Genomic DNA, 72,089 nt, shown 5'->3' on the forward strand with positions numbered 1-72,089 from the left:
GGGAGAAATTGTGGGGGGAGGACAGACAACTAACTGGACCTAGTACATTTAGGTCATGTATGTGTACAGACAGAGATGCAGAGACAATGGGGCATGGTGGGGGGGACAAAGAGTTCGGTCCAGCACGGCCCTGGGTTAAGTGCAGAGAGGTTGCCCTGCTCAAGGAACGTAAGCTTAAAGTGCAGTAATGTTGAACAAAGTGCAGCAGCCCGGAGGCAAGTGCAAAAGACTGGCGGGGGAGCCTATGACCTCTAGGCTCTGGAGGTGCCCAGGCAACCAGTCAGCAAAAACTGAACAGAGTTAGGGAGGAGAAGGAAGCCGGAGAGAAAAGAAAGGAGGTTAGCAGGGGAGAGGGAGAAGGAAGGAGGAAGAGAAAAGGAAGATCTTGAGGAGTTTCCGGAACATAGGGTGCTCTGGCTCAAGACGGAGAGAGGCAGGGAGGCTGTTCCAGAGGGAAGCACCTGCAGAAGATAAAGAACTACCCCCAAATCTCTGTTTGTTAAAGCGGCTCACCCGCAGAGAGTTGGAGAAGGACGAGCGGAGGACTCTAGAGGGAGAGTATTTAGGAAGATAGCACTGTAGATAGTTCGGGCCCTGGCTCCAGAAAGCCTTGTGGAATATGCAGAGGGTCCTGAACTTTATCCTTTCAGCCACGGTGAGCCAGTGGAGGGATTTCAGTGCTGGAGAGATACGTTCACAGGGCTTGAGGCCAAGGATAAGTCTTGCAGTTCTATTCTGGATTAGTTGTAGAGGAAGTAGGAAGATTGAGAAAGAGGCTGTTGCAATAGTCTAGCCTAGAGAGAACCAGGGCTCTCAAGGGGATGATCCTCTGGAGGAAAGTGAGAAAAAGTACAATACCTCTGAGGAGGTGCAGCTGGTAGTTGGACTTTTTGGAGATGTCTGAGATGTGAGAAGAGAAGGAGAGAGTGGAGTCAGAGATGCCCCCAAGATCTTTTGCCTCATTGATAGAGAGGGCACAGGGCCAAGGGAGGCAGGCCAGTGAGAAAGTGGGAAAACGGGAGCAGGGAACTCAGTGAGGATGATCTCTCTCTTACTAGCATTCAGGCATAGATCGTTAGCAGTGTACCAAGCCTGAATTGCGGATAGACAGTCAGGAATGAGCAAGGAGGAGGAGGCCAAGGATAGAATGAAATGGGGCTGTGTGTCTTCTGAAGAAGACTGAAAGTTAGAGGTAAAGGTAGAGATCCCGTGGGCCAGGGGGGCCATGAAGGTATTGAAGAACCAGGTGAAAGATTAGATCCCTGGGGAACACCACAAGTAGAACGAGTGGTAGAGGAGAGAAAGGGCCAGAGTTCTACCTGGCAGGGCCAGTCAGAGAGAAAGGAGGCAAGCCACACCAGGGCCTGATCTGTGATATCCAGGGTATCATGGAGAAAGGTGATCAGGATGTTGTGGTCTACCGTATCAAAAGCAGAAGAGAGGTTGAGAAGAATGAAGACAGAGGGAGAGTTGGAGTCAAGATTTGAGAGCATGTCTTCATGGGTGTTCAGAAGAGCAGTTTCTGTGCCTCTGGATGCTCTAAAGCCAGGCTGATGGTCATGGAGACAACCAGCAGATTCAGTATAGAGGGTAAGTTGAGTGATAGCCAGCTTCTCCAGGAGTTTTTCCAGGAAAGGGGTCATGGATATTGGGTGATAGTTTTCCTGAATGGAAGGATCGGCAGAGATGTGTTTGAGCAGGGGATGCACAAGCGAGTGCTTGAGAGGAGAGGGGAAAACTCCAGTGGCAAAAGAAGGGTTGCAGAGTTGGCCAAGGCTGGAGAAAGATTATCAATATTGTCCTTGATGGTTTTCGAGGGGCAGAGGTCCATCTGTTTGGAGGAGGCTTTCATGGACCGGACTTGTCTAGATACCTCATCAGGTGTGACAGTGACAAGGGAACAGAGAAGTGGAGGAGTGGTGAGGGTGCCCAGGGGGCCCCACGTGATGGTGGTGCATAGGGTGGAGTAGAAGAGAGAGAGTACAGGATGTACTGTGTTTTGGTGGTGAAGTGTGTGGCCAGGGCCGAGCAAAGGGCCTGGGTAGCTAGAGTTGAGGAAGAGGCTGCAGTAGGGTTGGCCAGTTCTTTGCAGACTTTGAAGAGTTTGGCTGCGTTGCTAGATGCCACAGAGATTCAGGCTTGAATGTAGACTCTTTTCTTGGAGCGGATGCACAGTCTATATAGCTTTTGAAGAAGGCGGCAGGCCAGTTTATCAGAGGGTACGAAAATCCCCATTTCCTTTCCGCTGCTCTGCATTTGTGTTTAAGGGTAGCCAGATCAAAGTTGTACCAAGAGTTGCACTTTTTGAAAGGCTTCAGTGAGACCCTCATGACAGGGGCAAGAATGTCAAGACTGTTGGATATGTAACGATGAAAGTTGGGGAGGGCTGCATCAGGATGGGAGTCAGCCGCAGGAGTAGAAGGAGGAGAGTAGGTGGAGGCAAAGGCAGCCGCTGACAATCTTTTCATGGGTCGATGACCTTGAAGGAAGGCGGCAGTGTACGATGTGCTATTGCCAAAGGAGAAGAGAGCTTCCAGTGAGAAGAGAGAAGAGAATGATCAGTCCATGAGAGTGAAGTAGTGAGAGGAATATACTTTTTTATTATTTTTTTATTTGTATTTGGTTAAATTAACCTTTTACAAAAATTTCCAACAACAAAAAATCAAAATCAAAAGACAAGAAGCAAGAAAAAAAAGACAAAGAAAAGAAAAACCAAACATAATGCAACCCTAAAGCAAGCAAGAGGCAAACAAGTAACAAACCACTAAATGAATATGACCTACTAACCATAACTTAATTCATTTGCTCAGTACTTGTATCACAATGAAATATAATAAAATTTAAAATAGTGAAACAGATCACAACAACATCTTCTGAATATTAAAAAAAAACACTATGAAGGGATTTTGATGCAGTACACACAGCGACTACTTCAACTTTTCCAACCCAAATTAAACCCATTTTTTGTCTGGAAAATTACAAGGCTATCTCGCAACTTTCTAGCATCTGAATTACTGCTATTGTTTTCTGATGTGAGAAGCCTTCAATCAGACTTTCCCAAAAGATTCCTGCAGATTTTGTATAGGTTCAGGGATGATTCTGCTGAAGAAAAGCAATCTAGTCTTCCTTGTGCCTTCACAGGATGTCAAAAGATGTTTAGTGGTTTGGGCTTCAGGAATAATGCAGATTTGACATAATTTTCTGGCCAATGCCCCTTGACCCCTTTTTGCAAGCACTTTGCTTGTATGGATGACATTTAATCTTAATCTTAGGAATTTATTTCTGATTTTCCAATCCGGGAATTTTATCAGATATTTGCTCAGAAAGCCCAATTTCCTTTCAGCTAATTGGAGTTGATTCGGATGGGCCCCCAAGCGAACATCCGTAATTGTCTGAATCCAGTCCCATTCCTCCGATTTCTTTTTCACTTTGACAGGATTTTCTGCTTACAGTTTTTTTCCAATGTCTGCATCAGAAAGTAATTTTTCCACTTGGACTTTAAGGTTAGAAAGCATTTTCAATTTTAGTGTCTCCAGGTGAGCTTTATGTCAGAATAGAGGGAGCCATCTTGCAAGCTACATATCCGCTGACACAATAGTATCAGTTTCCAACCTACCTGGGAACCCAAAGATCTTAGACCCAGTTTGTATCTGAAATTGGCCATAGAGAGACACATTGGCAAGCCCATAGCATTTTTCCACAGAAGGCACTCCCACGTTTGCCATGAGATGCTCCAAAGTTGGGGTTTGGCTTCCAGGCCATACAGTAACATTGGGATCACCTTAGCCTGGTAAAACTTCAGGACAGGAATTAACAAGAATCTACCATATTTTATCAAGATTTTCTTCATTTGGGCCAATAAGGAGTTAACTTTCAGAACCATGCCTTTTTCGGCTTTGCATAGTGCTGGAGGGCATAGATTTTATAACATAGGTAGACAAGCTCTTCTACCTTTGGTATAACACCTCCCATTTCCCATTGACGAAAAACTGCTTTTTTGTTTTTCTGCCTAAAGACAAGGATTTTAGATTTAGATGGATTTATGGCGAGACCATTTTCAGTCACATAACTGTGAAGAGCATTCAATAGACATTGAAGTCCGATAGCTGTTTTATCCAAGACTACAACGTCATCTGCGTACGCAAGCCAATGGAGTTTTTCTCCATTCAATTCAGCGCTCGCCATTGCAAATGGGGCTAGATATTCCTCCATATCTGCTATGAAAAGATTGAAAAACAGGGGTGCCCCTAAACACCCCTGTCACACACCCCAATTCACATTCACTGCCTCGGACAGATGGCCTTCCTCGTCTTATCTCACTCTGATATAGTTATCTTTGTGAAATTCAACGAGCATCCCCAATAAACCCTCTGGAATTCCGTTTGCCCTCAGTTTCTGCCAGAACCTTTCCCTGTCCACCATGTCGAAGGCCTTTGAGATGCCCACACAGGCTCCAAACAGCTGCTGGCCCCCACTTTTACTTGTGTTCTCGCTTAGTAAATTTAATACTTTGCCATTTACGGCTGTGCACAGACCCCTCCTAAAGCCAGTCTGACACTTGACAGGAAGTTCACTTTTCTGACCTAGTTTTCCACTTCCCCCAGCAGTATCTTCATGAATATCTTGCTATCTACATCCAGGAGGGCGATAGGGGGGGTAGTTTGCTGCCACCGCCCTATCGCTCCCCTTAAAGATGGGGATAATAGTGGCAGAGGTCCATGAGGGGGGTAGTGCTCTTTTCCTCAAGATCTCTTTAATTAGCCAGTTTAACAGTTTAGCCCATAGGGCTGGACTGCTCTTCAATACTTGATAAGTTAGCCCATTAGGGCCTGCCGCTTTTGAGTCCAAGCTCTCCATGATTAAATCTTCAATATAGGTCTCATCAAATTCTAGATTCCAGTTGACATGATTATTTTTGTGAAAGGATGTTTTCTGTGGTTTCCCAAAAATCGATTGGAAATGGGAGATCCAATCTTTTTTAGACAATAAATTACAGAGATGGTTACTTGATCTCCCTTCTAATTGATGGAGCACATTCCAAAACTCTTTTGAGTCCCTTTTCTCAATTAACTCCAACATATATTCCCCACCCGTTTGCAGTCTTTCTGTTTTTCTAGAGACCAACAAGGTTTTGTATGCACTATTCAGTAACTTTTCCTCCTTCTTCCTTGTCTCTCTGTTAGAATAGATTTTTCCAATAGATCTTAGATTCTTATTAAGCTCTCTTTTCCTAAGCCGAGTTGCTTCATCAAAAACATGCCAATGTGTTTGCCTGGCTCCCACTCCAAGCCGAGTTTCTTCATCGAAAACATGCCTATGTGTTTGCCTGGCTCCCACTGCACTCCCACTCAGAGAGTGGGTGGACCAAGCAAACTTTGTGAACCCTCCTGGAATTCAATGTGTGTGTTGTGTGTGTTTTCAGACAGAGCTGCTAATTTCTCATTCAGTTTTTTCCCTTCAAATTTATATTTTAATAACCAAACTCTCCCTTTTCTGCAGCCAATCACTTGGCTATCCTTGTCCTGTTGGTCCAATAGTATATCGGGAAAACAAAGTTCCAACCTCAGGTGGTCACTCCCCCCTCCCTCACAGATATTTAACAACGCTTTTTGTTCAAATAGAGCATTAGAGAGGAATAAATAGTCCAGACTTGAGACTGAGTTCCCTTGGATTCTGGTGGGTCTTGATGGAATATCCCCTGAGAGTGTTCCATTTGCCATTCTTAGACCCAATTCATTTAGAAGATCTACCCAGGATCTTCCATTGTCCGTTATTCTCCTCCCAGTTTTATTGGTCTGCTCTTTTGTCAACTGTATACATTGCTAATTTAAGTCCCCTCCTAGTGTGATTACTGCTCCAGTATACATAGATCTCATTTTTCCCAAGAAGAGAGCCAAAGACTTCAAAAAGGTCCCAAGATCAGAACACGCGGGGTTCCAGTAGATGTTAAACAAAATCATGTCCAAGACCCCTGTTTTTTGTTTCAAGGAGGCTTTACAGATTTACAATCCCTTAATATTAATAGGGATTTGTGTAATGTCGTCAAATTTTTGGTCTGCCCTTAGCTTTTTGAATGGCCAATTGCTACATTATTTGAAACCCCTCTACTGAGGATTGGTTCGTCATCCATGTTTCTTGAAGCATGATGACATCACCCTCCATGAAGAGATAGTTTTCCAGGGTCTTGGATGTAAAGTTGTTGGGCCCCTGCGTGTTCCAGCAAAAGATATTCAACCCCCTGCTATTAAAGAGGATTTTGTGAATGGAATAGAGAGTGGGATGTCTGTGGTGATGGGAGCATCCAAGGTGTGGCCAGCAGTGTGTGTTGGACCATAGGGTAGAATGGAAAGAGAAAGGGAGTTACATAGGTTTCAGAAAGGCCCTGAAGAGTCAGGAGAGTCAAGATGTATGTTAAGATCCGCCAGAGGGAGGAAATGGGAAGAGGAGGAGAGGAGGGAAGAGGCCAGGTCAGCCCATTCCGAGAGGAAGAGGGTGGACTGGCCTGTTGGAAGATAGAAGGTGGCCAGAGTAATAGAGGCGACAGGTGAAAGTGAGAGCCTGCAAACCAGGCATTCAAAGGAGGATTAGACCTGAATGGGAATAATGCAAACAGGGATCCACTCAGGAAAGATCAGCGCTACTCCACCTCCTGGCCTATTGGGCCTGGGCACGCAGACGATCTTGTAACCTTCAGGGAGGAGTATGTCAAAACTCGTGACAGAGCTGTCCTTAATCCATGTCTCAGTAAGAGCAAGAACATCAAGGTCCAGGAGTTCCAGGAGGTGGCAGATGTCAGATGAGTGCTTGAGAGCAGAGTGAGAGTTTTAGTGTGGCGACATGGAGCAGGTTGCCACTTTTGAAGGACTTACGTGGGGGGATTCAATGGACAGAGGTCTCCCTGCAAGCGACAAGAGTGCCTGAGAGATAGAGACAGGAGAAGAAAGAGGAGGCAAGGGATCACCAGATGCAGTGGCAGTGAGTGGCCAGGTCAGCATGGTGGAAGGGGCTGATGAGGTTGTCAGTGTAGTGTGAGTAAGCAAGGGCACCTGTACAGTTGAGAGCAACAATGGGGGAGTTGTGAGGTTGGTTGGAGGCGAGGTAGCCAGGGTGGGCATAGGTGGCAAGGAAGCCTAGGCAGCTGTAGAGGCAGGTGACAAGGGAGCCTGTGCAGAGGAAAGAGGAAAGTTGATAAGGCGAGGAAGAGGTTGGGTTGAGGCCCTTGTACTGGGATGGTACCATTTCGATAGACATTTATGATGGCCCTGTAGGTGGGAGAAGAGGCAAGAAGGGTCTCCCAGTGGGTGCCACCATTTATGTGTGAGGAAGAGTAAGGAGAGAGCAAAGCGGCCATATGGGAAGTCCATAGGTCGGGAGAAAGAACGACAAATAGAATGTCGGTGAGAGTCTCTGTGGCAGAAGCACTGACGTAGGTGTCAGTGACGGGAAGGCCTCGGTTGGAGGAAAGTATATCCTTCTTGAGTTTCTTTCTACCAGACTTAGTGAGAGTTGAAGGATAGGAGATGGAGAGTAGATGGGGAGATAGAAGTGCCATGGTGAGGGGCATAGGGTGTGGTACACTTAACCAGGCAGAGCAATTGAGGTACGTGAGAGGAGGTAGGCAAGAAGGGATTAAGCACACAGGGGGACACAGACAGGCTGGGAAGAGACAATGGGAGATGACGAGGGTAAGGGAAAAGATAGACTGACACACAGAGAGGTAGGGGGAACAGGGTATTTATACTGCTCCACCAAACTTGCCCCTTAACTTAGGAAAAACCTATAAATACTATACCAAGGGCTTGGTGGACAGTGAAGTTTCACAAGTGGGACATCCACCTCTCGCTAGATCGATAGTTCAAACCAAGGGGTTATAAGGACCCTGAGGTAAAGAACCGACCAGCCATGTCATCTCTGCACAATACAGAGTTAAGCAAAAAGTTCAAAAAATATCTTTTATTAAATTTGTTTAGCAATGAAAAACACATTCAAAAAGTTGTTAATGTTCAACAACACAATACAATACAAAATGTGAAAAGTAAACAAGGAAAACTCAAGAACCAAAATACAAAAATACACAGGGACAGTGAAAATAAGGGAACCACTTTAATTTAGGTTCCACATTCAAGATAAGTGGAAAATCACTATAAAAAAAATCACACCAAAAAATTTAATGAACCTAAATCATATTCTACTATACTTAGTTCCACATTAAAACTCACACTGCACCATACCCAATCAGCCCAACATGTTTCATTCCTCATACAGTCACACTACACACAGTAAAGGGAAATTCATCAGGGGTGTGTATTTAAGATAAAAACAGCAATTCAAATTACAACATTGTTTGTGTAATTATGAATGTTATAAGAAAGCGGCAAAAACCATTTTCTAAGTTTAGGGTTTCCCGGTCAATACCGGATCCAACCAAACCACACACTATTAATGTGCTGTGGAGGTTAGACACTGAAAGTAATTAATAACTACAGCTAGATTGATGTTTTAGCCGTCAACTCGGCCTCTGATCCAGCGGGAAGTAGGTGCACCACACCTGTGGACAACAAGAAAAGGGGATAATGAACAGAAGGCTAATCAATAATCCTTCCACAATCACAGAATGTTTTAATTACAATTCTGAGGAGTACCAAAGCATTTTTTTGGAGTCTCTCCAAATCCCTGTAGCACATTGGTTATCTATTCTTGTGACATGTGTTGAATCATGAAGAGAAAACAGATTACACTTATTAGCATATGTGGTTGAAGTCACAATCAACCACCTCTGCCAGGGATTCTACCCATCAGGAAGACTCAAGAAACTACGATAGCCTGTCCATCACTAACAAAAGTGGTCCAAAGTGAACATTAAGCTGCCCTATATTTACGCTCATTCAACAATGCATATCAGGCATTATGAGTAATTAACTCACAAATTGTAAAAACAAACGCCCTCAAAATATATAGGTGTATTTCCCGCCCTGTGGGCTAATGGAGTCCCTTCTACAAATAATGTGAACTGATCACCACTACCCCGGAAACGGCCTGAGTCGTAATTTAACCATGGTCTTACGCTTCATCACAAACTACTCTCAGTTAATACCTTACTTGTGGCTGTCAGGCCCGGGCTGGAGAAGGTACTTCACAAAGAGACACCTTCGGTCTTTAATCTGGAAAGTGACGTCAATAAGGCTCGGAGTAATGCTTGGGGAGTAGTGTCAGATGTAATTAATACAAAATAAAGGAAGACTATAAGCCACGCATAATTTCAAATGAGATGTACAGTCAGCCTAATTAAGCCTGCAGCCAGTTACACCGAAAGGTTCACAGTGTGCACACCCAGAGCCACGTCATAATCAGTTGTTAATCCCGAAAAGCGGCCGGTCTGAGCATCATTATATCGATGATTCTATTGAAAAAATGAAGAGATAAGGGTACTAAAGACAAATATGGATAACGAGGCAAAGTCCCAACGGACATCGTAAAATGATTATGGCTTAATGCCATAGTGCCCTCTAGTAACAGTATCAACAGTGTACCGTGGTCGTTATCGTTTTCTACAACCAGCGGCTCATGTAAACAAAACTGTTGTTTGTTACAACTAAGAAAAGTGAGCACCGGCAATCAGTCTATTGGCAGACTAGAAAAATGTGAAGCTTACCTACACTTCAGCCAATGTAGATGTAGAGCGGGGGTTCATAATCCCTCATTTCAGCAATTGAACTCTACAGGCACCCACGGTGTGTTCCCAGAGTCAAGCAAGGAAACCTGAGCCTCGCTCGCTGATACTGAGATAATATAGGCTGCAAAGCTCTATGGCACAGCTGCACGGGATGCCGCCCATCATTAAGGAGCTGAAACTAGCTTCATGTGTGTACACACACGCTAGTGGTTCTGGTATATCAAGTCTACACGTGTTGACTTTCACCACAGACTCGAGGGGGCTGTACTCGCAATATATTGTGTTGTAAATAAACCAAGTTCTCATCCGGTATGTCTACTACCAATAATGCTGGGAAAACCACCAGAGATAAAAATAAGCGTTTAAATGACAACAATTCTTCAAAACAGTCAAACAAGAACCTGGCGATGTAATGCCGTAAAATGCAGTACACAGCAACAGAAGGCTGTCGTCTAATGTAAACATCCATATAGAATCTCGTGTTCAACAAAGTGTACCGAAGGTATGTCTGTACCCACGCTTCAGATTGTCAGGCAATGGCATTATGCCCAGTCAATTACACTGGGCAATGTGGTAGAGGTCTTCATAAATTCCGAAGACACCACAGAACTAGCAACATTGGCACTCTTTTTGGCAAGTTAGTAATGCAATGAAGACAATTCCACTAACCCCTCATATAGTGATGATCTACAGGGATAAAATGACTCAAAAAATCCAGGTGGACATGAAGGGGATACGGTGAAAACTCCCAGGTAGAATGTACAAAAAATTTAGATTCAGGAGTGAAAACAACCATGGGTAGTATACTACTTGGACAGCACAACTCAGCACGCTCAAAAAGAGCAACAGGACATATCTGTCTAATGCCAAGTTTACGCCCCCACTCGATTTTATCATTCAGTCCTATCTCAGCACTACGGGTTAGGAATATTATGCGTTCTTCCTTTCGGAGTAGCGTAGTCTTATTTCGATTACTATCCCTGTGGGGTTAATTTTCAAGATGACGATCTAACACAAATCTTCCACTTTGTGGACGAATTCCACCCAATACTCAACCAATGGGGCATTCAATGCCCTATTCCGGATGCAACTCTTGTGTTCGCCAGTCCTTATTTTAATCAAACGTTCCGTTTTACCGACATTGTGTCGATCACAAGGACACCAAATTCCATAAATCACCATCTTGAAATTACAATTGCTGTATTGGTGTTGATGCCACAATGTCTTTAAACCCAAATTAAGTTGTGTGCTTCTAGAGGTAGAATTACAGTACGAACAAGAAAGACCAGACCGAGAACAGAGGGGATTAACCTGTTAACACATTCTCATGAAAAGCAGGATGTTAGCACTGCTAAAAATGATTTTGAACAGTAGCAAGACAATCAGGATGTGCACATGGCTAAATTCGATTTTAAACAGCAGTAAGACAATCAGGATCTGCACACAGCTAAATTCAATTTTAAACAGCAGCAAGACAATCAGGATGTACACACTGCTAAATTTGATCTTAAACAGCAGCAAGACAATCAGGATGTACACACAGCTAAATTTGATTTTAAACAGCAGCAAGACAATCAGGATGTTCATACAGCAAAAAACGATTTTAAAGATCAGCAAGACAATCGGGATGTGCACACAGCTAAATTCGATTTTAAACAGCATTAAGACAATCAGGATGTGCACACAGCAAAAAATGATTATAAACAGCAGCAAGACACTCAGGATGTGCACACAGCAAAAAAGGATTTTTAAACACAGTAGCAAGACAATCAGGTTGTGCACACAGCTAGATTCAATCTTAAACAGCAGCAAGACAATCAGGATGTGCACACAGCAAAAAAGGATTTTTAAACACAGTAGCAAGACAATCAGGTTGTGCACACAGCTAGATTCAATCTTAAACAGCAGCAAGACAATCAGGATCTGCACACAGCTAAATTCAATTTTAAACAGCAGCAAGACAATCAGGATGTACACACAGCTAAATTTGATCTTAAACAGCAGCAAGTCAATCAGGATGTACACAAAGCTAAATTCGATTTTAAACAGCAGCAAGACAATCAGGATGTTCATACAGCAAAAAACGATTTTAAAGATCAGCAAGACAATCGGGATGTGCACACAGCTAAATTCGATTTTAAACAGCATTAAGACAATCAGGATGTGCACACAGCAAAAAATGATTTTAAATCATCAGAAAGACACTCAGGATGTGCACACAGCAAAAAAAGATTTTTAAACACAGCAGCAAGACTATCAGGATGTGCACACAGCTAAATTCGATCTTGAACATCAGAAAGACACTCAGGATGTGCACACAGCTAAATTCAATTTTAAACAGCAGCAAGGCACTCAGGATGTGCACACAGCAAAAAATGATTTTAAACAGCAGCAAGACACTGAGGATGTTCACACAGAAAAAAGGATTTTAAAACACAGCAGCAAAACAATCAGGATGTGCACACAGCTAGATTCGATCTTAAAAAAGCAGCAAGACAATCAGGATGTGCACATAGCTAAATTCTATCTTAAACAGCAGTAAGACAATCAGGATGTGCACACAGCAAAAAATGATTTTAAACAGCAGCAAGACACTGAGGATGTTCACACAGAAAAAAGGATTTTTAAACACAGCAGCAAAACAATCAGGATGTGCACACAGCTAGATTCAATTTTAAACAGCAGCAAGACAATCAGGATGTTCTCACAGCTAAATTCGATTTTAAACAGCAGCAAGACAATCAGGATGTTCATACAGCAAAAAACGATTTTAAACAGCAGCAAGACAATCAGGATGTGCACACAGCTAAATTCCATTTTAAACAGCAGCAAGACAATCAGGATGTGCTCACAGCTAAATTCGATTTTAAACAGCAGCAAGACAATCAGGATGTTCATACAGCAAAAAACGATTTTAAACAGCTGTAAGACAATCAGGATGTGCACATAGCAAAAAATGATTTTAAACAGCAGGAAGACACTCAAGATGGTCACACAAAATGATTTTAAACAGCAGCAAGACACTCAGGATGTGCACACAGCTAGATTCGATCTTAAACAGCAGCAAGACAATGAGGATCTGCACACAGCTAAATTCAATTTTAAACAGCAGCAAGACAATCAGAATGTGCACACAGCTGAATTCGATCTTAAACAGCAGCAAGACAATCAGGATGTGCACAGAGCAAAATTCAATTTTAAACAGCAGCAAGACAATCAGGATGTGCACACAGCAAAAAAACAATTTTAAACAGCAGCAAGACAATCAGGATGTGCACACAGCTAAATTCAATTTTAAACAGCTGCAAGCCAATCAGGATGTGCACACAGCAAAAAAATGATTTTAAACAGCAGCAAGAAAATCGGGATGTGCACACAGCAATAAAATGATTTTAAACAGCAGCAAGACAATTAGTATGTGCAACACAGCTGGATTCGATCTTAAACAGCAGCAAGACTATCAGGATGTGCACACAGCAAAATTCAATTTTAAACAGCAGCAAGACAATCAGGATGTGCACACAGCAAAAAAACAATTTTAAACATCAGCAAAACAATCAGGATGTGCACACTGCAAAAACGATTTTCTTTTTTTTAGGTCAAATAGGTATTGCAGCACAACAGTACAGGGGTGTAATCAGTGGAGGTGAAAGTCCAGGAAGGAAGTGAGTATTAAGGTTTGGTGCTTTGAAACAAAAAGAGAAAGGAAAGTGTGTTCTGAAGATAATTTATAGAGTTTGTTAGGAGAGGCACTAAGTCCAGAGGATGATGCAGGGAGCATAAAAACAGTCCACACCTATGTGATAGCTGAGGGGGCGATCACATAGCCTAAGAGCGCCTGGATAAGGTCCCCAGCGAGCAAGTGCATATTGAAGGGTTGGCAAAAAGTATAGGAGCCCACAACGCCCAGCCAGGCCCAGACAGGAAGTCTTAGTTTAAGGCCTTGGTTTTAGGGGCCGGCTTCCCCTGCCGGCAAACCGAATTGTCTCTTAGAAGGAAGGGAAGCCAATCAGAGAGGTGCAGCTTGGAGGTGGTGTGTTGATCCTCGGGATGAGGAAAGCGTCAGCCATCTTAGAAAATGCTTTTTTAAAAATGATTTCACAATGGCCACGTTGCTTCTGGGGATTCTACAACTCCAGGAATAACAGTACCCACATGTGTGCAGCACAGAAATTAAAGGGAATTGCACCAAGGTAAAACAGTGCGTGCTAGCACTCCGCTCGATTTTTAAAAATAATTTCGAAATTCAGCACCTAAAAAAGCCCTAAGGGCTTTCCTTTGCAAAAGATGTGATGTTGGCTCTGTCATGTCGGACAGTTGGCTTAATATTTCCAAACTGCATAGCTGGGATGTGCAGTGGGCACCAGGCGTCCATTCATATATCAGGGCAATAGCATAACCATGCTTTGACTAATTCTATCTAATTGATAGACTGCAAAAATGCAGATATGGTAGAAAATAACTGCAGAAGGCTGCCAAAAGGGCATGGAATAGCAACAGAGATGCCCTTTTGGAATCAAATCAAAATGAACAACATCCCAAAGAGCAGAGAATTTTGTGGTGAGTACTTTCACCAATCTATCTTACAAAATCAAAAACGGTATAAAAAGAAATTGGAATATTCTAAATAGTGGCAACTCCAACTTTCAAGAACCCATTTTTGCTTTTAAGAAAAGCATGGGCATAAGGGACCGTGTGATAAAGAATGATGTGAAATCACATCCTGTACGGATCCGATTTTGAATCAAATTTGGGTCCTTGAAGATGTGATTCGTCACTAGCCATGTCGTGGTTGTGTGATGTGTGCTCAGACCATTTCTACAAAGGAAGTAGATGTTGGCTTAACGGACCCCTGGAAGCTTCAGAAGTTTTGTAATTGCAATACGAAGAAGGTCATTTACATGGTTACCTGCCCTTGAGGGCTTTGTCATATTGGCAACAGAGAGGGCAGTTAAAGTAAGGAAGATTGAACATAAAAGCTGTTGTTATGGGGCGGCCTGCCACAAAGAACCAAATTGACTCGTAAAGTCAATTTCACGGGTGTTTATTAAACTTAATTATCTGAATGGCTGGTTTCTTTTCCTCTTTGGGTTACTCAGGGCATAATGTTCTGGGAACTTTGGCGTTAGGGTTGGCCCTTTCCTCTGTCATCTTCCCATGTCTGGGTCCCACCTCCCAGCCCCAGACGTCCCTATTCGGCTGTTAGTCACTACCGATCGGCAACACCTGTCTTTTCTTCTAACTATGACTATAGGTGTTATCCCTAAAACGCTGGCTATATGTCTCCCTAGGGAACTTCTGATTTTCCCCCTTAGATCATTGGTTAGTCTCTCCGGAAATAGGGAATGGGGCCTTCTTTAACCCAGCATCATGCTCACACCTTTCTCAGCCTCTCACTCCTGACCCTTTACCCTACTGAACCTAACTGTTCTCCCACCACGTCACTGTCCCTCCAATATCACACTCTGCTTTTCCACCTCCACCCTTCGATCTTACTTAATTTTCCCACTCCGGTTCTTGCAACTACTTATCTCCAACTGCTCCTCTACCTATGTTCCTTCTTCTCCCTCCTTCATCCCACTCTACTTCTACACCTCTCACTGTTCCTCTAATAATAACTCCTATTTTCCGACTCACTGTGTTTCCTCCTGATACAAACACAACTGCTGTTCCCACTCTGCTACTACCACTACCTCTCTCTACTACCTTCCCAGTTTCTCAAAGATAAGGTGCTATGCAGTCCTCTCTCACTATTATAGAAACCCAGGGATATGGTCAAGTTCCCTGAAGATTAAGAAGACTCGACTACTGTTCAGCTCGCCAACATTACTGATTTGTTGAAACAGCCTGTGAAAACCCCACAATTACACAGAGGATCAGAAGCCTGAAAAAATGGACTCAATGACAGAAATAGACAAAGTGAAAAGCAAAACCCAGCTTTATTAACATCCAAGCAAAGCAGAGACAGCATACAAGCATAAAAGTTGTTGCTCTCAATTAATTTGATGCAAACAATGGATTAAATACTTAGAATGCTTCACTACTGACATCACAATATAATCTCTTAACAGAAAACCTACAGGGACTCTGCATTGGTTAAGGGGATTGAATACCTATACATCCTGTAGGGGTTAAAATTTTGGTTGGGTAACAACAATCCGATGGCTCCTCCTGAGACCACCTCTAAATTAATAACAGAAAAAAGACATCATCTCTGCAATAAGCTATTGGTTGGCCTGATATGTACTGGGTGGCCTAAAATGGAGGGTTTTGATTGGTTGGCTTTTTGCCAACCAATCTTGGACATCTGATAGGTCGTCAAGATATGAGTCAGACAGGAGTAGGGGGGAGTCCATTGACCGCTTTCTTTTCAATTAAAAAAGATACCATCCCTTTTTCTAGGCCATGAGCCAGGGAGATCTCTTTGTAGTTGGCCTTGTACTGCGTCTGGTATCTGGAAATGTGTGTAAGGAGTGAGGCAGGTGTCCTATCGGTATCCATTGCTAATGTAAGTGATTTCAATCCAGCACACACCTAAGTCAATGCCTAGCATGTAATGCACAGCTAAAATCCTTATTTATTTGTGTCTAAAAGTTCTTTTATTATGAATGATGTACCGCTCATATCACGCCCCCCACCTGGAACCCCCACCGGTCACACTGAACCAGGAATCAGGCTGGTTTGCAAAGTTAAAATATTTATTTATGTAGTTACAATTTAATCACACCATGTTTAATGGGTATACAATAATCACCAATGGGTGATGTAACACTAAACAAACTCTTTAATCACAAGGAGTAATAGTGAGCAAAACAATTCAGCACAGAAATAATACTTTTGTGTGTGTTCAAATCAAACAGCAGTGTGGTTACTATTTCCCCCTGCACACCCCTCAACCCCCCAATAGGCAATGTAAAGAGATAGGAGGAGAGAGAGCAGGTATTCAGGAATGGCAGAATTCAAACAAAATATAAATCCCAATTTCCCCCCAGCAACACAAGAGAAAAACAGAATTCATTGGCAAGCTGTCAAAATGGTTGAAATAGTTTAAATTCTTATGGGAGCCGCTTTGGAGAGTTCCACACAAACACTAGCAATGATTTGATGCTAAGGAACAATGTGAAATCTTAAAATTAAGGTCGGAAGCAATCAAAAGCCGTTTTACACGTGTGAGAAATTCCATAAACAAAGATTCGCAGAAAACATTTCCGTGTGCGGTAATCGCAATTACGGGAAAAGCGTATGGATTTGGGATGCAGGTTCCATGGAAAGCTGAGGATGTTAGCTACAAGCAGAAGTTAACAATTTGTTTCTAGCACAAAAATCTAAGACGTTATGGACGTTTTAGTGGAGGTCGTTTTTCTGAGATAGGCGCAAGAATGGGAAGCAGGAATGCACTTTAAAAGGATTTCTTATACTAGATTATGACTATAGAAAAAGAGAATGCCACACATGAATCTCCACAGTCCTGGCCAGGGACCCTTCATGTGGTGGATACTCACTTTCTTTCTGGGATTCAATTTATTTATTCACAACACTAATGATTTATGATTTTAGAAAACAGATGAGAGAAACTTAGCGCAAGAAAAGATCTGACAATTCAAAAATACTCCTAATACTACCGGTTATGAATACTACAAGAGAGGATTGGTTTAAGACAGGGATTACTATGGACAGTACATATGCTAGTGACACATTCCTATCTATAGATACTCACTAGATATGTTTTTACATGGAACCGTCAGGATTCTGGTCCGTCAAGATTTCTGGTCAGGGAAGGGAATCTGGTTCCGGGATAGACAGCTGGGCACACTGGACTGGGCTGGGTCTGTTCACAGCACCGCACAGGACTGGATCGGGTCTGCAATGGCTCTGGTCACAGCACAGCACAGGACTGGATCGGGTCTGCAATGGCTCTGGTCACAGCAGGGCACAGCTGGATTGGATCTTTTGGTTCAGATGATAATTCTTTTAGCAGGCAGCAGTAGAGCACAGCCCAGCTGTTTGTTTAATGTTCCCCTTTGGTGGTGGGATTCAAGTTCTGGAATTTAAGGCCTAGCTGAAAATGGTTCAGCTAATGGAATGGGCCTTTCTGCTTTCCAAGTTTCTGGAGTCTGGAGCAAGGAAGATGGATGGTTCTCTAGCACGGTGCTCTGCCAGCAATCGGTTAGTGGGTGAATCTGGGTGTTCCTTTCCAGTCCTCAGCTGTCTCTCTTTATGCTTATCATAAAGGGGGGTGTGTGTTGGCTTATCCTAAGCGCGCCCCCTTTCCAGGGATTGTTCAGGGTCTCCTCTCTTCCTTGATAGGAGGAGAACAGGGTGTCATCATGATGATGTGGGTTTACGAGGCCTAGAGTCCCCCCGTAGCCTCTTGAACACAAAATCTACTTTTGACACAATACATATTTACACATATGCAAACTCTATTACAACCACCTATATACATCACATATTTTGAGTAGCAGGTACTCCACAAAACCCCGTCGCTGTAGGATCTTGTGTCTGCTTTCCACCGAATTTCGCCCTTTTTTATCAGGAACACAATGTCCAGTTTATCAGAAAATGTGTACAAATGTGCGCATTGAACATGGGGATAGATGTATGAAGTTTCATGCTTCTATCAAAAATACATTTTGTGTAATATCACTTTTTCCGCAGTTTCTTCCTAGAACATGTCACAGAGTTCTGGCGCCAGAATTTAGATTCACAAATATGTTATTTTGGTATTTTTAATAATTTTTAGTGGTAAGTTATATGTATTTAAACAAAATGTTCTTTGTGAATGTCCAGCCAAAAATGGTTGTTTGTCTTCACCTTCTTCTGCCTCTCTGCAGTTCAGAAGCAGTCTCCTCCCATTTCCTCCTGGGCCCAAGCCATTTACGACCCTTCACATTTGGCATTCCTTTTGAGCTGGAGGAAGTCCATTGTCTCCTTCTGGCTCCCCAGCAATTGGCACCTCCACGTGAGTTTCAGCTGGGGGGAAGTGTCCTCCTTCTTGGGAAGAAACCTGCCTTGCAAGTTATTGCAGCTCAGCCAGGCTTAATTTATTTCTGTTGCATTTTTCCTCTGCTTAAAACCAACTTGTAATTTCAAAACAAGCAGCTAGAACACTTATTTCAACACTTATTTCAGATTCTAAACCATCAGATTAATAATTACAACATAGGTTACTCTCAGTAACATGTCATTTACATTGCAAACATTTGCTTTCAGTTTATACATTTTTAAGGTTAATCAGACAGGCTTCTGTCAGCTGTCATACAGGCTGCCGAGGGTACTGCGCCCAGATTTTGACAGATTCCACAGGCAGGCAACTTTGGCTGTGGATGTTTCTTTGACAAATTCAGCAAGATTTTGGATTTCTTTCAGCAAAGCACCGCTTTTCCCTCTGTGCTCCATGTTTACTTGTTGTGAAGCCCAGTGACATATTTCAGAAGTGAGCTCTCTGTTCCACCACTGACAACATGCATGGTAGATTTGGCAGCCATCTTTTTGTGTTGCAAAGCACGATTTTTAGCGGTTTTGGCACGCACAAGGGTTTTGCGGCTATTTTGATATTTCTGGCACCATCAGAACAAAGGGATGCCGCATGGCAGAGCAAAAGTGGATCAAGACATCCCGCACTAAGAATAGACAGTATTCTTCAGTTATGGGTCAAGTGTGATGAGACCGTGTTTGGAATAATTTCACCCTGCATTTATTGGAATTTTAGCTAATACTATTGCAAGTTATATGGTTTTTCCTACCACTGGGGGCCACTCTTCAGCCATTCCACACAGAGTCTTTAGGCTTATAATTATCCTCTACAACTAATTCCCTCTCTACCATTATGTTTCTGCGCTGGATATTCTCACCAACTCTACTCCAAACCACTACCACCTCTGCCAGTTTTACTACCCTTACTCCACTACTCCTGCTCGACTGCTTACTCTCCTTTCCCTCTCTCACACAAACACTCTACAGACCTCATACCTCCTCCTTAACAATAGCCTATGCACTACAGACCCTCCCACGTTCTCTGGTCTCTTGGACATCCTCTTCTCCCACCGGTCCTCACCCAACTGCAGCCCACCCCAAACAACTCCCAAGCTCCCTCTTATATATCCCTCTCCCTCTCCGGTTTGCCACTTACCCTACCAATGGATTACCTTGCTTTCAAAGGTTGTGACAGGGGAGGGCTTTGGAGGTTACATAAGGGCTTTAATCCTGCCCCCTTTTCCATGCGGCTTTACTGTATTAGGGAGTTTCTCTTGGTAAGCTGGCTTTACTTCTTTTGTGGTCTTTGGTTTTTCTTGTGAGGATGTTATGCTGCACGATGCCAAGTCCTTCCATTGTACCGTCCTGCATGTAAAGAGATGAGGGAGGAGGCCTGTCTATACATTCTCTGGCACCCAGGGTTGTTGGGGTCAGGCTCCCTCCCACTCCTGACAGGGCTGGATCAACAGCCCTGTCACACTGTTTACGTAAACATATCCTTACTGCCTGTCTAGTAAAGCATTTTGATGAAAAGCAATATCAGCCCAATGTGTTCAGATGGGTTGTGTTGCAAAATATAACAGGCTATCCATTTGAGAAACAGATAAAATGACTCTCAAGATTTGATTTGATGTTTATATTATTGGTGATTTATAACGTGCTTTATACCAGCCAGCGGTTTCTAAGCACGGGATCGGGATTCAAACCTGTATTGCACCACGTTGTCCTGCTTCCAAGTGAAATGAGTTGCTCCTGAGCTATCCTTGGAACAAAAATGTATTTTCAGAACTTGCAGTGATATAGAAGGGTTAAATGAGAAAGAGGTATGGTAAACATTGGTCATCTGATAATTACCACGTTCTGTCATGGTTCATTATTCGAAATGCTGCATTGCTTTTAGGGAGTCATAATAAGATACTTGACTCTAACACGTGATACCTATGCTACCATGTTTGTCATAACATGTGTTATAGATTTTGAAGTTTAGTGTGGTTTCTTTTTGCAGTCAGGTTCATTGCTAAACCACAATGTGTTTGCCATTTTGTTTTATGGCTAGCCTTATAGAACTACAAATCCTGTGTGGGATGTAGTTCATTGGGAAATCTGTGACACAGCTGTGTGTTGTCCAAATAAGGAAGACGCGGTTAAGGCTTGCAAGCTCGCTTTCACACAGCTGTACCTACTGAGATGGAGCGGTGCGAGGAACAGTGGACGTAGGTCAGTTTTGGCAGAATGAGCAAGTGAAAGATGTGCAGGTCATTCGATTACAGGGAATCTAAGCTTTCCCTTCCCCTTTTTTCACTTCTTGTTTCTACAGCTAAAGGATATAAGATTTCTGATTTCGCCCATCAGCATGAATTGCTATTAATGAAGGCTGACTAGCGGTCTTAATGTGAAAAAAAGAGAATTATTTTTTTCTCTATAAAGGTGAAGCGAATGTAATCTAGTTTCTACTGATGTCTGAGAAACTGCAGATGAACAAGTAGGCTGAATTGCTTCTTTTTCATAATTATTTCTAGAAAACCGCTTATCGACTAAGAAGGTTCTACAAATTCATAATTGGAACTGGTAGGATGTGGCAGCAATTCGGATCTTAACTTAATTGAACGACACTACGTTTTTTACTTGATACTTAAAGTCCGGCTCAGTTGTTTTTCAGCAACTAAAGGAAAATGCCTTTTCAATTAAGACATGGGGAAAAATATGTTTATGTGAAATACCTCGTACAGCCCAAGTTTTAACGAAGAAAATTTGCATACACGATTGACGCTAGGCAGTTTCTGAACCTCTAAAAGCTGGAAAGACATTACACTTAACCACTGATGAAAGTGCAGGGCAATTAAGGCCCACCTAAGGACAGAAACGTGTGCATATCTGGGATTATTTGTCTATATTATATGGACAGGCTTTACAATAATATTCATCTGTGTGCTAATGGGTTGCCAAGTTCTTGTTATTAGGCTTATTTATTTTATTGTTTTGAAACCCAGATTTTTAGTTATTCTTTGAAATCTTTTATTGTAACGGTGCTTTTTTGATAATATCTATATGTATTGTTTGTGTAAGATAACATTGTTTTTCTATATATTTTTATTTGTATTGTATTTATTTGGAAGCTGAAGTCAATAGGGACTGACTTTTGAATCCGCAGTTTCTGTTGTTTTGTGTTTAGTCGACTAATTCTATCACATCGTCCCAACATAGTACAAACCTCCATCAGTGGAAAATGCTTTTTACCATGAATTTTCATGTTTATGTAGATCAGGATTCTAAATGATTCACTGCCTTCGATTACACAAAATTCACATTCCCTCTAACTCAATTCCATCATATCGCCCAAATGTGTTAGTTCTGTGCTGGGTTATCCTATTGCTGCTCCCTCCCTAGACACGCATTTTGCCCGGCCTTTTCTTTCTTCTTCCTGCACAACTACTATCTGGTTACCTCGGGCAGGGACACAATACAGCACTTTCTCAGCCAAGGTGCATGAGCAGTAACATCACAATGGGGGTGACAAACTCAGTATAATCTTTAAAACTTAATATCGTCCTGGTGGTGTGTGATTAAGGATGGGAGCAGATAAGGTCTCCTGTCTACAAATCTCCCTCTGCAATGCAAGTGACCCAGGCACAGACATCTCTGCTATACTAGAATCAAGCCAACTGATAGACTTGTATATTTCAGCTTCTCAAATGAGGAGCCAAACCTTTGGATATTCAAGTGGTTTGCATCATTCAAAATGATGTCAGTCTCTGTTTCTTATATATGTTCTGAACAGAGCACAGTCATTCGGTCCATACACAGGGTTAACGGAAACTGTACATTGTTACCAGCAGACACATACAAAAATATGAAATTATAATTGGACGTAATGAATAGACAACCAATGAGATATCACCAAAAAAGGCACATTTATGACCCAAACATCAATTTCGGGTCTTTTTGCAATAAAATATCCTTAAAAATACAACAGATAATGTAACATGGGCACCACAGTAGTGATCTGATGCTTTGTCGTTATTATTTTAAAGTGACACTGCAGATTCTAACCTGAGTCTGTGGATTAGCAGAAATAAACAACAGAGATAGAAACTAAATATCTGAACTTTACCTGCAGTGTTTACGAGTGTGGCAGTAACAGTGAAACATGTGGTAATAGCAAATACCGGACAATTAACTGCACCATTCAAGTACAATTCAGCCATCGTTCGCAATACCACTGGATGCAAAGTATCTTAAAAAAACGGATGTGGTAACCATGCCTCACCACACCCACATGTGACTGGTTTCAGAGACAGTGGGCAGTACTTACTGGTCAATTCCGACCAAGATTACCAGGAAAAAGAACACAATAATTAATAAGACATTATCAGCATGAACAAGCAAGTGGATACGAGGCGCAGGTATAGCTAAATCAATCACAGGTGCACATAAGCACACCTCCAAATATGAAAAGTGTTTCCCACTCCAAGAACAAAAGCAACACAGACCAGTGGAGCACTGCCAATAAACCTATCGGCGTTCTACCTGATATTTGATGCCCAGGAGAATGCAGCATGGAAGATATAGAGGGCCAGAATACCCAAAATGAGAATACGCCCATGGGCATTAACAGAAACACACATCCTGGGAACTTATCGGCTGGACAGGGCAACCATAATTCATGCACTACAGCTCATTCAGAATGACCTCGAGAGCCAAATTGTAATATGAACTGCCGTCCTCCCTCCACTCGGGTTTGTGGCCATACTCCATTTTCTTGCTACAGGCAGCTATCATCACACAGTTGGCATGGTGCATGGCATAGCCCACATATTCAAGAATGCTGAACAGGTGATGGCTGCCCTACTACACCATGCTGCAGCACACAATTCCCTTCCAATAACCCAAGAGTCCTCACATGTCATAAAAGGGCGCTTGTATGATGTCTCCCGAATTACAGAGATGATTGGTGCCGTGGACTGCACACATGTGTCATTAGTGCTCTCCTGCAACAGAGTTAGTGTAAAGACGCAAAGTAAAAGCATACCCTAAATCTGCAAATGGCACGTGATGCAAACGTGACAATTACAGACTGCTGTGCAAGGATCACTGGCTCTACACATGACCAGGGCCAGACTGGGGCATAAAATAGTCTCGTGCACCAATGAAAAAATTGCCCACTGTTGCAAATGGCGAATCATTCCTTTAGTGACAGACTGTTTGAGTTTTTTGGTCAAATGTGATGCAAATTGTGCAATTTAAAGAATATTTATCCTGCAACACTGGTCAAAACTACCAGCTACCTAGTCAAGTGACTCATCAAACTGGCCCACATTGGCCATAAAAATGGCCGACTTTGACCAAAAAAATGGTCAGACACCAGCATTTTTAATTTTTGGTTTGGGCATTGCCCTATTTTCCTATAGGCCAGTCCAAGCCTGTACATGACTCGATGTTACGGTGGAACAGTGCCCTCCCTGCCCACAGGGCCACACACAAGGCACAAAGGATATGGCTCCTTGGAAAGAAAAACGCAGCTGCATTCTCCCACTTTAACGGGGTGTGGTGTTAGCAGGGGGACAGCTGCAGCCATGCACAGCACACATCTACAAGTTACAGTCATGGTTTCTCCCGCATCCTGCACCCATGGACCCAGTCATGCATAAAGAACATCCCAATATCTGGATGGTCATTCAAAAAGCACGCATGCATGGACCCATGTCTAACTCCCATCCTTACAAGTGATGCCAGCTATACACTCCAGCCATAGCTACTAACCCCATACCAAAACCCACTGATGTGGCACACAACCGAACATGAAGCGTCATAAAGAGGTCCTTTGGACTAATGAAAGCTATGTCCTGTTGCCTGTAAGGGATTGGGGTGTACGGATGTATGCCCCCAAAAACGTTGGTCACATAGTCACAGCATGTTTCATGCTCCACAATCTGTGCCTATGGGACAATGTGTCAATGTGTCAATGCCCCCAGAATGTCATCATTCCACAAACCAGTGATGAGGATGATGATGAAGAAGAAGAAGCCACAGCCATGCACACAGCCTGGGAGGTGCGGGAAGGCCAGATTACAAGGCAGCAGTCAGTTGCCTAATTTGTCTGAGTTTATGCATGGGTGGGAACGGATCACAATGGGACAGTGATGTGTATACATTCTGCAGTATTAATCAGTGTGAAGAAGTATGGATTGGATATTGTTACACCTGCATATGCATCTGTATTCAACCTATGATTAAAGTGTAAGAAATATCAATAGATACATATGGATTCTGCATCATAACACCCTTTATTCGACAGGACAGCCATGTGTGCACTGCCACTGTTTTCTCCCCTCCCTACACAACCCTTAACCTCCACTCTCCCCAACAGTGGTGAGCAATAAGCAACGGTCCACATTTGCACCTGGGTGTCTTCCCCTGGCCAGCTGGGCTTGGGCATTGGCGGTGTAATAGTCTGGTAGACCTACAGGGTGGGCTATAGAGGACCGATTTACCTGTAGAGTTGACAGAGGTGAATGGGGTTGGGTTGGTGGTGGTCAAGGATTGTAATTGGTCTAGCATCCTCTCCACATGCTCTACATCCCAGACATCAGTGCAAAGCCATATGTTGCAGCCTACATGCTCTCCCTCATGTGCTGGCTTAGGAAAGTGATATCACTTGCCATGCTTTCCAGTTTCCCACACAGACATGACATGTCCTGTCATATCTTCTTCCCATGACCCGTTATGGCCTTCTGGGTATCTTGTCAAACATGACAGTGCTCATATGAAATGTCCTCCTGCTTCTGTAGTGGTCTACATCTATCAGAGATGTTGGATGACTGCCTGGTGTTGGGCCACAATGGTCTGGCAAGTGTGGTGATGGGTAAACAGGTGTAGACAAGGTCACAGTAGCCACTTTTAGTTCCACATTGCCAGGGCCATGTGCATCAGGTCACCTCACACCAGTGTTGCCCAGATCATCATCTGAGTATTCTGTTCCAACTCCAGGAGGTGTAAACAGTGGAGTGTCTGTGTCCTCCTCTCCCCAGTCGTCCTCAAGGTCCACTAGCAACAGCTCTGAGAACACGATGTGTGCCAGGACGTTTTGGACAACCTCTACAGGTAAAACATGGGTTAAAAGTGGCTTTGTGGGTGCTTTTGAGGGGTGTGGCCCTTTCGTTTGCACAGACAGTGCTTGTGGTGCTCTCTGTTCCGGCTGCAAGACAGGCGGGCCCTGACATGGCTTGGCTTGTGTCATGTCCTTCCCAGGTGCAGCTTCGGCGGCAGGAGTGGCAGATGACTTCCTGGACACCTTCCTCCCCATCGTTGTTTTTGTTGTGGTGGGTCCTGGAGCACTGACGTTTGCTGGGGTTGCAAGTATCTGGCTGTGAGACAGTCCCTCTTGGTCACTGGAGGTATCCTTTGTGGAAACACATGGATGACATGTGGGTAGTTACTCTACTAACAAGGGCTGCAGTGATGCATACATTGATTTGCATTGCAGGCATGGCTGTACCCATCTGCTGTGCATGCATGCCTATCCAGACGGTGTATGTCGCGGTGATACCTAGAGATTGGGCAGACTTGCTGGCATACTTTGGTTCACACATGTTTACAACAGGTATGGTGGGGTGGGATTCATTTTTGTGCAGTCTAGCAATGTGTTGGGCACTTGTCTGAGATGGTGTGCTGTGTATGGTTGGACTCACCGGGCCCTCCCTTTTCAGCTGATCAGGGAGCACGTAGACTTGCTGTAGGGTTTGCTTCTATGCACTTTCAATACGTCATTGTAGGAATGTAGATTATCTACTCATGCTGCATGTGGGCTGCCCGACCTCTGCATCTGCAGAACCAGTGGTGCCACTGTTGTCTACCACAATGGCTGCCTTTGCCCACAGGGTTGTAAGTATTGGTCGCCACAGTTCTGCCTCCAGTTGCTTGGCATTCCTGCCGCTGGTCTGAGATAATGGATTAGATTCTCGGCTTAAGTACATCCCACTGCTTCGCTTGACGTTTCTGGTTTTACGGGGGTACGAAGACACAGACTGCAACTTGTCATGCACCTGGTCCTAAAGTGCTGCACATTTGGCAGGAGCTGTTTTCACCATTAGGTGGCCTGCTAGCCTGGGTGCCTTCTCGGTTACATCTTCTGCATTGACCATGAGCGCCTGCTCTAAAAATGTTGGCTTCCTCTGCCTCTCGTCACTTTCCTTCTGCAGAGCGTCCAGATTCCTGTCTGCCGCTATTTTTTACCGGATGCACACATAGGGCCACATTACGAGTATGGAGGTAGCCATGGTGCTATTAGCGCCATGGCTGCCTCCATACAGGGCTCCAATACCGGGTTCCTTCAATGGGGAATAACCGGGTCATTCCAACATTGGAGGACCCGGTAATTCCTCCTTGAAGGAACCATTCCCGATTCCCATTTGAGCCCCCATAGGGCTCAATGGGAATGGAGAGGGAGCTAATAATGGGCCCATTATTAGCTCCCTCTTCCCCTCAAGGGACCTGGAAAGGACGTCTGGTTTTACCAGAAGTCTGTTCCGGGTCCTACAAAGGGAACCTCGTAATAGGCACTCCCGTAATGAAGGGTGCCGGTCCCGTACCAGCACCCTTCATTACGGGAGCGCCAGGGTCATAATGAGGCCCATAGAATCAGATTGAGAGTTGATTGACTTTCTGCAATAGCCACACAGACTCATTTTCCAGAAATGCGTCTTTCCGGGTCCGTTATTGATATTACCGGATGCGGAACTGCACTTCCGATTCTGTTAGGTGCGATCTCAGACTGTGGTCGCATCCCGTTAATACTGTTACCTCATTCATGTCAGTAAAGCCATAATCGTAAAGTGTGCCTTCATTTACCGCATCCGGAAAAGGTATTTATGGAATTGTCTTTTACAGGGGGCCTCATTACGACCCAGGCGCTAAACCATGGTGCTATTAGCACCATGGTCCATGCCGGGGTCCGCTATGGTGAATGGCGGAATTACCGCCCCATTCCAAGGTTGGCGGGGCGGTAATTCCCCATTCACCATGGCCTCTTCCCCATTCCCATTTTTGGCCCATAGGGCTCAATGGGAATGGGGAAGGCGCTAATTACGGCACCGTAATTAGCTCCTAGGTCCCTTTGTGGGTTGTTTTTTTAACGCCTGCTAAAAGTAGGCGTTAAAGTGCAACCCGCAAAGGGACCTCGTAATCAGGCGTTAAGGGTGTAACGGCCCCGACACCTTTTACGGCACCGTTAACCCCTTAATGCCTGTAATGAGGCCCGGGGTGTTTTACCACCTTATACATAATCTGGCCCTGAGTGTCTTCAATTCACACAACAGTTTAAACCTTACAAAACAGTGCAGAACATTCTGTACAATCCCATGTTTCCATTGTTGACTTTTTAGTACAGCTCCCTCAATCATAATATTTCAATTGTGTGAAGGGATTTGCTTATTGCATTTCAGCTCCTTTCATGTATGACTCTAACATAATTGCTCAGGATCCGCGAAGTTCAAGTGAAGGGGATAATACCTTCCACTGGCGGGCCATTTAAAATGAGTGGCTTTGACTCTATTTGGTCTACTGGTCCGCACTCCGTGCACAGATTGGCTCTTTTAAACCCTAGGCAAAAAGGGATGCTGGCGTTTCTGGTCGAGAGCATTATCTCTGTGCAGAAACTGTGAAGAACGTTATTTAGTAATGCCTGGAAGGACAGGAAGCTTGGGAGGGATTAAGGCTCTTCCTGAGCTTCAGATCGCATTACATGTGTGTTTACAGCAAGCCTGCACAGGGCTTTTTTTGGCATCGTAGAACAGATCCTTAACGAGCTGGAAGCAGTAGTGCTATCCAAAAATATGCCACCCATGTATCAGAACATACAAAACATCAACATATTCCCTTCTCAGCATAGCCTCTTCCTTTGTGCGTTATTATTTCCTCAAGGTGTTAGCACTACTCCAGTTTTCAAAAAGTTGCCGCTCACTACCCGGCTTTCATGAATCAATCAATGAAGAGTGTTTAGATTTTTCAAGAAAGGGGCCTTATTCTGAGTTTGGTGGAGCAGTAAATAAAGTGGTGTTCATTCAGTTACCACCACTTTTTTTGGCGGTAATGGAAATACCGCCAATTTTACCACTCTGCCAAATCCCATAATACAGGCGGTAAATCCTCCACTTTAATGCAATAAATCGGCAGCAGTATCACAGTGAAATTAACGCTGACAACCGTACCAAATGTACCCTCAAACTGATGTGGTAGAAGGAAGTCTGAAGACACCACTGAACATAGAAGAGCTATAAGTGGAGTCTGACAGGTGTAAAGGGATGTCATTAAGGGAAGAGATGAGGGTGCATTGAAACGATATATGAAAATCTCAAGGAAAGAAGATGTGACTGAAGTAACAGAGTAACTGAACGTGCAAATACGAAGAAATCATATAAACTGAGAAGATAAGTGAGAAGAGATGCAGTAGATGTACATATGCAAAAACATAAGGTAGATGAGAAGAGACATATAGAAGCTTGCTGCAGTAGAAAATATAACATAGGTAAATCGGCCATGATGAAAAGATGGACGTCGACTCTGTATAAATAGTAAGCAAGAAGCCTCAAGGAGAGAGACCAAGACTGCAAAGCTGACAGGTGCTGGGAAACGGTTTTGTGAAAGGAACAAAGGGTATTTGTTTAGCTTAGGATCAGGTATGCCACAATAAGATGCAACTAAAGGCCAGGGCCGTCACGAGAGGGGTGCAGGGGGAGCAAACTGCCCCAGGCCTCGCGCTCAGGGGGTCCTTGCGGCCGTCTGGATGACATTTCTTCTTGCGAGCTGCGAGGTCATTAAGATTGAGAAAAAAAAGGATTAAAAAAGAAAAAAAAAGTTACACGCCACACACAGCATTGGGGGCAGGGCGGGCACTAGGGATATAGTGGGCACTGTGCAGGTGGCACTGGTGGCACTGTACAATGTAAGAGAGGATATTTTCATTGAATAGTGTTTTTGAAAATGTTAAAAGCTGTGCCCGATTTAAACTCCAAAACCAATACAATGTTTTCCCTGGAGTTTGCAGCACTGAAATGGGACCTTTCACCTTTAGTTGTTTGTTATTTTTCATCAGGTTATATAGTGCAGTGGTGAAGTGACCGGCCTAAAAACCTGATGACATAAATTCAAAGAGGACATTCAATGTTTTCTCATTTTAGATGAGGGGACTGAGTCTACCCTCTGAAAAAAGTGGGGGAACTCCGTCCACCCACATGAACCCTCGACTTGAGCCCTGTGTGACTCAATCGCAACCCGTGTGTTTGTGTGGTCAGCACCATCAGCGTGTAAACTATTAGTCCCAGAGTGCAACACAAAGATAGATATGCATATTCCTTGTCCCAAACTTCCAGCTGATAGTTACATAGCACTCAACCTTACCAAGGTGGGTGAAAACACCAGATTTCTTTTTTTTGGACGAGGTGAGAGCTCAATGAAGTGAGTCGGTGTATGCAGCCTTCTGTTTTTCCAATACATTGGGTTGGCATGTACTAGATTTTGCTCGCGTTTAACACCTCTTTCAGTTTATCGACTGTAAGATCATTAGATTCACTTTTCTCATAATATGTACAATTGTGTGGATCCGCCACGTGCACAGATGCTCCGCTGCCAGCTGAAAACCACCACTCAGAACCTAGAAGGCCCACTTTTAGGCATTCCTATGGTGGAAATGAAACAAACAGCATATCTAGGTGTGCTCCATCAAGCTGGAATTGATGGACCCCTTCCGGCTTTCACTTCCCTGGGGTACATAGAAGTGTTATCACCTTGCTGCCTTTTGATGCCAGTTCCACCTCATCACCCACTTGCTGACAAAGTAGTATTTAAAGATTTTCAGTGGGCATTTAGTGTTTCAGCTCCCTGCTAGCTGGCTGTCTCACCAGGGCCTTTCAGCTCTTTCAGTTGAAAGTGGCTTCGGGGGACCCCAGCAAATGCCCCCATGTTTCCAGTCAGCAGTTTTGTAACATGAAAATATATTCCTTTTTATATTCCTTTCATTCTGGGGCTTAAAATGAGCGCTTTCAAATGCTCGTTTTACAGCTGCGTTTGCTGGAGGCCTTTCAGCGGTCACTTCCCTGAGGTATATAGAATTGTTATCACCACATTGCCTTTTAACACCAGTTCCCCCACATCAGCCAACTTCTGACAAAGGGGGATTTTAAGATTTTCAGTGGTCATTTAGTGTTTCAGCTCCCGTTTTGTGATAATCAGTGGCTATTAACTCCTGGCTGTTTTTCTTTGTCTCCATTATAATGTATGCACCCAACGGTGGCCTGAGACTGTTTTCCGCTCTAAGCAATGGAGGGCCCCCTAACCGTCATGTTGAAATGGGCCCCAATCATCTTCAGCCAGGCCTAGGTAAAGAAATCATAAGTGTTATAATTTGGCTAGACTGGCCTACATTGAATATTGGCCAGTCTAGCCAGCAATAACACTTATGGTGCACAGCTGGTCTGTATATACGTTCTGTGGCATGTTTTTTTTTACTGGCTGTGAGTCCTTATATGGTAATGCTGGTCCAGATGCCTTTGGGTTCGGCACGCTTTACAAATGCCAAATAAATAAATAAATCAAATATATTGATGCAACCTGCAAGGATATGTTTTCATACTGGCATATTATGTGGTAAAAGGCAGCATTAAATGCAATGGAAAATGCCCCTGTGCATGTTTCCTGACTTACATCTACTGGGTTTGTCCATGATCTAAAATACAAAACCAATTGCAAACTCTATGGCTTTTCACCCTAATTTATAAATTAAGTGTTGTAAAATGCACCATTTTACTTTGCTTCAAAACTATTTTGGGGCGGGAAACCTTCTCAAGCACCCCTTGTTTGGGCTCCCTCACTGTGCTCTGTCAGTCCCACATAATTGGTGCACACATTTAAGCTTCTCCATTTCAAGAATTCATCAGCTGCCACTGAACATCATCTACCTGTCACTGTGTATGACGTGTGTTTTGATCCGCACAAAGGGGCAAGGCGCTCCTCCCTAAAGCTGGCATCACGCACCACCCGCCCTCATGCCATCCTATATATATTTATGCATATGGCAAAATTGTTAATCTGGAGTGGAGTTGTCTTCAGTACAGAAACATAACTTTGCTGTAGTTGATTTACTGTCATAATAATGAACCATATTTGGGTTCCTCCACACAAACTCAATGGGAGATTTCTTGCGTCTCCTGTTTGCGGCGGCAACGCTGGCCCAGTGCAAAAAATTATAAGGGGGCCTCACCAAACGTTTTGCCCCGGGCCTCACCACACGTTGGACAGCCCCGCTAAAGGCATGAAAGGAGTCTAACAAGATAAACTACATATGCACTGTATATTTCTCTTAGATTAAGTAAAGGAGTGAACATCTGCCAGTGCCAAGTATTGAACAGTCAAAGATGCAGAAAGCATATGCATGACGGGGCAGCCAGGTCTCCAGAGGCCAAGAGGAGAAATAGCACCCAGTATAATTGAATCAAATACTACTAAAAAAAGGTCAGAATGGACACAATTGTGGTTTCCTCACATGTGATGCAAGACTGGAATACAAGGTCTATTCATTAACCTCCAGACAAAGATAGCAATATACCTTCACGTCCTTCAAAGTCCAGAGGAAGAGAACAGTCAGCAAGGTCAACTACAAAGAAGAAGCCTTGGTTTAGGGCCTAACTGATGAGAGATGGTAGGCTAATTGGCCAAGTTGGCAGTGGTCTAACATTGTTCCCCACACCTGGGTTTTGTTTTGCTTGCGTGCTGCTAACGAGCTGAATGTCCAAGGTTGGCAGAGAATGCCAACCAATCATGAGGGCCTATGTAGCAATGGACCATACATTGTTGCAGAAGCCAATCTGCTGCTGTTATTCTACTATTAATCAGATACGGGGCGGCCAATTGTGTTACTAACACATAAAAGAAGTATAGGTATATACGTTCCCCTAACTAGTCCCTCCTTTTGATAGGTTTTTTTCTGTTTGCCACGTAAAATTACACCATAGGCACTGCCTCCAGGCAACCCCACACTTGGAGCTGTATCTGCAACCCTACAGCCCCCCCTACCAGCACTATCTAACACTTGCTTTCTGCACTTAACCCTACACTGCCACCTGCTGGCCGCACATCTTGTTTTTTGATGTTTAGATCCAATATCCTGCACTTCCCCTTTCCCTTCCCCCTGCACTTTTCCCCTTTCCTCTCCCCTGCAGTTGCACAATCTCATAGTCACTGGGCCTAGTAAGATCGTTGCCTTGTCCCCCTTTGTTCCCTTCCCCTGCCTTGTCACGCCTTGAAACACTTGTGTATAGGCACACTATAAATAAAATATCATATCATAGCGTATTATAGCAGCCGTACATCAAGGATAAAGCTTTTGTATTATTGAAATGTATTCAAGAGTGAGTGAGCTGCAATCTATTTGCTCAACAAGTTTCCCTACTTTATTTGAGCTGATAATAAAGTAATAGGTTTCCATATTCTTTGAGTCTGTCTGGTTATTTAGTCTGAGATTGTTTATTGGTAATTCCATCTGGCACTTGGAACCCTCCAGGTGCTATTGCACAACAGTGAAGGAAGAAAGTTACCACTGCATTACTGCACTGCTGTACTACAACTTTGGTGGTGAGGCAGAGCAAAATGCTGGAGGTAATTCGGCTGCCTTACCACCAAAAATCAGCAGAATTATCGCCGACAGAATTGCTGTTGGTGGTAATTCTGCCGGGATTCCTATGGAGTCCTATGGATTCCATACATGGGAACTAACACTGCCATAAAACCACTTGTAATTCCGCCAGACCAAGTGGCGGTAACAGTAATTCCGTTTGGCAGTATTCTGGCAGATTTACCACCTGAATACCGGCAAACATGTAATGAGGATCAGTGGGCTGCCGAGAATACAATCCCGCAATGTGTGCACTCCACAGTGTGCAGTATTCACACTAACTCGATTTATTCATCCCACTCTTAGGTATCCAGAGATCTCAGCCATATGGAGGACAGATGGAAGCAGCCATGAGCGAGCCCACACATTTTTCGTATCCCCAAATAGCTGTTCTCTTATCACGAGAACAAGGAAATCAAAAATCAGTTGTCTGCGAGAGGCAGCACATTAGTGGACAATGAATAGAATTTGAGATCTCTTTACTGTTTTTGATAAACAAGCCTTGGCCTTATAGCCCCTTCTTTCTTTTTAAAAAATCAATTGGACTTCTACTTTTCCCGTGAGCAGTGACATGTTGTCTTAGCTGGAACATGTCTCCTCTGCATGCGAAATTGCCGTATTCCCCCTTTCTTTCCTAGTCGTTCCTTTCTGCTGAGTCCTCGTCAATAGCTCTTTCCTTTTCTGGCATGCACCAATTGATGGATGCCAACCCTTAACTTCGTGTGTTTCAGCCTCTTTCTCTACCATTTTATTTTGAATTTTGAGTCTTTTACAATATTTTGTAAATTATTATAGTTACTTTTATTTCGGTGCAGAAAAGGTCCCAGAGCAGGAGGAAAGTGTGTAATAGAATTTAAAAAAAAATCAAATCAAATCTACAGTGTGCATCTTCACAGTGATCCTAGAAAGGTGTTTATGATACAAAGTACATACCCAGAGAGTGCACCCTGCCATGAACATCCCTCACCGTGCATTCCATAGTATTCAACCTACACTTTGCATCACACACTGTGGCACCTAGATTGTGCATCCCATTGTGTGAATTCTACAGTGTACATCTGGTAGCGTGCATAGCACAGGGTATGATATCCTGAGTGTGCAGCCCGATTTCTAAGCAAGAGTTTGTTTTTATCTCATTGAATTGAATTGAATTGATATTTTATTTGTATAGCGCTCGTACACAAGTGTTTCACAGCGCGACAAGGCAAAGGAGGGGAACAATGGAGAACATAAACAGCGACCTTACTAGGCCCAGTGACATTGAGATTGCGCAAGTGCATGGGAGAGGGAAAGGGGAAAAATGCAAGGATGTAGGGGGAATTGGAAAGTGCTGAGCAGAGGAAAAACAGATAAATAATAAATAAATAATAAAAGCCGCAAACAGTGGTAGTGCAGCTAGCAAGTGGTAAGTGCTGGGTTTAAGTCAACAGACAGGTGGTGTCTGGTAAGTGTGGGGTGGGGGTGTATGGTTACAGATACAGACCCCATTGCAAGGTGTTGCCAGGAGGCAGTGCGGGTGGGTGGCAGGGTGAGCAGGTACCTGGGCCCGGAAGTCAGAGGGTAGGCCATGTGCACAGTGCCGAGAGAGAGCAGATCAGCAGGGAGAGGAAGGGCCAAGGCAGATGCAAAGAGGAAGGTCTTGAGGTGCTTCCAGAACCAGAGATCGTTCTCCTCAAGTTCCATAGTGGCACAGAGGCTGTTCCAGAGAGAGTCCCCATCCGAAAACAGAGATCTGCCCCCAGCTCGTTTCTTTGAAAAACAAGTGACCCTGAGGGAGTTAGAGGTAGAGGAGCGAAGAGCTCAAGAGGGGAGGTATTTACAGAGGGACATCTGAAGGTATTTTGGTCCCAGGCCCTAGAAAACTTTGTGGAGTATGCAAAGGGTTTTGAATGTAATGCTTGCATCCACTAGGAGCCAGTGGATCGATTTCAGGGCTGGAGAGATGCGATCCCAGGGCTTGAGGCCAAGGACAAGTCTTGCAGTCCTGTTCTGGATGGGTTGCAAAGGGCGGAGACTAGAGACAAGTAGATTTAGAAAGAGGCTGTTACAATAGTCCAACCTAGAGAGAACCAGGGCTCGAGTGACAGTGAGCTACTGGGGAAAGAGAGGAAAGGAAGAGTGCCTTTGAGGAGGTGAAGTAGAAAGTTTGACTTTTTAGAGACATCAGAGATGTGGACAGAGAAGGAAAGCATGGAATCAAAGATCATCCCGAGATTCTTAGTCTTGCAGGTGGGGGTAGGAGGAGGGCCAAGGGAGGCCGGCCAGAGAGTGACAGGAAAGGAGGGAGAAAGTGGGCCAATGAGGAGGATTTCTGTCTTGCTTGCTGCAAATAGCTTGCACGCCCAGGGTGGGGGGCAGACATGGGCTTCACTCAGTCCTACCAAAGCTCGAGCTGGTGGCCCATTAGACCCCATGACTGCTCTCCAGCTGGGGCGTGAAAGCTATATTTTGAAATGTGTTTCTGATAAAAGGAGACTGTGTGATGAGAAGCCTGATAAACAAAGCAAACGACTTTGAATTTGATCAAACTAGCTGCTGGGTGCCAGTGCAAACTGCTGCAGAGTTTGGATATATGGTGATTTTTAGAAACAAATAAAAAATCAGATCGATACGAGTATTCAGAAAATGTTGAGGGTGCATAATTTGATTTTTTTGGGAGCATGAGAAATAAGGATTTACAACAATCCAGTCCTGATGAAAGGTAGACATTCAACAGGACAATTCTTGGTTCAATCTGTGAAAAGGCAGAATTTTGCGACCCAATTTATGTGAGCTTTCAATAACAGGTCCTCATCCAGAATAACATCTAGATTGCAAGCGTGAGGGACAGGATCTATACAACAGTCGAGAGAAGAAGTCTAGATGGAATGATTCCACCAGTCTTGCTTTTGGGCAAATATTTAAGGAATATGACCCGAGCGGCGGGGGCAATACCAACTCAGGTAATGACCCGGGTGCCCATAGTTATTGAAGGACTCGGGGCATTATCTTAGTCGGTAATTCCCCCACCACGAGGGTCATATTGCTTCTAGTACCCCGGCCCGCAGGATTTGCGTGACCAGGGCACTAAAAGCATGTTTTTCTGTCCTGAAACGTTTCGGGACAGAAAAAAAAACACGCAAGAAAATGGCCGCCATGGAAACGGAGTCCGTTTTCCCTTTCCATGGCGGCCATCGGGAGCGGACATGCTGGAAACAGAAGTATTCCCAGCGCGTCCGCTCCCGAAAAAAAAGGAGAAGAAGGTAAGTGGGGTTGGGAGGAAGGGAAAAAAAACGTACCTGTGCCCCGGGCGGGGGATGATGGAAGCCTCCAGCCGTGTGGTGGCGCGGAACGGGGATGGCCCCTCTCTGAGCCTCCACACGGCTGGAGGCTGCCATCGTCCCCCAACGGGGACAAAAGAGGGTAGGGAGGAAAGGGGAAGGGGAAAAAAACCTTACCTCTCAGCCGTGGGGTGGCTCGTAGCGGGGATGGCCCTGCTTCGAGCCTCCTCATTGGCTGAGGGGCTGCCACACCCCCCGCCAGGTACAATGGCTGTGAAATCCCAGCCGAGGGATTCCCTGCCGGGTAATGCCTTGGCGTGGGCCAATCAGAATGGTTGTTTCATTCTGATTGTGCCCTCGCTGGGTACTAATACAACTTCAGGGCTTGTAGGATTTTACTTCAGCTGTTTTTATGTTTCATGCATCCAGTTATTCTGTTCTCCGTCCAGTGTTCAAAATTATGTCCAGTTGATCTCATACCCTCTTCCAGGCTCAGGAGGTGCTGGGTATCTTGGCAAACATATGGAGTATGGGCCCAAAAGAGTAGATGAGACCCACTAAGGCAATATGATACAGAAAAAAGAATCACAGGAAGAGCAGAGAGTCCTGGGGGACCCCAGAAGTTGGACTCAGACGCAAATAATTGTAATTGCCACTAATTAAGTATGGTCATTTGAGAAAAAGTTAAAGCACCCAAATGCAAGTCAAAGCATACCCAGTTTATGGGGATGGCCGAGGAGGATAGGATGCTTAATGGTGCCAAAAGCAGATGATAAATCCCAAAGAATGAATGCTGCATCACTGCCCGCCTCTGCACCCTACTTAAGTCTTCCAGGACTGATAGAAGGACAGATTTAATTCCACCACCAGAGGGTAAAATTACCTAAATTGCACAAAGAAGGTCTGCGCGTTTGATCAGCAGCTGGAGTCGATTGTTTATAACTCTCTCAATCAATTTACTGCGAAGGGGAAGCTGTGAAATAGGATGTTAATTATTCTGACAAATGAGATCTAGATTTCATTCTTTTAGCAGTGGCAGACGGACTGTAGGTTTCAGGCTCTGTAGTAGTGAAGTATTCAGCAGCGAGGATTTTTAAAATATCCATGGAATCAGGGGCTAGCAAAGGACCCAAGGCTTTTTATCGGTTTAACTGAGCATGGGCCTCCAGGAGAAAGCTGCAAATAGTCTCTTTCACACTTATGGGCCCAATCGCAGAACTAAACCTTTGTAGAAGAGGATAAAGAATCGCAATGAACTGAGGAAAAATCCTCTTTCTCGTGGTTCTGTACTAATCAATTGGGCTAAGCGGAGAAAATCTCAAGCTTCCGTATGTATAATAGGTGTTTACAACAGCAGACTCCCAACTTCAGATGTCTTTCACCCAGTAAAATAATATTAAGGCTTACAAGGCATGCAGTTCATTTATGTAAATGGCTATTTATGTCCAAGTTTAAATCGTGGATCCAGCTCAAAGTTATCCAGTGTTCAAATAACTTGATTGTGATTAGGTTTTAGAGAAATGTAAAACAAAATACGTAATATTCTAATTATCACAGGTGATGAAAGCAGAACACTAACCACAAAAACAATGACACAAAAAGAGAATAGCACTCTGTCTACTCCATCTACCATGTGCATTGGTTCAATTTCACACAAACCTGGTTGCTACTGTCACCTTGTCGCATGTGCTGCTCTACTTTAACGTAAATACAAAAAGTGTCTTGAAAATCCGGCAGAGTTGTCAGTTAAAACTATTTCATGTAATTTGTGCCCTAAACAAAAACATGTCCTGTCCTGCATTGTCCCATATTTTCCGGGTTATCAAGATAGTTTGTAAACCAATACATTGATATTCTCATTACTTTTGGTATTGTTGTAAGGACTTCTGTTCATAAAAGCCAAACATTTCAGACTACTGCAGAATGGGTCGAGAAACATTTGACTACTTGGAATTGTAGTTGGGCTACAAAGGGACCAGCTGATGAAAAGTCGAGTCCAAAAGAAGATTCTGTAGATTTATTACAAATGTCAGATTTATTTGCATGGCTCTATTATTATAACTCTGCATTTTATCCCCTATAAACACGTTGCCACACAGGCATCTGAATAAATATAGACAAGACACATGCCACTTCCAGATGATTTGGCGCAGTCAAGGCTGAAGCAAGGCAGCCTGCAGGAGTCTAAGATCGTAGCAGTGTGTTCAGCAGTCTTTTTGCACTGCCTATGGTGTGCCAGGAGGAAGAGGAGGAGGCTCATTTAAAAGCCTTGTTGCAGCTTGGAATGCCACAGAGTCAAGGCTGATTCAAGGCAGTCTACGGGAGCTCACGAAGGAACTGTAAGTGCTCCCGCTATACCTGAAACTAACTGGGAACGAAAGAAGCCATGTCCTATGCCTAGGCGCTCTGAGGTAAGGTTCCAGCAGATTCTGTGATTCCTGCCACATGTTGCGATTTAGTCAATATAAACGCTGACGCGCATTTAATGACTCTTGACCTGTGCTCGGATAGAGTAAACTCGAGTATTGCAGTAGGGCCCCGGTGCCAGCAAATGAAAGCACACCGTGCCCTGCCCCCCCTGCTGTTACTGCCTCCTGAGCATATCCCAGATGCAGCCCTTTGGGGGGGGGGGGGGCAGGGAATGGAGCAGACAGCGCTGTTCGAGGTGGAGGCGGTAGTCAAGGGTGCTGTTGAGTGCTTATCTGCACATACCCTGCCGGGGTCAAAAGGAGATGCTGCCTCAGAGATGGCATATCCAGGTAGTCAGGATCTGGGTCAGAGCCTCTGTAGCCCAGGTGCTCGCCTAAGAGGAGCTTTGTAATTTGTCATTGCAAAAGGTTTTATGGGAGATTCCCTTGTCAGCCTCAGCAAATCTTTTTCAGGATTCTTGAGAGAGCTCTCGGGACTCTTCCGTGTCATTTGTCCATCCATCTCCAAAAAGATCTTTGGGGGTTACACCTACCATGATAACTGGCGGTGGAGGGTTCTGGACTAGTTTAGATCTGGTGTGAATGCCCCTGATTAATCTGTTCGATTAAATGAATATTACATTGAACGACCAGGTGGGGTTACTGGCCCAAATGCACTCTAAAATGTAATTTATAGAGGGTCTCCTAATGGCCTCAAGGTCAGGCAGTAACTTTTTTATTAGCCCGGAAAATGCACTCCAAAAGTCGGCAGGCATCCTCAATAATCCTTTGCACTAGCAGACTTGATACCAAAGAAAGATTAGCGTTGGAGCAAGCCCGGCTTGCTCCAACGCTAATCTTTCTTTGGTATCAAGTCTGCTAGTGCAAGGGATTATTGAGGATGCCCCAGAGTCAACCCTTGTGACCCCTTGATCCCATTGCCAAATGGCCTCTGCTTTTTCTGAAACACCTGCTCTTAATGCTAATGTGTCTGCGAGCCCAGTGGCGGCCGTGGAAACACAAGTGTAGCAATCTTATTTCCCTATCTTTGCCAAAAAGACGAGTCAACACCCAAAGCTAGCGCCACGTATTGTGGAGACAAAAGCAAAAAACCAGAAGCCAAAACCTAAATGCCATTCTAATCTCTCGAGAACATTCCTAAGCTCACTCACAGTAGGTGAAACAGGCACTAAGAGTCGTGGTCCACCGAAAAAAAAAAAAACTGGTAAAACTAAGAAATCCAAGCAAACAACCAGCAATGACCCCAGACAGAGTGGACCGGGAGGAGGACTGTGAGTAGGCTGGCCCTGCTATGGAGGAATTAATTAACATGACCGCACATTCTGCGGGTTTGGCTGTTTCCGAAATCTTGCCTATTAACTCCCCTGATTGTGCGGGGTCCTCTTGCGGCAGGAGGTTGAACAATCTTATGTCCTGGCTACTCAACCCCGTCCACTTCCTTAAAGTTAGGACAGGGGCCGACATTGACGCAGTTAGCCCCAGTTCCCGTACCTTGGAGCAGAAAGTACACTCCCAACAAGGGCCGAGGTCAACTCCAAGAAGTCCAATCAAGGGTGTCGAATGGTCTATCTTCTGATCCCAGTCTCTCATATGTGGGTTTTTCCTGCCAACTGCCCCAGGAGGGACATGCCGGTGCCGCTCCTAGAATTCAAGTGGCTCCACAGGAGGCTCGAGAGATTATGGATGTAACTGTGCACTCTTCTATTTTTTCTGTGCATGTCCCCATTGCTTATCTCATGTTAGAGAGAGTGAAGACCATGAAACGTAGCATTATTTCGATGCGAGCAGCTTTTATAGCCATGTTTGATGTTATTCCTTTCCTTCGCTTTATCCAATCTAGAGACATTGAGCAGGTGGAATCTATTGGTGCGAAACGATTGGACAAGTCTCTGCTGCACATCCCTTCCAGGATTGTAGCGAATGTTATAATGAATGCAGTGCAGTATTTGCTGCCCATGGACTACAATGTAATGGAGGGCAGTCCAGAGGGTTTGCTACAACTTACAAAGGAAAGTGGTCCACTGGAGAAATCTAGTTTTGATTGGTCTGTATGCATGTCTATAAAGGTGACTGTTTTTTAAGCAACCAATGGGGCTTAAAGAGTAATGGAAATTGTAAGACGGCCAGAGGGTCATCAGCAGGTTGATAATTGGGATTGACTCCCAGGAGCTTTGGCCCCCTCTGCTAAAATCAGTTAACTAGAACACAATCCAGGCCTGGTTGGATTAAAAATGGGGACTTGGAACACTAGAGGGTTAAGGCACCTCCTAAAGGGTTTGGAAAACTCTGATGTTTTTATGCTGCAAGAGATGTGGCTCACTTTGGTTCCAGTTCTGGAGGGTTATTCAATTGTATCTTCTTTTGCATTGCAGGGCCCTAAGGGTCGCCCATTTCTGGTGCTGTTAACTTCTATGCATAATTACAAGGGTATGCAGCTTTTAAAATGGCAGTCCCCAAAGCCATATTTATTGGCCACTAAACTGTTATGGGTGTCCCCCAATCTGAAAAAGATGGGCACCTTTGCATTAATCAATGCCTAATAGAATCCGATGGCCTTGTCCAATGAGGAACTTTGGGTTGCAGTCTCCAACCTTTTAGACGCCTGCTTTTTGGAGCCTCAGGTTACTGCTATTATTATTGTGGAGGACCTAAACTGCAGGTGCCTTCATTCTGAAGATTCTAATATAGCCAAAATGGTGGGTGAATCTGAACCCCGTCAAAGGGGTGCTTTTTGGCTCACTCTGATGGAAGAGCAAGGGTTCATTATGATTAATGGTAACATCAGGGGAGATGTTCCCCCGCAGCCCACTTGACACATGGGAAGTCAATATGCCACGCTTGACTATCTGTTTGTCACACCCAATGTCTTTCTGTTAATAGAGGACTGTGGTGTTATTGCTACCAAGGTTAGCAACCATTGTATTTTGCGAGCAGTCTGGTCGATTCAGCTGAAGACGCAAGAGGGAGATCTATATTCCCCTAGAGTGGAAGTTAATGGGGGGATGAATCTTTTGAGATGGTCTCATCAGGCTTTGGGGCAGCTGAAATCCTTTCTAGAATTAGATTTGAACAGATTTAGACCCCTCGGTGGATCTCATATTGCCAGCTATTTGTTCTCTCTGAAGCTGCTAACTCACAGGAGCTCAATGAACAAGCTGATCATTAACCATAAACACATGTTTGACAGGGTTGTTAAAGGGCAGAAACATGTTCTAAAGTAGAGATAAGGCACCTATCGAAATTATCACTCGAGAGGCGTGGGTTTGGCAACAAGATGCGGAAACAAGAATATAACAACTGCCACAAAAGCATAATGGCTCAACAGGATGATAAATATACTGCTCAAATCTGGCATATTTAAAAAAAAAAATAGGGGCTGCAGCAATCTCCTCTTCAACTGACCACTATTATGGAAACGGTTTAGGTGGGGCATTATAAAAAATATGTTTGCTTTACCCCTGTCCTATTGATCTGTTTCTTTGTGTAATCAAAATGTGGTTTGGCCATTAGAGATTGATAAAGAAGATATCCTTCACTTCTTATCAATTCTAGGGCGCAAGGGCCTGACGGCCTAATGAAGCTTATGTTTAAATTGCACCCCGAGAGGTGGGCAGAATCATTGTTGATTCTAGTCAGGCAGGTGGTTGAGAGTAGATATATTCCTGAATCCTGGCGCAAGTCAATTGTGGTCCCTATATTCAAGAAGGGCAACCATACAGTGCCTGAGAGTTACAGGCCAATCACTCTTCTTGATGCGCCAGTAAAAATGTTTGCCTTGTTCATTCTAAAGGAATTATTACGGTGGCTCCAACTTTGAGCGATACAAATCGGGGTTTGTAGTGGGTATAGGAACCTCGATAAATGCCGTCATGTTGGGGTTACTTTACGAATGACGCTCCAGAAGACTCCATTATATGTGGTGTTTATTGATTTCCGAACCCCCTTTGATTGTGTGGACAGGGAAACTTCTCTGGCAAAAACCGCTTGACTAAAACATGCCCTTTACTCAATACATCTCTGCTAGTCCGAGGGGACCTTTTGGGCAAGCTCACCCGCCCAATACCAACATTTTGGGGGCTCAAACAGGGGTGCATTTTAGTGCTGACCCTTTTCAATGTATTTATTTTGGATTTGGATCCTGCGTTAGGATCTTCCTGTGCTTTTCCGCCAAGATTAATCGGTCATCCGATTCAGTGGTTACTTTACACTGACGATCTGGTTTTTTTCAACCAGATCCCAGTGGGATTACAGCGCCAATTTGCAGCACTGGAAATGCATTCACAAAAAAATGGCTTTGGAATGAATGTATATAAATCTAACATTTTGAGATTCCAGCCTAATAGCCATTGTGGTAAACTAAAGCATAAATGGTATGTTTATAATGACTCACTGGTGGCTTTGAATGAGTATAGATTGCTGGACACATGTCCAAGGGACCGACAGAATGTAGCCCAATTACGCTGCAAGTGAAGTCTGGCCGCAGCACAAGGGAGGTTTATTTCCTGAAGATATGGTCAATATCCTATTTCCCCCTTTCCTGATCCTTCACCAACAGAAAGTGGTTCTTATTCTAACTTATGGCCCTGAATGTTCTGTTGAATTCAATGATATACTCTGGAATGTGTTAGAAGGAATTTGGGGAAAAAAGCTTTGCATCTACCTCAGGGTGTTCCTATAAGATTAGCTCTATATGAGCTAGGTCTCTTATCCCTTTCAATCATGGACACATGGAAAGCATAGTCCTTTCTGGGAACGCCATATTTCGATGGTTTAAAGAAGTGATCGCGTTGGAGACAGATCCCATCATGACTGGGTGAGTTAATGCTTGCGTCTCATTTTTAAATTCAGTAGTAATTGATACGGAATTGCTGCTAATCAACCCAACAAAAGCAAACATCAAGCTTTGGATGTTTGATTGGATTTCGCCTGCTTCAATGTGCAAAATATAAAGCATTTGCAAACCTAATGGATGAAGTAAAGGCGTTTAACATTCTTCCAAAATACCTGGGCAAATGTCCAAGTCCTGTTTATAGAGATATTCTTAAGGCTGTGGTTGGACTTGTACCCTACAAGAGAGGTCTTGGGAGCCATCAAATATGGAAGAAGGACGAGCAGTGTTGTCGCTTTTGTAACGTGTCCAATGTAGTTGAAACCCTGAAAAATCTGTTGTTACTCTGTCCATCATTAACAGAATCCCGAGCATTGTTTTCGGAAAAAATCCTAAATAAAAATATAAGGCTAATTGAGGGACAAATATTGGCACTGATATTCAGTGGTCAGTACATAAATGTTACCCTGGCTGTGTTTCGATTTTTAAAATACATTGGACTGGACTAAAGGCTGTTGAGGGGTAGCCAGTTAAGGTTTTTTTTGAGGTGTTAACTCTTTGTAAGATTTGATTGTACTTTTCCTCCTCTATTTTCTTGATCATTATCCTAGGGGATTTTGCATTGTTTTTATTCTGTAAAATGAAGTTCTGTCTTTCTTTTTATTTTGGTAAATGGATTTGATATGATATAATGTGAAGGTATACGGAACTACGACAAATGATGTGTTATGTTTGGATTTTGTAACGGTTGAACCAGGTGTTTAATATATACACATTTAATAAAAATAAAATAAATATGATTTTCTACCAACATGTGGGGTGTAGGTAATATGATTCAGTTCTCACTTTACTGCAGCTTGTACAGTTTAGACACAGAAAATGTCTGTATCTATATCTGCATTTGTCGGTGAATCTCATCTGTTAGGTAATATGCTTGAGTTTAGCTACTGAAAAGAAAGATGCTTATGTCAATGTCCAAACAGTACCATCTGTAATAATCTGGGGGGGAAACGCGCCTTGGAGCGCTATGCATCATTCCTATCTGTATTTGCATTACATCTAGTGAAATGCTGCTGTGAAATGTGCATGTATCATAAATCCGACATTCGTTATAAATCAACCAAATATTTTGTTGCATTCCACGTCGTCTCAGCTCCTCTCTCTGTGGCCCAGTTAAGGTTCAAGCTGTTGAAGATCTTTCCAAACCACCCTATAGGAAGTGATTGTACACTAATTATGATGCAGGGAGAAACATTTTGGATGTATCAACTATCATCATCACAACCACACAGGAGGAGAGAAAATAATGGTTAATTTTCAACTACTGTGATATGTAATAAAAGTTTAATAAAGAATTGTACTTTTTTTGTTTGTTTTGGGCATATAGTGTATGAAATGTTCTGCGTTGCAGTCTGTTCGGTGTGATGAAAAACCAACACACCCGGTAAGTGGCGTGCTAGTGCTATTTCCTTCTTCTATTTATTGCTTCCCAATTCAATTTGGTTGATAATTAGAGGACTGGTTATTGGCTTTCATTTGGAGAGACAACGCATGCACTTGGTGATGTACTATGCATTATTTATCATGCATGGACATTGAAATTATCACTTATGGTCCAGCTATTTCAATTTAATAAGAAATTAACTAGATATATGTTATCATTTTTTAAAAGACCATTAAAAATAAATAACAACACGCCTTGTTAGTCTTAATTTTGTATTGTGGTTGGAAGACTTTTGAATTTGTGAATGTATTGCTCTACGTATACAAACAAAAATATGTAGGTTAATTTGAAGTTTCTTTGTTTAGCACCAGTTAATGAATGCAGACCTGAGGAAAACGAATTGTTCAACTTGTCATCCTGAATGTGGACTGTTGTAAGACATATTGTGAGTACGGATTCTGAATGATAAGTGCAGCATACAGTAGAGGGCACTGCGGTAGACTGCAGAGGCTGGCATTTCAGAGGAGAATACATCAGAATCTACTTCCGGTAGGCTACTGCCATCGCTGAGGTGGCTAAGCCAGTGGTAGATTAAGCTAATGTTGCCTGTAGTTTGTTTGAGAGACCTCCCAATAGGGCTATCAGGTGCGTGGCTGTTACCTCTCTCTGCCTGGCTGAATGAAACAGTATATCTGACTAGCAGAGTCACATAGCCTTATTGATATAAGTCCTTCGAAAGCACTCTTTTGGGTCTTGGCTGAAGGTTTGAATATGTCATCTAAGAGGAGTGAGTGACTGCATCCTGCCTCAAAGAGAATGTCACGGATTCTGGAATGCTGGCTGAGCAGGCAGCAGGCTGAAACAGGAGCTCCTGTCTCCCTGATATGGATAATTCAATGATATAATTAATTCAAATTCAAAAAAGAAGATTGACTCCCTTGAGACCCCGGCCTCTAAGAAAACCAAGGCTGATATGGAAGACATCCCTAGCGCCCAAGACATCCACATGCTGCTACTGAAGGTATCCCAAGATGTTGGGGAGATGAAGGCTTTTTTTGCTGACCTAACTGGTAAGGTGTCTAAGCTGGATAGTAGAGTTGGACAGTTGGAAAAGGATTCTCATCTGAGATCTCTGGAAGCTACAGGGCATATAATGATATAAGAAAGGAGATGGAAGACCTGAAGGTTAAAAACCTGGTGTTGGACTTGAAATCTAGGAATCAGAATCTCAGGCTTGTGGGCCTCCCAGAAGATGTAACTGCAGAGGGGCTATTGGAAAGCAATTCAATCAGGATTTTGTCTGAAATGTATGGCCAAGACACTCTTTTGCCAGGGGACTTGGACTACGCCTATAGGGTAGGAACATTGGATGGCACCAAGTCAAGACAGATTTTTATGGTGTTTACTAGTGTTTCTGCAAAGGAGAAAATTCTTAAAGCAGCTAGAGAGAAAGGTCAAGGGGTCTACAGCAAATCCAAAATAGCTATATTTCCGGTTTATCCTAAAGATCTAGTGGAGAAGAGAAAGCTTTTCATTGAAGTTAAAAGGCTTGCGAAGGGAAAGGAAATAAAAGCAGTGTTAGTCACTCCTGCAATATTAAAATTATATTTCCAAACCGGTCCTAAAACTACTGAGGATGCAGAGGTGGTTAGGAGATGGATCGTGGCCTGTAAATCACTAAAAACTGTTTAGGAGGTGTTTAATGTTGGGATTGATGCATGATTGTAGCTGAGATGATATATTAGGTAGCCTATAGTAGGGTAGTGTTTATTACATTTTCTTTTTTTTTTAGTTATAAGCACTTTTTTCCATTTCTTTTGGTTCATCCGTTTGAATTTTTATAAGATTATAATGGGCCCTATGTGGCTAAAATGGTCGCTAATAACGGTATGGAATGTTAGTTTACTTGGATTCTTTAATCCGTTTGTTAGCGTTTGTTTTTAAAATCATCCTGTAGCCTTGTTGGGTCCTTTACCTGGCTGTAATGCTCTTGGGAAATGGAGGACAGTATGGTGGTGTACTCCCATCGCGCTCCGGGGACAGGAAGAGGCTGCAGGGTATTGTATTAATGTTGCCTCCTTCCCCGTGTGCAGCCGTTCTAGTGTTCCGGGCGAGGTTTCGGATTCGGCATATGGCTGAATGCGGAAGTGTGTTCCTCCATGCGGATATGGGAGGGATCATCCGTCGCACCTGTAATACGCCGCATTTGTCATAAAGGTAAACATTGTATTATTGAGGTCTTCCGCTACGGATGTTTTTTAAAGTATTGACGTTCTGCGACGAGACTCTCTGCAATGTGTTATAGTTTTGTAACTTTGTATGCAAGTTTGCTTCAAAGATATAACAATGGCTCATAGTCATGGCTCCTACGAAATACGTTATGTGTTTTGGTGCACAGTTGAGGCTAATACATTTCTAACACATACAAGGCTGCAATCCATACACTTACAGACAGATTTTATATTCTGATAGTTATCTGCACCGCCTAGGGTCAACCAGTAGGGGGCATCATTGGGATTCAAATTTGCAATAGTACCTTCAAGTGTGGTCCCATTGCAGGGGTGGTTGAAAGCATTGCATGTCACCTGTGGTGGAATAATTGATTGTGCCGGGTCTCTTTACTAAGCCCAATAACATTCTGTATAAAAGTAGAGGACAAACTCGGGGTAGTGTGTTCAGGTCGGGACACAGGATATGATTAACTTGAAAATAATCCACAAAGAGCCATATGTGCTATATGTGCTATATGTCATTTTTCAAGCCTGAACTAACTGTGACAACTACTCGCTGCACCTACAGACTGCAAACTACTGTTACGGTTAGAGATGTGTACACTTCCATGTACTTTGAATTTTAATTACTAACATCAGTGTGTTCCAGTTTTCCTCTACTTGTCTGGAAACACCAGAAAATGCACACTTTTAAAGTCAGCCAAAACATCGAGTAGAGGTACACAATGTGAAACGGGGACCTTTGTTTTCTGTATTTTCGTTACAGACGCTACATTCAGATAATTGATCATGTCTACGGTCTTAAAAGCAAAGGAAGTCGTCATCTGTGTGTTCCACGGCACAGTGCCTGAGCGAAATGCAGTCGTTGATGCCATGAAGGCTATCGATAACCACCTCCACATGCTCTACAGCCTTTCCCCTGCCTTTATTTGCTGTCCAAACACCCGAACATCAGAAAGATCTTAAAAACATTCCCCCTTTCAAATAATTACCTATGCTGGAGGAGAACAACTAGTACAATTTCACATGTATTTAATTACATTGTTTGACATGCCACACGTTTGGCATTCAGTTCTACCAATCCTTTGCCTCTCACGTGGAGTGGAAAAGAGGGCACATATAACTTTTTGGGCTTTTCATCCTCTTCCGAAAACAGTCAACAAAAAAATAACTTCTTATCTCTTGGCTTGATTGCCTTCAAAATGGTATCTTGTCCCTGTTTTGTCCTCTCTCCACCATAGATTGCTACACGTCACTTGGAATAAATGACAGAGCCAGGGTTGTATGCAACTTGTTCTTTATTTCTTCTTCTCATTTCCGCCACCCTCTTTCCCGCACGCGTCACTTCCTTCGATTTTCCCCCAGCCCATCACAATAGAAATAGGATATCATCGCAGGTTATGATTTATTAAAGGCAGGTTGTTTAAGGTCAAAGGGGTGAAGAAAGGGATTCTTTTCAAGGTGCATTATAACTTTTTTTCATTTGTTCAGCAGTTCAGAGACAGTTTTAGGGTTGTTCAATTTGAGAATTTGGAATTCATGAATTGTTGGATGGAGGGGAGCAATCTCATTCTGGGAAGGGTGAACACAGTTACTTACTTGTTCTTATTCTCAGTGCAGCTCCGTGGTGTAGTATGTTTTACTCTAGGTTAGGCTTAGTCAACATTATTTTTCTGTTAGTTTGGTCTATGCCTTTTGTTTTTTTTGTTTGCTAGTTTCTTTTCTAATTCAGTATTTGGTCCTGACCCAACCATGGTTCTTGTCTTGAATATGGCAGGTTCAAGTAATCAGGTCAAGGTTCTGTGTGATTGGTTTCTTGGAACATAAATGGTTTGAAGCATAATATAAAAAGGAAAAAGGTAATGTCACATTTAAGACATATGAAGGCAGACATTATACTTTTACAGGAGAATCATTTTACAGAGAGTGAGGTTATTGAATTTGAGAAAGGATGGGCGGGTCAGGCGTTTCAATCCACATATACTTGTAGTTCAAGGGGTGTCTCGACTTTGTTCAGGAAGGACTTCCAGGGAAGTGTGGTTGATTTTAAGGCGGATAAGTTGGGCAGTTGGCTGACGGTCAAACTCCAGGTTCAGGAAATTAAGTTTACATTATGCAATATCTATGCGCCTAATAGTATTAGTGATTCTTTCTTTAATGATCTGGGTCGCTGTTTGCTGGGCATTGGTGGGAAGAACCTGGTGGTGGGTGGTGATTTTAACTTGGTCGTTGATCCTCTTTTGGATAGAAACAGTCAAGTGGTTAGAGATGGCAGGAAAAAGGACAGAGAAGTTTGCAATTGTTGATGAAAGATTTTGGTTTATCTGATGTTTGGAGACTGGAGAACCCCGCGGGGAGGGTGTATACTTTTCATTTGAGTGCCCATTATGTCTACTATTGTATTGACAACATGTTCACTTCAGGTTTAGTGACACAGAATGCCAGGGGCTGCAAAATAGAGGATATAATTATATCCGATCATGCTCCCGTTAAATTGGATCTCTCACTCAGTTATTTGTCTAGCAAGGCACGAGTTTGGAGGTTAAATACTGCGATTTTGAGGGATGATGTTTCAAAGAAAATCCTTGTTGATGAGACAGAAGAGTACATTTAGAACCAATTTAAATGGGGAGGTTCGGATTGAAACTGTGTGGGAAGCTTTTAAGAGTGTGATGCGTGGGGTGGCTATGAAGGTGTCTGGGATAAAAAAAATAAAAAAAGGATTAGGAGATGAGAAAGCTTAATGTCTCAATAAATACTTTGGAAAAAGGGCTAATGAGGCCCTTTGATATGGAGAAATAAATGAAGTTGATGAGATTCAAATATGGTTTAAACTAGATGCTTAGTGAAAAGACTGAATTTGCTCTTTTCAGATCGAAATGTAGATACTATGAAGGGGAAGAGAAATGTGGGAGACTACTAGCTCACAGGTTGAGGATAAGAGAATCTAATAGAGCAATAGGTGCTATTAGAAGTGCCTATGGTGTGACCAGGGATACAAATGAAATAAACAACGTTTTCAAACAGTTCTACATGAATTTGTACAGTGAGAATGCATCTATGGATACAGAGCTTGTGGCCAGGTTCTTTGAAAAATTGAAAATCAATCAGATGACAGAGGAAGAGAAAACATTTCTGGACTCAGATGTATCTTTAGATGAGGTCAAGAAAGCTGTATTGAGCCTGAATGTGGGGCAATGTCCAGGGCCAGATGATTTGCCATCAGAATTCTATCGTGCAATGCCAGATAGGTATTTGGTTCTGATGAGAGACAAGTTTAAAAATAGTAGACTAAGAAGTTTTTTACCACCATCTTTACGTCATGCAACAATATCCGTTCTGCATAAACCGGATAGTTCAGAGTTAGATCCTGGAAGCTATACGCCGATCTGTTTAATCAATTCGGATAGTAAACTCTTATCTAAGATCTTGTCTACTCGGCTTGAGAAAATCCTTCCAAGGCTAATACATCCCAACCAGGCTGACTTTATTAAAGGAAGAGTTTCAGCAATGAAAATGTAGAGGTTGCTGCTCAGCCTGGAAGAGTGTCAGAAATTGAAAATAGAATCAGTGACCTTGTCCCTTGAAGCCAAAAAGACTTTTGATGTGGGAATTCTTATTGTACACAATGGAGAAAATGAACTTTGGATCAGAGTTTCTAACCTGGGTCAGATTAATTCTAATGGACAAAAATCGGAGAAATTTGTGTTGCAGAGTGGGACATGTCAAGGGTGTCCTTTGTCCCCTTTACTATTCGTGATTTCTTTGGAACCCCTGGCTGAAGTAAGAAGATCGGATGTCAAGATTGTGGGAATCAATTACATGGGGGTGTGTCAAAAGCTTTGGCTATATGCTGATGATTTGTTGGTGGTGGTGCAGGATCTTATGGCATCAATCTGTGAACTGATGAAGCTTATTGAGGATTTTGGCCTACTATCAAACTATAAGATCAACTGGTCCAAATTGGAGGCTATGCCCTGTACAAATTCTACAAACAGTACAATAATCAAGAGTTCTGGTTTCAGATGGTATTCAGATGGTGTGCATCAAAAATGAAATACCTAGGCATCTGGATCACAAAGGATTATGAGTCTGAACATGGACATGTGTGTTCAGAAAATGAAGTATGAAATAGACCGTTGAGACTCACTTAAACTGTCATTAGGTGGCAAAGTTAATGCCATAAAGATGATGCTGATGCCCAAAATTACATATGTCTTAGGCATGATTCCACTCCCGGTGAGGAAGTCAGTTTGGAAGAGATTGAACAGCATGCTTCAGTCTTTTATATGGAATAAAAAGATTCCTAGACTGAAACTATGGAAACTGCAGCTTCAATCTGACAAGGGGGGTTTGAACATCCCAAACTTCGAAAGATATCACCAGGCATTCACACTCAGACATATCCTACCATTCATATCAAGAGAGGAAGATGAATGGGCAACCGGAGAAGCGATTTGGGCAGGACCTTTGGACACTTGGGCTATACTCTCCACTACCAATGCATTATGTGATGTCAGTTCAGTTTTAACGGATTTCCTAAAATCCACCTGGAAGGATTCTGAGGTGACAACAAAATTGAATCCTGGAAAGACCAATACTTCTTCAAAGATGGTTGAACCCCTCGATTAAAATAGATAATAAAGTCTTACTTTGGTGTAGTTGGCTCAAAGCTGAGGACAAGAAAATTGGAGATTTATTTGAGGGGTCGAGATGGAAAACTTTCAGAGACTTAAAAAGTGAATACAACTTGTCTGACTGCTCATATGGTGAATATAGGTGATTGAGAAGAGCTGTGAACTTGCCATCATTAGACCGATCCGATTTATTGACCAGCATCAAGAGGATAAGCACTAGTGACCACATGGCTTCCAGGATGTACAACCTATTAAGTGGGTTCTCTGAAGTGAATACAAAGATCTTGATGGCCTGGTCGGCAAGTCTGAAAGAGGAAATGACTATTGAAAGATAGACAGATCTTTGGGGTAACCTCAAAAGGATGTCGTTGAATATAGGTGAGCGAGATCGTCAAGTAAAGATCCTTAATCAAGTATATTGGACACCAGTCCACTTGTTTAAGCATGGTCTAAATGACTTGGATACTTGTTGGAGATGTGGTATTGATCATGGATTGATGGAACACATGTTCTGGGAGTGCCTTAAGTTGAAAGACTTCTGGAATGGGATTGCTGGTGTGATGAACAGTGTGCTAAGAGAAAATCTGGAATACGACTTTGAGACAATCATCTTGGGGTAAACCACCATTTTTGAGGAGTTGAATACAAATCAAATCACCTAAATTGATTTTACGTGAGTGGAAATCAGCACATTTTTTTAAATGGAGCAATTGGTTAGAGGAATTGTATAACATTTTCAACATTGAAAGGGTTTTATTCTCAATGCAAAAGAAGGAAATCGCAATTTCAAAACATTTGGGTGGCATTCCTGAGCTTGGACCTGGTTTAACCATGTCCCCTTTGGAGAAGCTTGCTGCTAAGATAAGTGCCCTCATCTTTTATATCAATTTATATGTTATAGTCGTACAAATTCATATTATCTGTGACTGTTGATTTTTTTAATAACTTGAACCTCTGTGTTGTGCTTATTTTTATTGGTTGACTGAAGATGAGAATAAATGTTTGTCGACTGGTGTGTCGGTTTTTTCCGTTTTTTTTCTTTCTTCTCTTTCCCTCTTTCCCCTTCGCATTTTGCTATGTTTATTACATTGTACATTCTAGTATGTGGAGCGGGGTTTAAACTTTGAGGATGATGTTAATTTCAGGGGGTTTGGGATTCATATTTGCATATTGATTTTTTCTGAGAATGTCACCAGGGATGGGTCTGGCTTGGGTGGGGGGGATATCAATATTCTCTTAAGAGTCATTCACAGCATGAATTAGTGGTACTTTTTGTAAAGGTCTCCCCAGCAATGTGTGGAATGTTGTGAGTGCCGCACAGAGTGAATGTCAATCGTTTTTAGTGCTTTATGATTGACATTCATAATTCTATTAATGGCACAGAGCAAGTGCCACAATTATTTTCTTTTGTTCAATAGCACTGCGAAAGAACATATTAATACGTAGTACTGCTACCACAATGACCACTTCTTGCCCTCCCGCCCCTCAGACTCCAGTCCAATCACTGTCTATCTAGGACCCTTTAAATAACACATGATCCTCTTTCCTATCCTCTTTTCTGAAGCAACCATCAAAGCCAAGAAGGTGCAACCTCAGGTGTATCCATCAGCAACGTGATCCATCTATTCCATAAAGAAAACACCACATAAACAACATGCTCATCAGTAAAATGGCGGGTTGCCAAATCTGTAATTGACTACAAAGGTAACAAAGCAAACATATTAAGAGAGGGATCTGGGAGGACTAATATTTACCTGCCAAAACTTTCCATCATAAATTGCTAGGAACAATCGAAAAATCTGCTTCAGTGCACAGCGGCTTAGAGGCCTCTTGCTATGCAAGCTGTGAAATCACCACCATCCAAGCCTGCATGATATGTTTTAATAAAACCTATGAAAGACAAAAGCATTTGACCAGGCTGCTGACCTCAGAATTTCCTGCCTGCCTCAGAACCCAAGACTTTGGACGCCATGGCCCCTCTTACAGAATAAGTCCCAAACACCGAAATGTCAATGTATTTGGAGCCATATCCTATCTTCTCAAATGAATCAAAGGAGGATATGTAGCAAGATAGAACGTTTTCCTGAAAGATATAAGCAGCTGGTCCTTGATCCTTGGATATTCTCAAGTATTTGCTTCTAGACTCATATTGCTCCATACAACATACAACACATCATCTGGGGTATTTATTGAATTGCGGAAAGCAAATGAACTTAGAACCAGCAATGATCCTGCATGAAATTCGGAAGCTGGACATTCCCCTTTTCAAAGTAAAGTGCCTCCATGACAATTGCTATCTAACAGATATCGACAAAATGTTCACATGATCAGGTCTTTCATGTAGAAGAGAGAGCACATATCTGTATTTCACATACAGGCATATTTAGGCTTAGGAGCAGCCCTGATGCAAATATCCTTCAAAAATATACACACAAAGGATGTTCCCCAATGGAACACCTTCCATAGGGAAAGAGTCTTTCGAATAGCCTATCAATAGGCATGTACAGAATGATAGCAAAGGGATGATGCCAAAGTGGCTAGAAAATGTACCACCCAACCACTCCTGCTTGAATGGAATCCAAATATATTTTCTCACATCCACAAACACAGGCCATACAGGCAGGAGGATAGTCCCTGACTCTATTAGGGGTTGTGATTCCTTGATGAGCATAGACCATGGCTCTGAAAGCCCCTCAAGGACCATCTTCTCTTGATAGTCCTCATGCCACCAGATGCAGTGTACCTGAAATAAATAAAGGGTGTGGGATACATTGTTGTTAAGCAGGATGTCCCTCAAGTTTGGAAGAACCAAAGGAGGTTCTGTGGACATCTCCAGAGCCAAAGGGTACCATGCCTGCACCTGCAGCAATTTGGTAATCAGCAGCAACAAAGTCTGCTATTTGTGGGCCTGCAACAGAGCTCTCAATGACATTGCAAATGGTGCAATGGATGGTGTGCTAGTGCCTCCCCAATTGTGGAAGAACCTGGATAATGTCTTTAGATCTAGTCCCTAGCTAAAGAACCGGTGTCCAGGAGGCATGCAAACACATCTACTTTAAAAGGGCCCAATGCAACACAATATTCTCAAACACCTTCTTGTTGAGTTGCACCAATTGCCCACCTCATTCTCTAACCTTGCTGAAATTCCACCTGAACTTTTAGATGGTACTGCATTCAGAATTTTCAGAACTGCATGGCTATATCCGGTAGAGAACTGGGCCTGGTTTCTCCCAAATGGATTACATGCAAAGCCCCTGAACACTTGAATAACAAAGCAAGTAGGACCACAAAGGGCCCTCCAGAAATCTCTAATCACTGTATGTGCATCTGAAATTCCTGCATTGACTACTGCCCTCCAGTCAAGAATGGATCACACCTGCCACCCAAACCTGAATCCGATTCCAATAATATGACTGTGAATGAAGTGAAAATGTGCCTGGCATCATAGGTGTCCACATGGCCTATCTACAACTCCACATCATTTCTTGCCTTGATGAGAAGTGGTGCCCAATTTGAGTGATATATAATATAACCCTTTTAGAGAGCCTACATTTTCAGTATCTGAAGATGGCAAGGGGAAATGGCCTGAATGGATGATGAGAGCAGTTCTATGGTCCACGCTAAAACCCTAAGAGAAATACAGGAAGGTGTAGCAACTTGAATAGCTCCCTTTTGATGCCTTAACCTTGTCGCAAAGGAGTTCAAGGGCCCTTCCCTGATGTCTATCCTTAATCCCAGACAAATAAGGCTTTGGGATGGGAAAAATGGACTTCATCCAGCTGATCACAAAGTATAAGATCTGACGTGTATGCATTTTCAATTGTAAATTCAACTGTGTCTCCTCTGGAGACTGAGCCCTAAGTAGAACGTCATGTAAATAAATGTTCTATCTGACTCCACTCACTCCGAGATAAGCTGCTGTAGGTTTGAGGGATTTTGTGCAACTCCAAAGTGTGGGGGCGTAAGTCCACGTGGAAGAAAGGAAAATCGATATGTTACCCCTTCCCAGATGAACTGGACAAACCATCTTTGGGGCCACAATGTAGTTGTTTTATTGTCAAATATGAGTCCTTCGAATCTAATCTCTCAAACCAGTCCATCGACCTTAACCCGTTTCTTCAAAAGTGCAATCCTATCCATCTTGAAGTGATGAAAAACCAGAAGGCAGTTAAGTTTTCTGAAACTGAAAATGGGTTTGCACCTCGTCCCCTTCTGCTTCATCCTGAAGAAAGTTGCTTTCTTTGGATACATAGGTGGTTGAGTTTCCCCTACCTACTCCAGTCCTGGAGAAACCTGCAGGGCCAAGGTCTTATCTAACCAGACCTTTACTTTCTCCAAGGAAGTGAAGGTTTTAACTAACAGCCTAAATACAGTAAAAAGTCTTCAAACAACAGCTGTCTCATATCTTTCCCAAGAGCGAACTTATTTTTAGCAAAATTCCCTTTCTTCATCCTGAGGCAAAGATGCATTAGCGTTGCCTAAAAAGCAGAGGGCTCTGTGTGCCTATTTACAGATTTCGGTGGGTTCAAGCAATTCTCCTGTAAAGATAGGTTCTTCCCAATATGTAACATCTTGAGAAGCAGGCCCGTGACATTAAGCACCCTTTCCTAACACTTAGCCTTAGCCTTATCCACATCCATTTGTAGGTTACAGTGTGTATGTATACATATTGAGCCTCACCTCATGGTACTTAAGAGGCATGGCCGTATTTGCCACTATTGCCCCTCCCGTAAGGCATATGGCACGAGAAAAGAACCAGAGATATCATGACTCCCCATACTATTTTGGACCAATTCCTAGTGCTCCACTCATTGATAAATATGTCGAGAGATACCCACTCTGTCAACCATATAACCCAGGAGCAGCACAAACACTGCCCAGAGTGGATGAAGAATCGCAAGCTGCAACTAAAGAGACCTCAATTGACAGTGTTGACTAAAGCGGAAAGAAGCCGAGCCACTGACGTTGTAAGAGACACCACGACATAGATACATTAGACAAGAAGCACACATGCCATCCGTACATCGGGACACAAACACGCACCCGACCACACGAAGAACACATGCGTAACAGTTCTATGAGTTAGGGGACGTTGACATATACATACATAGTCATTTCTTTTATTATTTTTCCATTAGCTTGACGCAGCAACGCAGAACCTGAAAGAAGCAAGAGATCCTTAATATGCTTGCAAATGCTTGTACGTGCCATTAACCGTATGGAGCTGCAGGAGCACCTATGGGACCTGACAGAGCCAGTGTGACTAACATATGGAGAATGTAGTATAGTAGTACAAACACATAGAAGCCATATTATGGCCTAGGAAAATCACAGCAGACCACAGACTCTCAGCAAGAACAGAGCTACGTTGAATTCAGGCTGAACAGAAGAAGCAAACGTGTGGGACAGGGCCCGCAGCTAAGCCACCAGATACGAATAACATTCCATTCCATTCCCCGAACAACAGTAACACCAATGGCAATGCGCCCAAAAAACTGGCATGCCAGCCAGGACACCCTGAGAAGTTCCGGGAGAGTCTTCGATCCTTGTACTGATCCCTGTTGGTTTTGGCTGTAATAAACTGCAGTTTAAACTTGCTGGCTGTCTGGACCTGCGTTCCTTTTGGGAGGGAATGTGTTGGGCCTCCAATGAGTTCTGAGTCCGCAAACTACTAGTAACCCTCGACCCCACCTGGGAGTTTGTCCCCAAAAGTACGGTGCGCTACTTCATGCATGCAGACAAGCAAGAGAGTCAAAGTAGCCGTGAGTATACATACTGGCAAAGACTCACCTCATGGTGCAGGGGCTGCTTCAGGCATGCAGATGAGCATAAAGGTTCATAAAAACAACATTTGATGGAGTGCACCATGGTCCAGTAAAGCCTGGCCTCAGGTGTACAGGACATCATGAAAAAACAGCATTTGGTATGACACACATCCTGATGATGAAGGTCATAGATGTCTCCAAGGTGCATGAGAGCGAGTAGGGGACTTGTGGAAGACAAGTTAGGCAGCAGAGTGAAAGATTGTACTTCTACATGCCTGCACTTGGATGCTTTGACAGTCAACGCTTGGTTTTAAGCAAGGTAAGAGCTCTACAGGGGTGGCTTCTGTGTTTCAGTGGTCCACCAGAGGTTCCAAATTAAGGTATTCAAGCTCAAAGGACAGCCTTGCAGTCCAAGTGCTACTTTTGGTTTATTGCTTTTGCCTTCTACATTGAGTAGCAAGTACAGGCCTCGGGCTCTGACAAATGTCAGTGCTGTGTTCGTCCAGAGCTTCCATCTCCTTCAGTCAGTATCACCTTCTTACAACAAATCCTAAAATACCAAAGAAAGGGAGCAGGGTTGCAGGGTTGTCCCCTACTCCTCTTGTGTGGTAAAATGGAATTCAGAGCTGCGGGGGACAGAAAGGAAAGCGGATGGAAAAAGAAGTTGAGAAAAATAAAAAGAAGAAGAAAGGACCCTGCAAAAGAAGTCCCTACCCTCTTTAGGGATAGGAAACTTCCGTTTCTGGGAAATGGGTGAGACCAGGCTCCAGAGTGAAGGTAGGTCAGCAGAGAAAAGGCAAGTAGGCATAGAGGGTTTGTGGGTAGGAGGAATACGGGACAGTGTGATCTATGTGATCAAAGCGCGCCTCGATTTTCGGATTCAGTATATTCGTCCTCTGGGTTTCGGTGCGCTCAGTTATCACATAGATCCCTTCAGTCTAGTCAGCAAAGCCTCCTGCGATCAAGGGGCCCTCAAGGGCTTGCGGCTTGGCTGGGTCTGCTTGGACAAGGGAAGGCACTGCCACTGTTAAGTTCCTTCTTGTCAGTACAAGGCTGGTGTCTGCAAATACTTGGTGGTGCTTCACTAGCATGACAATTCTTGGAAGAGTGAAGGGTCCAGGCGACCTTCCTTATGGTTCCTCTTCAGTTAGCCCTCTGCTTCTGTGGTTCAGGACTCATCACGAGGTTTGACCAAGTAAGGAGGCACGCCCTTGAATTATATGGGAGATTGGCTGGTGGCGTACCACAGTTGCCAATGAGATCGATGTAGTCATGTAATGTTTTGGCAGCCAACCAATCATTGTGAGGCTGTCGCTTTAAAATCGTGCCTACATTTCCTGTCAAGTGTGGATTCAAACACAAATACCAGAAAACATTCATAACAGGTCATGTGCATTTATGGCAACGTTAGCCCTCACTCTCCAAGGAATGCAACAGCCATGGCCTTATATGGTCACATCACACTCATTCTCTTGAAGGAACAACTCTTGGCTGGTGGATCCAGTACTAGAGTTACACAGGGGTCACAGTGGTGAAACAGTGGGGTTCAGAAGACTCTACCCTACTAGAATCATATGAAGGCTGCCACCAATCTGTGGGCAACACACACAATGCTGTGTGGATACTTTCACAAGGAAACATGGTACTTGTGTATGCTGGACCTGAAGGAATTTAAGTATCTCAGGGACGCAATCAGTATTCATGTCTATGATGATGTTGCCACACCAGTGCGTTCTTCATAAAACAAAATCCAGTTTAACCAGGCAGGGAAATTTAAAATACACAGGGACTTGCACTAGAGTTGCAGGATGGGAATTTCAATCTCCTTGGAGTACATATCGATCACCTCCACATAACTGTCAAAACATTCTGAGCTCCTCACTTATTTTTCCATCTGAAGGGTGGTTCTAAAATGGGTTAACGGGATAGTGTGTGCCAACAAACGTATTATCCCTGTCCCTGCAAACTGCTTGTGTTCAAGACAAAACATACCCATAAAACGCTCTGGTTCCCAATCCGTGCAAAAGCTCTGCCCTCTACAGCAGATCATTTCTAATTTCAATCATATATCAGAAATATGAACACATGTCTTTGTGTCTGCCCAGCAGTCCTCCTGATAACGTCCGTTATTTCGAGTAGTGTTGTAGAGGAGGTCCCAAGTACGGCCTGCACTCCAACTGTCCATTTTGAAGTATCACGAAGGTTCACACTGAAGTATGTGACGTACGAGGAGCAAATAAACCAGCAGAGAGCCGCAGTGGGGCTCTGTCCAGTACCTATCAGAAGAACCGCACCCATCGAGTTGTCATTATTGATTTGATGCTAGAGTATTAATATGCATCCCCATCCATCTCAGGGGTGCTGCTATTCTATCTTAAAGTGCTATTGGTCAACACCCAGCTTTATGGGCCGGTTGCGATCCTAGTGCACACTTTGTAGGAGAGACAGGATGGTTTATCGATTATCGATTAGATAAGACACCCATTGACCATCGTCATAAAGTAACTCTAGGTCCTCGGCAATAGTACTTTTGCCATCTGGCTAGGTAAACCGAGAAGCTCTCCGTGGACAGTGGTTAGAATAAATTATAAAAGCTGCAGGTTAAGGTCTGCAGGAACCTGTGCTTTCCCCCACAAACCCCTTCCCACTTCTACGAGCAGCCAATCGGGTGAACTGCAGGAGAGACGGTGACAAAGGCGGTGATCCTGAGCATCCAGACAGGAAACATGCAAACGTTGAGTGAAAAAGACTAAAAGTTTTGGCAAAAAGTGCATGCCTTAGAACAAGTAAGGGAAGGTAACGGAGGGAGGTGGGAAACAAAAATACAGTTAGAAGTAGAGTAGAATGTATATATATAAGGGGAAGGAAATAGTGACTCGAGGGTGACTGAGCATAGAGGAGGATACCAGGAGGATACCTGAGAGAAGAGAGAGATACCGGGGGGACACCGGAGAAGAGAGGATATGCCCAAATTCCTACCCTTAATATAGCAGTTAGAAGAAGCCTGCATCCAAAGTCCTGAATAAAATAGGAATAACTAGAAGACCAAAGCAGTTAAAGGTTCTTTCTTTGAAAGGGATGGGCTTACACCCCATGTTGGGGTAAAATTTAGGGGCAGAGATTTGCGTAGCCGGCTGGATTCTGTCTAGTATGTCAACGTCTGTCTTATGTGTTGTTTGTTGTGATGTCATAGGATGACATTTTTCCTTTTAGGAATTAGCATAAAAAATGACACGATTGTTTAGCCGAGATATTGTAGGATACGAATTGATGCTTGTTGTTTGAAAAAAGGAAAGTATAATTTTTGTGAAAAAAAACAGGATTGGAGCTTGTGACGATTGGTGCTCGCTCATATTGTTGAAGTTGTCTAAAGAAACAGAAAAGCATAAAAAGTGCTATATAAAGAGAAGGTGAACAGATTTAAGCATGGAAGACATGACACCATTAATACACTTGTGCAAGCAGTTTCCAAAACACGCACTTAAACTGAAAAAGTACAGTGCAGAATGGGTTAAAGGAACCGCAAACAAAATGTTTATGCCATGGCCACAGGGTGGATCGCTGTCTAAAACGGTCATACAGCACATGACGACATATTTGCACGCCACATACACTGGCAAAAAGTTAGACAAACGCTTAGCTAGTTTAGAGCTTTGGAAGATGTACCAAGAGGATAAGGAGGAGGAACCGCCCTTAGATTGGATACTTAAGGTATGCACAGAGGGGGTTGAGACGCCTTCCGTGCCACTCGCCCAAGCAGAAACAAAAAGTGAAGTCAGTAAAGACGAAGGATTGTACCCGGCAAGGGAACTTAAAGGAGCCACAGGGTATAGCAACCCGGCATATGAGTCACCAACGCAAAGTAGTGATGAAAATCCAGACAAAGGGCCTCATTACACGGATGGCGGTAAGGATTTACCGGTACCGGTAAAATACCGGTACCGGTAAATCCTTACCGCCTTACTACGCGGTCCCTTTGCGGGTTGGGGGATTTAACGCCTGCTTTTTGCAGGCGTTAAAATCCAACCCGCAAAGGGACCTCGGAGCTAATTACGGCACCGCAAAATTGCGGTGCCGTAATTAGCGCCTTCCCCATTCCCATAGAGACCTATGGGGCAGAAATGCGAATGGGGAAGGGCAATGGTGGAAGGGGGATTTACCGCGCCTCCAACCTTGGAATGGGGCGGTAAATCCCCTTTCCACCAAGGCGGTGCCGGTATTTTACCGGCATGAGCCATGGCGCTAATAGCGCCATGGCTCACCACCTACCGTGTAATGAGGCCCAAAGACAGAAGTAGAGTAATCACCTCAAAGGTCCCGAGGGACAAAGAGAGGCGTGAGAACGAGAGTAAAGATCAGACATGAGCAAGTACATCTCTTGATACAGAGAGAGAGGGCAAAAGATGGAAAGGAAATGAGAATAGAACTGATGAGATAGCATTCACACAGAACAAATGGATGGGAGGTCAGATTTTATTGAAATTCGATGGTAAAGGCTTTGATGATGCGAGACAAAAAGGAAGCTAGACAGTTTACAGAGAAAGGAGAAGGAAAAGGAAAAAGGATTGAGAGATTAAAGGATTACAAAAAAATATAGGCAGAGACGAGAGCAGTTGTATCACGAAGAACAAGAAAGACAACGCAATAATAAGCAGAGAACAGCTAATGATCAGGACAGGCAAGAACAAAGGCGAATAGAAGAAGAAGAGCAAAAGATACGGGAAAAAAGAATAAAGGGACGAAAGGATGAGGAAATGCGAAGGGCAAATGAACGTAGAGATGCAAAGAAAATGGAAGAAGGTCAGAGAGAAAGCAAGGAAGCGCAGAGAATTTGATAATGACGTAGAAGGTAAACCAAGACAGAGAGCACATGATCTTGAATATCTGGAAGGAGAGGTTAAAAAACCCGATCCAGTAGAAGATTGGGAAGACATCGAAGAATTCTTTCCTGAGTACGATTCAGTACCAGGCACGTCTAGGGCAAATATCGAGGATGACTTCGACACCAGAAGCATCGGAGAGATGATCGATAGGATATATGATGAAATGGGGCTAGAACAAGCACCCCAAGGGAAAGGAGAGGACGAGCGGCTAGAGAGCACTCAGCTGTACGATGCTGAGGACGCCTCCCGAAGTAGTAGAAATAGAGAACTGTCCCTAGACAGGTTGACAATCAACAGGAATGAGGAGGATGAGAGAAGTTGCCCGAGTTGGGCACAAATGATATTGGACGCTGAAAGAGAGGAACATGAGGAAAAGGAGGAAGAGAGGAGACGCGAAAAACACTTCTCTGGGGAAAAGGGATAAGACGGTCAGATTCTAGTGGGTCTGCACCTAAGGCATCAGAGTCAGCCACACAGTCAGACCAACACGGAGAAGTATTTTACGGTCAGTGGGGGGTGTCTCCACCACCCTATGTGAACCGACTAAGGACATTACCAGGTAGGCGGCGATGCAGGAATATTACTCCTGCAATAGATAGAAAAATGATGAGAGAAGAGAGGGAGGGCTATGCGTCACAATTTCCGTTGCTAGAGAAAGGAGGAACGAGACCACAGTATATTCCATGGCCACACATGGATCGGGAAAACCTTAAAAATAAACTTGCAATATTAACATCGGGAGCCGGAAAGTGGATACATGAGCTAGAAAAAATGACGGGAGAGAACACATAAGCTATAGGGATATCAAGGGTCTTTCAATCACCAAGGGTCTATCAATTGGTGATAGAGCTGACGATGTGTGGACACGTGCAGATTAAACTGGTGTAACCACAGTTAATACTGTGCATGATGGAGCACCATTTAACAATTGCAGAGTCGCGGTATGGAAAGCATTACAATTGCTACATCCGGATACTTCCAACATGGGAGCTATAATGACACGTAAGATGAAGGAGTCAGAGGATCCTTTGCTTTACATTCAGAATTTCGAAGACGCGGGGCTGCTCGAACACTCGTGAATATTGGGGGAAATCTATACCTGTGTTTTACCATATATTATGTCAAGGGCTGCCAGATCAGGTATAGAGGCAGCTCAAGAAATTGATAGGAATCAATGCCAAACCGTAGTCTGAAATACACTTGACCATAGCGCACTATTGCAGACTACTGCCGCAAAAGAATCGCAAAAAAGAGGCTGCACGAAAAGCCGAAGAGGCAAAATGAGTGCAGAAAAAATTGTCCAAATATGCCATTGAAGGGGCAATGATAACTAACACAGACGGATCGAACATACACAGATCAATAATCCACAGTAGGCTAATCAGGGCAATAATGAGTTTTACCCCAGGGGGAGAGGATTTAGAGGAAGAGGATGGCAGAGTAATCAGGGAGGCTTTCAAAACATTCAGGGAGGCTTTCAAAACATGCAAAATGGCAATCAAGATATGTCAAATGGGCAAGCAATCAGACCACCGCCAATATGTTGGACGTGTGGGATGACAGGGCATCTAGCACACACATGCAGAAGTCAAGGCATGGTGCAAAATGACCAAGGAACAAGAGCAGGTATGGTGAATCCACCTGTGTTTTTACAGCAGTGAGGAAATGGAGCTGCACAAAATCACACGGTGCAACAGCAAACGCCAGGAGCACAGCAAAGCTTGCAACCTCAGAACTTGATAAGTTTTCCACAAGGACAGTCTCAACAGTCGCCGATGCAACTGGTACAGACAGTAAGTGCAGGACAGGCTGAGAACTCTGGAATAAGAGCTAACCCTGGTGATGGAGGAAGTCCATTCACGCAAAACAGGACAAAGTTGTATATGTACTAGGACAGCTCATTGGGAACCCTGATGTGTTCTATCCTATCAGTGACACCAGACCCTCACCAGGAACCAAGGGTGGATGTCGTTATAGGGGATAAAGAATATTCCTTCTTAGTTGACACAGACACAACACGCTTGTGTATACGTGAAGGCAAGTTTTCCTTGTCCGGCGATGCTATAAATACTCAGGGCTTCACAGGAGCAACAAGTCGTGTTCCTTTTACAGATACACTTCCAGTCTCCATAGGAGAATGTGATATGAATGTACCACTGTTATATTCGAGACAAACCCCAGTAAATATCTTGGGACGAGACCTAATGACAAAATTAAACATGACAATCTCGTTCACAGAGAAGGGCATAATATGTTCAACTCCAGGAATGCACTATTTGAACGTATGCGAGATGGTTAGAGCATACGCAGGACACACAGCTATGAGAGGTATCCCATTAGAGCCAGAAATATTTGCGTATGGAGTACATATGCTAATGGCGGGGCTGCCAGGCCTTGCAGAAAAAACCATGAGGACCCCAGATGAATACCTATGCACGAGGAAAGGAACAAGTATTTCTCTTGACGATACACACAGCTATAGAGCGATGGAAAATGGCTTTGATCGATGGTTGCGATGATGAAGGCCGACAATGGTGCACAGTAATCACCATTGAAGAAGGGTACAGATTGACTGACGTCACTGATGACGATCTGTTTGACGAGCCAGCAGACAGAGAAGAAACAACAGTTGAGGTAAATCTTACTTTCTGGGTGAAAATGATCAAAAGAGAAGTGCCTCAGAGAATTATGTTAGCACAGAATCGTCCTGAATATTTTGAGGACGACATGAAGTAGGCTTATTAAAAGGAGTTGGAGAAGTAAGAATTAAATTGAAACCAAGAGCAATTTTACCCAAAGTACACAGTATCCCATGTCTATGGAAGCAGAGGAAGGAATTTTCAAGACAATTTCGGCTATGATGGAACAGGGCACCTTAGTGACATCAGAGGCATCATGCAATACCGCAGTTTACCCTATCAAAAAATCAAAGGGAGGGTCGTGGAGTCTAATTCAAGATTTACGCCCAATAAATGATATTGTAGAGGCCAAGTTCCCTTGAGTCCCTAACCCGGCCACAATCCTATGTAATATATCTGTTGAGGTAAAATATTTCATGTGATTGACTTGAAAAATGCATTTTTCTCAATCCCATTACACCAAGACTCCCAAGATTTGACTTCATTTACATTCAGACAGCTGCGTCTGAAAAGCACAAGGTTGCCCCAGGGGTACTATGAGTCACCTTCGATCTTTAACAGAGTCCTGCAGATGAACTTAAGCAATATTGCATTAGAGAGAGTTGTCTTGCAATATTTGGATGACATCCTAATTTGCAGCACGGCAGAGGAAAAATGCAAACACGATTCTGTTAAGCTATTGACCATATTGGCTGAGAAAGGATATAAAGTCGACAAAGAAAAGTTACAATATTGTCAGCAAGAAGTTCTTTATATAGGCCAACTGATCTCGCATGAGGGGAAAAGGGTTACCCCTGAAAGGGCTGAAGCCATACTGAACACAGCTAAACCACACGCAATAAAACAGATGCAGAGTTTCATAGGTCTTTTCAATTATGTCAGAGCTTGGGTCTTTGACTACAGCTCATATACCAAGCCCTTGTTACAGGCCCTAAAGAAGGCACAGGTGACGAAAGGAAAAATTGAATGGTCTGAACCCATGGAAGAAAGGTTTACTGAACTCAAGAGAGCCATTTGCACGGCACCAGTTTTAGGGATTCCCAATTATGCAGAGGAATTCTACCTGTTTTCACACACAAATGGCAGCGTTATGATGGCAGTGCTCACACAAAGAACCACATTGGGGTACAAGCCCCTGGTATATTACAGTGGGAATTTGGACCCAGTGATGAAAGGCCACTTCCTCTGCGAACAAAGTTTAGCTGCCGCAGCGTTCACCATAGAGAAGGCTGCAACCATTGTGATGGGATGCTCCATGACATTGTACGTCGAGCATGCGCTATTCACTATTCTAGAGAAACACATCTCAGAGAGCCTCTGCTTATGAAGTGGTCATATCAAATCCATCGATTAAGATAATTTGATGTAAGATAGTGAACCCAGCTATATTCATAGCAGAGCCAGTCACTGAAGGAGAGCCAGTACATGACTGCGCGAACTATGAAGAATTTTGTGATGATATTCCCAGAGTGAAAGAAAATGCATTGGCTGAAGGAGAAATTGTCTTCGTTGATGGTTCCTCGAGAATCGATCAAAACGATGGGCAAAGATATATAGGCACTACTGTGGTGAAGCACACAGCAAACAGAGAATTTTGAGTACTCATTAGTGCACGATTACCATCTCACTATTCAGCACAAGCTGCAGAATTATTGGCGTTGATACTCGCGATTGAGAATCACGCAGACCAGCAAGTAACTGTGTACAGTGATTCTGCCTATGTGACATTGACAGTGCACGCAGGCTTAGCGCGCTGGAAAAGGAGGGGCTACCTCCAAGCGGACGGCACGTCAGTGCAACACGCACCCTTATTGGATAGGCTCATTAAGGTACTACAGCTCCCAGTGGGCATAGCAGTTGTGAAATGTGCCACCCACACGAAGGGGACAGATTTTATCTCACGAGGAAATCAAGCAGCAGACACGGATGCCAAGCGTATGGCAACCAAGGGCGAAACATAATGGATTTGGAAATAACTGATGTACATGAAAAAATGATTGCTGCACGAAGTTAACCTGAGAGCTATGATAACATGGGGCAAACCCAGTTATTGGAACTCCAAGGGGAGGCACCACAGGAGGAGAAGAATCTCTGGAAGCGGTGAGGGTGTTCTTTAAACCCCTCCGAAAGGTTGTGGTGACAAGACAGCACTGGCAAACTAGTAACGCCTATAACCCTGTTAAAATTAGCATTGGAACAGCTGCACTATCCAGTGCATATGACAAAAGAGAATCTCGCTGCAACGCTTGCTGAAGACTGGTTCATACCGAACTTAGCAGAGCATGTTGCATTTTTATGGTGAACTGTATAATCTGCCAGCAGTTCACGGCTGGGCACACACTAAAAGTAATTATAGGAGTCATCCCAAGGCCCAATGGACCTTTTCAGCACTTGCATATCGATTATGTCGATATGATTCAAGTATGTAACGGGTATAGGTACCTAATTGTTGTGGTGTGTCCATTCTCTAGATGGATAGAAGCAGGTCCATGTACACACCCAGACTCTACCTATGCGGCCAAATTTCTGGTGAGAGAGGTATTTCCCAGGGGGGGAGTATGTGAGGTTATGAGATCAGATAATGGGGCTCACTTTGTTAACGAAGCCTTTGAACAGATTAGCTTGCTGCTTGGTATAAAGCACAAATTCTCGTCAGCGCATCACCTGCAAGGTAATGGGATATGTGAGAAGCTCAACGGCTTGTTAAAGGAAAGGATAGCCAAGTTGAAGCTCACTCTAAAGAAAGGATGGTTACACTGCCTTCGTTTGCCACTGTATTCACTCAGAAACCAGCCTGGTTCTAACCATCATCTTACGCTGCACGAAATAGAAACAGGCAGAAGGATGCGCACTCCCCTGACACCCCGAGACAGAGCTAGAAGTGATGCCCAGCCAACAGGAGAAATCTTAGGGTCTGAAATGCAAAACTACTTGAATTGCATGACATCCAGTCTTACTTTAATTTCAGGCCAGCTGCAGCGACAACGAAAAGGGTGCAGGGCAGCACAGAACCCAGAAGGAGATACTACTACAGACACAGTTCAGAGTTTATGTGTTCCATCAATCTTCCCTGGAGACACGGTCCTGGTGAAGAATCATATGAGAAAGAAGTGGGACAAGCCAAGGTTCAACGGTCCCTTCACAGTGGGGGATGTCACTCCCTCTGCAGTCAAACTACAAGGAAGAAGAGCTTGGAGCTTTCTGGGTGACTTCAAGCCATACATCGGAGAAGGGCCCCTGCCCACACCCCAACGCATAGAAACTACAGACGATGGGGAAGAACCGTAGCACGTGCAGACGAGATCCATGACAAGGAAGAAGGACGCATGACCAACAAGGACAAAAAACTTTTGTGCAAAGTTGCGGTTTAAATTTGGACATTTCCTCTGAGCAAAAAAGGGGATAAGGACATAAAAACGGACACTCTGTGCATCCTAGTTGCAGGATGAAGAAGAGAATTGCATGCATAAGCCACAACAGAGGTTATTAACTTTGAACTGAGGCACACTGAAGCCTTGATAAGAAAAGGATATGCCAAACTTTGATCGAAGACACACAAATTGGAAGAAAATACAGTATCCAGATTCTTTCCAAACAGGAGCATTATTTGGACTCACTTATGGTGGTGTCCCACAGTAGTGACATCACCAAAGACGTCCTGAGTTATTTTGACCTAGTCTTGAGGTCATACCCATCAATGGTGGGAAGGCTCACCAGCATCACTGAATTTCTTCAAGATTCTGAAAACGAAAAGACAATAAGGAGGCTGCTCACCGTGTTTGCCGAGCAGTTCCTCCTACTCCGGAGTACAGAGAGGAAAAAACAAATGTCCCAAGCATAAGAAGAAGTGAATAGGCTTATCAACGTGCTGTTCTTTCACTTAATTGAAGACTGTCCAAATCTTGTCGGGAGAAACACGGACGTCTTGGCATTTCTTCGAGATCCAGCAAACACAGAACGTTTAAGTATAATCCTGAATGGAATTATCATCCAAGTTGCTTTACACACACATCGAGATTGCAGAAACTGCTCACAGTGAGTGAGGGCCAAACAGTTCCAAACTTTAGTGAGGCCAGGACAAATGTCCCTGTCACCAGAAGATAGCAGATTGGCAAGCAACGTCTTCTTTCGCCTAATCGAGGATTTTCCAGAACTTGTGGGGAGACCTGCCGATGTTGACATCCTCACATTCATCAGAGACCCAGCTAATTCTACACAGATGAGTATGCTCTTGCATGGTACTGTGATGCAGTTCGAACTTTCCAAGCATCAACAGAACTATCTGAGAAGATGTTAAACTTTCTGCCAAGGGACAGATCGAGAAGGTATTGCCAGAGACTTCACTCTTGTTATACTGACAAGGACGACATGTCTTTTGGAGTGAAACAAATAAGACGCATTGACTGGGAGCTCGTGTACTTTGAACGTGCACAATAAAGAGACTTGCTGAACTGCTCATAACCGAACAAAAGAACTATATCCAGAGACAATAGACAATCGAGTGTCCAGGCAAAGAAGGACAATTGTTTCAGTACCTGCAACCCACAAGCAGAAATGGCAGAATCCAGAGATAATAGTGTCTAAGAGTGTATTAAATGTTAGTTTCTTTCCTCAGATGATCGAGATGGGAAACCAAAGTAGTAATCTTGTCATCCCTCAGGAGGAGAGACGCTCTTATTTTTCCGGAGTGTTGTAGATTAACCTATAGAGGAATCACGTACCTATGCATTGTATTCATCATTGTCTTACTGTCACTGACGATTAGAACTGCATTTTTATTGGTGCACAAAGTGTTCCGATTCCAGTGCACCAACCTAATGATGTACACATGAACCCCACAAAGGCACCCAGACCTTACATAGTGATCCGAGTCCCTAGGAGGTCTGATAGTAGAATGAGTGAACTTGAGATGGATGTGATTAGCAATGACACACACACACGTATGGTAACAGACAAATTGAAAAGCCGGAGACAGGGTCAGCAGAGTAAAAATGAAAGAAGGTCACTGACAACCACACGCATGCAAACGATGAATGCACACACACCATGTCTAGTGTCAATCATTACAGAACCACAGGCCAAAGAAAAAAGGAAGGTTGGACAGCCAACAATGAGAAGCATAGTAATAAGTGAAGTTAAACACCAAATGAAGAAAGCTTAGCTAGTGAAGAGACAAAAAGAGTTGGAGAGGAAACCAACTGAAACAACATTAATGAACACCCCTGATACAGCACTGGAAGAGGCAAGTACAAGCCCAGAGAAAATCTCACAAGCACAAATGATAGCAGAATTAACATGGTCGTTCATAACCAGAGCTAGGGAAAGACAAGAGGACAAGGGAAGAATTGCCAGACTTTCTTCTACTCGACTGGCACAGATGGAGATGCCTGCACCATGGATCAGGATACCTGATAATCCTCCAGCAAGAAGAAGCCACACAGATGCATTCAAGGACGTAGTTATAGTACACTATATGAAAACCTTAAGAATCAAGAGAAGCATACAAGGAGATGGCAGTGAGCTAAACGACATATGGTACCAACATATGAAAGAAGTTGGAAGACGGAGTTCAGAGGGGGAATGCTTTGTTTGTGCACTCCTACCATACAGCATGGGGAAGTCAAAGATCTTTGTAGCTGTAGAGATTGATGTCCAGACAGCACACTGTCTATCACACATAGCAATGTGCAAGACCAGAGGCCAGTTCATGGGAAGTGATGACTCACTGAAATGGGCAACTGAAGCCACTGATCCAAATGAAGATGATTATGTCCAGGACATAAAGACAAGAAACAACGAAAAGACAAAACACATTGTGACCAGCTACGGGAAGCTTGGAGTTAAAGGAGCAGTAATCAGAAGAGAAGCAAATCACAAACTAAACGTTCAAGGAAAGATGCCAGAAGAGGCTTGAAAAAGAAATAACAGAGGCCAAATGCAAATCTGGGGAACAGTGCTTTCACCAGATGGATGGGAGAAAGGAGTAGTGATCTGCAGAGCATGGATGGTCTTCAGTCACTACGAACCCACCATCAACATAGTGCGAAATGGATGCAAGCCATTGTATCCGAAGCTTGCAAAACTGCTAACATGGGTCGAAGATAGAGGAGGACCCTTGCAGATAGTGCCACTTGAAAGCACAAAATTCTGCTTCAGGAATAATGGCACCAGTAAGATGGGAGAGAATCAGAACTGTGGATGAGTTTTCGACGCTCCAGGAATGGTACACGGTACTGCAGTGATCATGGATCATTATTGGGAATGTGGATCCAAAGCATATATCAGACTGCCAAGAAACTGTGGAGGTATATGCACAATAGTGAATGTCCACGTTCCAGCGTTGGTGATTCCAAAAAGTGACCTGAATATTGACAGTTTCCCGAAAGCAGATGCTCACCTGAGAAAGAAGAGATCTGTGGAATTGACGAACCGAATGAAGCGAGAGAATTACTTTTCTGCCAAATCCATAGAAGCTTTTGAAGCTATCCCTTATGAACATAGGCTATTCAGTCAGACTTCCTCAGTGTTCACAACAATTTTCATGCCAAGAATTCAAGTTGGAGCAAATACTAAATGGTTGCAGATAACCAGATGGGAATTATTTCAGACCATCAACACGACCATAAGGGGATTCCACGCAATCAAGGAAGAGTTAAGAGCGA

Source organism: Ambystoma mexicanum, chromosome 4p (assembly GCF_040938575.1).
Source record: "Ambystoma mexicanum isolate Mex_15411 chromosome 4p, UKY_AmexF1_1, whole genome shotgun sequence".
NCBI classification, from domain to species: Eukaryota; Metazoa; Chordata; class Amphibia; order Caudata; family Ambystomatidae; genus Ambystoma; species Ambystoma mexicanum.